The 72,089-nt window shown below is 36.4% G+C and overlaps 2 protein-coding genes and 1 long non-coding RNA gene across 3 annotated transcripts; 1 reads left to right on the forward strand and 2 right to left on the reverse strand.

Moving 5' to 3' along the window:
- The first annotated feature begins 28,291 nt into the window (after positions 1 to 28,291).
- On the forward strand, positions 28,292 to 30,494 carry LOC104091536 (suppressor protein SRP40). The gene has a single exon (XM_009596900.4). The coding sequence runs from the start codon at positions 28,692 to 28,694 to the stop codon at positions 29,943 to 29,945; it is 1,254 nt and encodes a 417-aa protein (XP_009595195.1). The 5' UTR covers positions 28,292 to 28,691; the 3' UTR covers positions 29,946 to 30,494.
- A 4,179-nt stretch (positions 30,495 to 34,673) lies between these two features.
- Positions 34,674 to 41,754, reverse strand: LOC117275602 (uncharacterized). The gene is made up of 2 exons (XR_011411214.1): positions 41,260 to 41,754; positions 34,674 to 38,166 (listed from the first exon to the last, which is right to left on the reverse strand). It is a non-coding gene; the product is annotated as an uncharacterized lncRNA (long non-coding RNA).
- Positions 41,755 to 50,275: 8,521 nt separating this feature from the next.
- On the reverse strand, positions 50,276 to 51,735 carry LOC104091538 (phylloplanin-like). Its single transcript, XM_009596901.4, has 2 exons — positions 51,476 to 51,735; positions 50,276 to 50,870 (listed from the first exon to the last, which is right to left on the reverse strand). The coding sequence occupies exons 1-2, from the start codon at positions 51,660 to 51,662 to the stop codon at positions 50,581 to 50,583; spliced, it is 477 nt and encodes a 158-aa protein (XP_009595196.1). The 5' UTR covers positions 51,663 to 51,735; the 3' UTR covers positions 50,276 to 50,580.
- Positions 51,736 to 72,089: the final 20,354 nt, after the last annotated feature.

Genomic DNA, 72,089 nt, shown 5'->3' on the forward strand with positions numbered 1-72,089 from the left:
ACTGGTAGCTATTATTATAAGCAAACTCCGCAAGTAGCAATCTTTCTGGGTCAATCTGGTCAATGGGCTTGCTATAGATGAAAACCCTTCTACGAACCGACGATAATAACCTACTAAGCCCAGGAAACTCCGAATCTCTATAACTGAAGTAGGCCTAGGCCAATTCTGAACAACCTCAATCTTCTTAGGATCCATCTTTATGCCTTCTACCGATACAACATGCCCCAAAAAGGCAACTGAGTCTAACCAGAACTCACATTTTGAAAACTTGGCATATAACTGATTATTCTTCAAGGTGTGAAGCACACTTCGAAGATGCTGCTCATGCTCCTCTCGACTGCTGGAGTAAATCAAGATATCATCAATGAATACAACCACAAAAGATTCCAAATAAGGCTTGAACACCTGATTTATCAAATCCATAAATGCTGCTGGAGCATTTGTCAACCCAAATGACATCACTAGGAACTTGTAATGCCCATACCAAGTCCGAAAAGCTGTCTTAGGGACATCAGATGCCCTAATCTTCAACTGATGGTAACCAGATCTCAAATCAATCTTCGAAAATACCTTGGCACCCTGAAGCTGATCAAATAAGTCATTAATTCTTGGCAGCGGATATTTGTTTTTGATAGTGGCTTTGTTCAACTGCCGATAGTCTATACACATCCGCATAGAGCCATCCTTCTTCTTTACAAATAATACTGGTGCACCCCAGGGCGAGACACTAGGTCTAATGAATCCCTGATCAAGCAAGTCTTGTAACTGCTTTTTCAATTCTTTCAACTCCAGCGGGGCCATACGGTATGGTGGAATAGAAATGGGCTGAGTGCCCGGAGCCAGATCAATACAGAAGCCAATATCTCTGTCGGGTGGCATCCCCGACAAATCTGCAGGAAATACTTCTGGAAATTCACGAACAACTGGTGCTGACTCCATAGAAGGGACATCCGCACTGGGATCGCAAATATAAGCCAAATAGGCTAGACACCCTTTCTTTACCATACGCCGAGCTTTCATATAAGAAATAACCCTGCTGGCAGAATGACCATGAGTTCCTTTCCACTCTAACCGAGGTAACCCTGGCATAGCTAGGGTCACTATCTTGGCATGACAATCCAATATATCATGATAAGGGGACAGCCAATCTATACCCAAAATGACATCAAAATCTACCATATCAAGAAGTAGAAAATCCACACTAGTCTCAAGATTACCAATAGTAATCACACACGAATGATAGACATGATCTACTACAACAGAGTCTCCCACCGGTGTAGATACACACACAGAAGCACTCAGAGAATCACAAGGCACAACCAAATATGAAGCAAAATAGGAGGACACATAGGAATAAGTAGATCCTGGATCAAATAGAACTGAAGCAACTCTATGGCAAACTGGAATAATACCTGTGATCACAGCATCAGAGGACTTGGCCTCAGGCCTAGCTAGAAAAGCATAAAATCGGGGCTAGGCCCCACCACTCTGAACTGTGTCCCTGGGACGGCCTCTAACTGGCTGGCCTCCACCTCTAACGGTCTGACCTCTACCTCTAATGGCCTGACCTCCACCACTAATAGACTGACCTCCACCTCTAGCTGCTTGACCCCTACCTCTGGCTGGATGAGCAGGCGGTGAAGCAACCCGTGCCGGTATGATGGCACGAGAATCTTGCCGAGATCTGTTACTCACCAATCTAGGGCAATACCTTCTGATGTGACCAAATGTTTCCACACTAATAACACCCAACCTGATATCATAGCTACTGAAGCTGAAGCTGACCCAAATGGGCCGGATAATCGCTATAGTAACTCTGGAGTGGTGGTGCACTGATAGGAGCGGAATGTGCACTGAATGATGGCTGCCCAGAGTAAGGCATAATAGGACCGTGACTTCCTGAAGCACCGGGAGATGCATGAAGTGCTGAATGAAATGGTCTGGCAGGATGACCCCTACCAAAATTACCCCTGCCTCAAGACGAGGCACCACTGAAACCATCAAACTGACGAGGCCTCTTATCGGACCTATGCCCTCTCTCCTATGCAAGAACCATCTCGATCCTCCTTACGACATTAGCAGCCGCCTGAAAAGAAATCTCACTTTCGGTCTCCTTGGCCATCTGAAGTCTGATAGGGTGAGTGAGTCCTTCAATATACCTCCTCACTCTCTCTCCCTCCGTAGGTAGTAAAAGGAGAGCATGATAGGCCAAATCCACAAAACGGGACTCATACTGAGTAACAATCATACTGCTCTGCTGTAGACGCTCTAATTGCTTGCGGAATTCCTCTCTCAGTGTGATAGGGAGGAACTTCTCCAGAAATAGCTGAGAGAACTGCTCCCAGGTAAGTGCAGGCGATCCGACTGGTCGGGTCAATGTATAATTTCTCCACCACCTCTTGGAGGAACCCGTCATCTGAAATACAGCAAAATCAACCCCATTGGTCTCAACTATACCCATGTCCCGCAGCACCTCGTAACAACATTCAAGATAATCCTGTGGGTCCTCAGAAGGTATACCACTGAAGTGAACTAGAAAGAGCTTAGTAAACTTATCCAGTCTCAATAAGTTCTCAAAAGACATGGCGGGCCGATCAGCGGTCTGTGCCACAACAACTGGCTGAACTACCTTAACTGGCGGGGTTGTTGGAGCTTGATTCTGGGGAGCCATCTGCTTCGGAACGGGAGTAGTGGGAGTTTATGCTCCTCCCCCATCCTCTGAGACGGCTGGTGCCACTGAAAATGTACCATTTTGGGCCACGCCATCCATAAGACTTACCAAACGGACTAGAGCATCCTAAAGTACTGGAGTGGCTATGAATCCTTCCGGGGCCTGAACTGGTCCAACTGGTACATTTTGAACTGGAACCTCCTCCTGAAGGTCCACCTAAGGTTCTTCAACAGTTGCAGCTGCTCGAGCTCTGGACTGAGCTATACCTCGGCCTCTGCCTCGGCCTCTACCCCTAGCCGTAGTTGCCACCGGGGGTTCTGGTCCCTGCCCATCAGTAGAGGTATTACATGTTCTCACCATCTGCGAGAGAATAAGAGTAGAATGGTTCAATCATCGATAATAGAATAACATCGCACGACAGAATAAGAAAGAAGTGATATTGTTCCTAAACTTCAAAGCCTCTGATAGATAAGCACAGATGTCTCTGTACCGATCCTTCAGACTCTACTAAGCTTGCTCGGGACTCATGAGACCTATGTAACCTAGTGCTCTGATACCAACTGTCACGACCCGAAATTCTCACCTTCGGACCGTGATGGCGCCTAACATTTCACTTGCTAGGCAAGCCAACGTTAGAATAATATTAACCAATTTTTAAACAATTCTTAAATTATTAATAATCAAAGAAACAAATGCGAAGCAAATTTTGAAATATAGTGAATAATCCATAAAAACAACGCTGTCTAAATACTATTCCAGAATTGATGTCACAAGTGCATGAGCTTCTAGAATAAATAGAAATAAAGGTCTGAATAAAATAAAGTTATCTGAAAATAAACACACATCTAAAGTAAAATAGACGGGGACTTCAGAACTACGGACGCCATGCAGTTATACTTCAAGTCTCCTCCGAGTAGCTGAAATCCGAGCAAGTCTATGGTACGCCGCTGGGACCAACTCCGAAATCTGCACAAGAAGTGCAGAGTGTAGTATCGGTACAACCGACCCCATGTACTGGTAAATACTAAGCCTAACCTCGACGAAGTAGTGACGAGGCTAAGGCGGTTCACTTACATTAACATGTACGCAATATTAATAACAACAACAAATAATAGAAATAAATCACGTAATTTATTTATAATAATTGAAGCCAACTCAGTAGTCATAATCCATTATTATTTCAACCAATTATGTTGCAGCGTGCAATCCGCTCTCACAATATATTCACATTCAATTCTGTTGTAGCGTACAACCCGCTCTCCCAATATATTGCCTTTTAATCAAATCTGTCATATATTTATTTCAATCAAGTATATATACACTTACCTCGCTTTGCAAATTCCAATCAATTACTCAACTACAGCTTTTCCTTTTAAACTTGTCCCTGAAAGCTTCAAATCTATTCACAAATAATTCGATATATTCAATACTAATCATAAAAATTAATTCCATATGAATTTATAAATTTTCCGGATAAAAATCTGAAATTTATTAAAATATTCGACAGTGGGACCCACGTCTCAAATCTCGAAAAAACTTGCGAAATCCAAACACCCGTTCAGCTACGAGTTCAACCATATAAAAATTATCCAATTCCGATATCAAACGGACCTTCAAATCTTAAATTTTCGTTTTTGGAAGATTTTAGAAAAATCTATTTTTTCTTCCATAAATTTACGGATTCATGATATAAACGAGTATGGAATCATGAAATATAATCAATATAGGATAAGGAATACTTACCCCAATATTTTCCGTGAAAATCGCCCAAATATTTGCCTTAACCGAGCTCAAAATGATCAAAATGAGTAAAAATATCGGACTCTTTGATATATACACTGCCCAGGCATTTTCGCACCTGCGGTGCCTGGGCTCGCCCATGCGAGCTCGCATCTGCGAGAAAAATCTCGCATCTGCAAAATGGGGCTGCCAGGCGAGGCCTCGCACATGCGGAGGAAAAATGCGCACCTATGCTGCCTTCGCTTCTACAATCCTTTGGTCCGCTTCCGCACCTGTGGACTTTTGCCCAGCCACGCCCGGCCGCATCTGCGAGCTCGCACCTGCGAGAAAAATCCGCAGGTGCTATTACAGCAGAAGGAAAAAAAATACAGATTTTGCTTATGTCCAATTCTTGATCCGATTTCAATCCGTATCACTCTCGGGGTACTAGGGACCCCGTACGAATATACCAACAAGTCCAATAACATAATACTGACTTACTCGGGGTCTCGTATCATGTTAAACAACGCTGAAATTACAATTCACACACCGATTCAAACTTTGAGTTTTAAACTTTTCAGTTTGCAAATCTCGTGCCAAAACATATTAAATGAATCCAGAATGACTTCAAATTTGGCACACAAGTCATAAATGACATAACGGAGTTGTTCAAATTTCCATAATCGGATTCTGGCTCCGATATCAAAAAGTCAACCCTGTGGTCAAACTTGGAAATCTTTAGCCTTTAAATTGCTAGTTTCGTTAAATGGTCATAACTTGAGCTAGGGACATCCAAATTAAATTTCGGGCATACGCCCAAGTCTCAAATCATGATACTGAACTACCGGAACTGTCAAAATACTGATCCGAGTCCGTTTGCTAAAAATATTGACCAAAGTCAACTCAGTTTAGTTTTAAAGCTCTATTTCACATTTTAATCCATTTTTTACATGAAAACTTTCTGGAAAATTCTACGGACTGCGTACGCAAGCCGAGGAATGATAAATGGTACTTTTCGAGGTCTTAGAACACAGAATTACTTATTAAATTTAAATATGACATTTTGGGTCATCACAAAAATTAATGGCACAAATAATTCGACTACGGGCACAGTTTCCCGATAATCCAATTAAGTCTATTCGACTTGATAATGCTGCTGAGTTTTCATCCCAAGCATTTAATGATTAGTTCTTATCAATTAAGATAAAAGTGGAACATCCGGTAGCTCATGTTCACACTCAAAATGGCCTTGCAGAGTCTTTGATTAAACGTCTACAATTGATAGCAAGACCATTACTCATGAAAATGAAATTACCCACCTCTGTTTGGGGTCATGCCATTTTGCATGCAGCAATACTAATTCGTCTCAAACCGACAAATTATCATAAATATTCTTCGTTGCAATTAGTTTTGAGTCATGAACCTAATATATCCCATCTAAGAATTTTTGGATACGATGTATATGTGCATGTAGCACCACCATATCGCACCAAGATGGGTCTCCAAAGAAGGTTTGGAATATATGTTGGGTTTGAATCACCTTCCATTATTCGCTACCTTGAAATATTAACAGGAGATTTGTTCACTGCTCGATTTGCATATTGTCGATTCGATGAGGCATTTTTCCTAAAATTAGGGGGAGAAATTGGTGAAACCAAACGTGAAATTTTGTGAAAAAATACATCATTGTCTCATCTTGATCCACATGCCTCTATTTGTGAAAAAGAGGTGCAAAAGATTATCCATTTGCAGAAAATAGCAAATCAAATGCCAGATGTATTTACGGATCTGAAAAGGATAACGAAATCACATATCCCTGCAGAGAATGTTCCAATCTGTATTGATGTCCCTGCTGGACAATCTTCTAGTGTTATAGCTAATAAGTCAAAAGCACGCCTAAAGCGTGGCAGACCGTTGGGTTCTAAGGATCGAAATTCTAGAAAAAGGAAAATAAATGATCAAGATGACACTACGAATGAGTCTCATAAAGAAACTCATGATTTAACCAATCCTCAAATTCATGAGGAAATCAATGAGCCTGAGACTCAAGAAAATAAAGAACTATCAATAAACCCAATCGATATTGAGACAGATTTGAATCGATTGAATATAGTTGTGGATTATGTCTTTGCATATAATGTTGCATCTAGAATTATGCAAGATAATGAGGATTTTGAACCTCAATCCGTTGGAAAATGTCGACAAAGACATGATTGGCCAAAATGGCAAGAAGCAATCCAATCTGAGTTGGATTCACTTGCGAAACGTGAAGTTTTTGGGTCTGTAGTCCAAACACCTAATGGTGTTAAACCTGTTGGCTATAAATGGTTCTTTGTACGTAAAAGGAATTAGAAAAATGAGGTATAAAGATATAAGGCACGCCTTGTTGCACAAGGATTTTCACAAAGGCCTGGTGTCGATTATGAAGAGACGTATTCTCCTGTTATGGATGCTATAACATTCTGTTATCTCATTAGTCTTGCTGTCCATGAAAAGCTTGACATGCATTTAATGGATGTGGTTATAGCCTACCTTTACGACTCACTTGATAAAGAGATATACATGAAAATTTCCGAGGGATTTAAAATGCCTGACGCACAAAATTCAAAGTCCAGAAAAATATTTTCAATCAAATTGCAAAGATCTTTGTATGGTCTAAAGCAATCAGGAAGAATGTGGTATAACCGCCTTAGTGAATATTTATTAAATAAAGGTTATATAAATGATTCCATTTGTCCGTGTATTTTTATAAAGAAAATAATATTGGATTTTGTTGTACTTGCCATATATGTTGATGACATAAACCTTATTGGAACTCCTACAAAACTCCAAAAGGCAAATGATTATTTAAAGAAGGAATTCGAGATGAAAGATCTCGGAAAGACAAAATTATGTCTCGGTTTGCAAATTAAACATTTGGCAAATGGGATTTTTGTTCATAAATCTGCCCACATAGAAAAGGTATTGAAACGGTTTTACATGGATGGAGCACATCCATTAAGTACTCCGATAGTTGTTCGATCACTTGATGTGAATAAGGACCCGTTCCGACCTCAAGGAAAGAATGAAGAGCTTCTTGGTCCTAAAGTACCATATCTTAGTGCAATTGGTGCACTAATGTGTCTTGCTAACACTACAAGGCCTGAAATAACTTTTTCAGTTAATGTCTTAGTAAGATATAGTTGTGCTCCTACAAGGAGACATTGGAATGGAATCAAACACATATTGCGGTATCTAAAAGGGACTACCGATATGGGCTTATTTTATGGCAATGATCGCAGTCCCGATCTTGTTGGCTATGCCGATGCCGGGTATTTATCTGACCCACACAAGGCTCGATCTCAAACAGGCTATGTGTTTACATGTGAGGCACTGCAATATCTTGGCGGTCGACTAAGAAATCAATTGTGGCTACTTCATCTAATCATGCTGAGATAATTGCTATTCATGAAGCAAGTCGAGAATGTGTATAGTTGAAGTCTGTAATACACCTTATTTGAGACAAATGTGGTTTGAAGTGTGACAAACTACCCACAATTTTGTATGAAGACAATGCAGCATGCATAGCTCAATTGAATGGAGGATTCATAAAAGGAGATAGAACAAAGCACATTTCACCAAAGTTATTTTTCACACATGATCTTCAAAAGAATGGTGATATCAATGTGCAACAGCTCCATTCAAGTGATAATATGGCTGATTTGTTCACCAAATCTCTACCGACGTCAACCTTTAAGAAACTAGTATAAAAGATTGGGATGCGAAGGCTCAAGGATATGAATTGATGCTCTCATCAGGGAGAGTTAATACGCGGTGTACTCTTTTTTGCAAGGTTTTTAATAAGGCAACCAAAAAGCGTATTACAAAACATATGTACTCTTTTTCCTTCACTAGGATTTTTTTTCTAATAAGGTTTTAACGAGGCACATTATCTATGGACATCCAAGGGGGAGTGTTATAAGAAATATCAAATTATGGTGGATGTTTACTCTTCCTCCACGATCTTCATCTCAAATGTTTAATGATATATTGAATGACATATTTTTTTATGTTTAATGACATATTTTCTTCACTTTGCATGCCTATATAAAGGCCTTGTAATAGATAGGAAAATACACACAATTGAAGAAGAAATAAGAATCTCTTCTCTCTTTCTCTATATATCTCTTAACTTGTTTTTCCTTGTTCTGTATTGTTACTTTGAATTATATTTCATAACCCATTCTGTTTAATTTGCATTTACAAGATGGTCATGTGGAAAAAGGTTGAAAAAATGATACTGTATAGTCGCTGTAAAAATAATAGTCGAAATAATATATAAAATTTATATATACTTTGTATATATATATATATATATATATATATATATATATATATATATATTATGTATATTATATACAAAAATTATATAAATTTTATACACTTTTTTGCCTACAAAATATAAATAATTTCTGGCGCGAGCTAAAAGTAATAATACCCAAAAAGGTTCTACTCCTTTTCCTAGTGTTCCGTGCTTTTAGGCAATATGAGAACCTTTACCAATTGTTCACTGCAGAAGTATAACCATAAAATATAACGAATTAATGGTTAATACTTTTAGAGCATGTTTGAAAAGTCACCTAAGAATTGAATTTGGGTGTAATTATATAATTTGATATTTATCTGGCCAAGTAATTACTTGGTCGCATGAAATTGGGTGTAATTAGAGAGATGTAATTACACTCTCTAATTTTCAAGTGGATGTGAGAATTGGTGGTAATTATATTATGTACTTACAAGGTTACTTTTTAATTTCTTTTCTTTTTGTTTTTGTTTTTAATTTATTTTCTTTATAAAATTTTATTTCCATTATTTTAATTTCTTTTTATTTTAAGTTTTTATTTGTACTTTTTAATTTTAAAATACATTTTCTTTGTATATTATTTATCTTTTATTTCTCTACCTTTACTTCTTGTGATTCTATGTAATTATTTGTATATTTTATATCATATTTATTTTATTTTCTTTATTTAGCGTAATTGCTCGTATATTTTTACTTTTTAATATCGTATATTTATTTTATTTTCTTTAATTGCTCGTATATTTATTTTCTTTATATCTGTCACTTTTGGACAAGTGTGGGTTGCTCTAGTGGTGAGCACCCTCTACTTCCAACCAAGAGGTTGTGAGTTCGAGTCACCCCAAGAGCAAGGTGGGGAGTTCTTGGAGGGAGGGGGCCAAGGGTCTATCGGAAACAGCATCTCTACCCCAGGGTAGGGGTAAGGTCTGCGTACAAACTACCCTCCCCAGACCCCACTAATAAAATTATACTGGGTTGTTGTTATTGTTGTTGTATTTAGCGTAACTACATTATTATTCTAGTTTTTGAAACTACACCTCCTAATATTAGAAATAATGAGTCATTAACAAACTTGGCATATAATGAGTGATGTCATTAAAGTAGAATTTCGTTGTTGAATGAGGTTATAAACTTATTATGTTTCCTAATTTTAAGTTGTAATGAAACTTATTTTTATTATGTTGGAATTTGACATTTGTTAAAGTTCTTTTTTGGAATTTTGAAATTGCATTATATTTATGGTTTCAATTACTTGTTTTAGTAATATTGGTTTGTTATTTCACATTGCATGCTGTTCATTTTTTAGTTAGAATTGATAGATTAGTTTTGTCGAACATTTGTATAATGTTATGACATTATATTTATAAATTGTGATGACCCAAAATATTATCTTTAAATTTAATAAGTAATTCTGTGTTCTAAGACCTCGAAAAGCATCATGTATCATTCCAGAAAGTTTTTATGTGAAAAATGGATTAAAATGTAAAATAGAGCTTCAAAACTCAATTGAGTTGACATTGGTCAATATTTTGGGCAAACGGACCCGGATTAGTGTTTTGATAATTCCAGTAGGTCCGTATCGTGATTTGGGACTTGGAGTATGCCCGGAATCGAATTCCGAGGTCCTTAGCCTGAGATATGGAATTTTGATGAAAAATTAAAAGCTTGAAAGCTTAATAATTTCTAAGAAATTACTGATGTTGGATTTATTGACCTTCGAGTTGGTGTTCGATTCGTAGTTCTAAGTGTTATTTTGGCAATTTGATCGTGCGAGCAAGTTCGTATGATGTTTTTAGACTTGTGTGCATGTTTGGTTTGGTGCCCCGAGGGCTCGGGTGAGTTTCGAATAGGCCACGGGATATTTTGGACTTTGAAAATCTGGTATTTTGCTGCAGCAGGTGTTCTGGCATGTCCTTCTTCGCGTTCGCAAAGGTACTCTCGCGAACGCGAAGAGTGAACTGGGCAGCTGAAGTTTTCTTCTTCGCGAACGTGAAGGCTTTGTCACGAACGCGAAGCGATGAGGGTGTTACCCTTCGCGAACGCGACCATCTCCTCGTGAACGCGTAGTGTTAGGCACACCTGGGGAAGGGTTGATCATTCCTTTATCGCGAACGTGAGCAATGCCTCACGAACGCGAAGGCCAGGGGGAAAAAGCCTTCGCGAACATGAAGGAGGACTCGCGAACATGAAAGCCACGCACTGCTACTCATCGCGAACGCGACAGGCCCTTCGCGAACGTGAAGAAGGCCTAACGCCTGTGACTTAAAACAGAACCAAAATCGGATTTTTCCCATTTTTCACAAACCCTCAATTAGAACTCGCCTTAGGGGCGATTTCAAAGGAGTTTTTCATGATTTCGAACTGGGCAAGTGTTCTTTATCATATAATGATTGTATTTCATAAATCTAAGTCTATATTCATCATTTATTTCGAATTTAGATGGAAGAAATTGAAATTTTTATAAAATCTTCCAAAAACGAAAATTTAAGATTTGAAGGTCCATTTGACATCGAAATTTGATAAATTTTGTATGGTTGGAATCATATTGGAACGGGTATTTGGATTTCGTAAGTTTTTCTGAGATTTGAGATGTGGATCCCACTATCAAATATTTTAATAAATTTCAGATTTTTTATCCGGAAAATTAGTAAATTCATATGAAATTAATTCCTATTATTCGTATTGAATATATCAAATTGTTTATAAATAGATTTGAAGCTTTTGGAGACAAATTTAAAAGGAAAAGCTGTGGTTGAGTAATTGATTGAAATTTGCAAAGAGAGGTAAGTGTCGTGGTTAATCTTGACTTGAGGAAATAGAACCTTTAAATTATTTGTTATGCGAATTGCATGTAAACGATGTATAGGCGAGGTGACGAGTGTCTATACGTCGTCAAATTAATTGTTTGCCTGCTTACTTGAAAAATTATAAATTATTTTAAATCATGAATTAATTATTATAATAATTATTTCTCTCCTATTCTTTGTCAAATATTAATTCTTGAATTCCTGCATTAATTGTTGCATGCTATTTGAATTATGTGCCTTAATTGTTATTTGTCATTTAGCATATTAAATATTAAACTGCATATTTTCTCTCTGATTTCCATAATAATTTGTTATTTGCCTTTGTTTGTTTCATAATTAAATCATAATTATTGTATGCTTGTTGCCTTATAATTTTATATTAATGGTTACATTTATTGGGATAATTTCTTCTATAAGAATTGGTAAATGAATATGTTGGAGGAGCGGGTTGCACGCCGCAACATGATTGATTATAATGAATATATTGGAGGATCGGGTTGCACGCGCAACAGAATTAATTATAATGAATATATTGGAGGATCGGGTTGTACGCCGCAACAGTCTTATTAAAAGTCCATATTGGAGGATCCGGTTGCACACCGCAACAGACTTATTTAAAAGTCGACATACAGATATATTATGGGATCGGGTTGCACGCCGCAACAAACTTGATTAAAATAAATATATTGGAGGAGCGGGTTGCACGCAGTAACAGAACCGAATGTGAATCTATTGTGAGAGCGGGTTGCACGTTGCAACAGAATTGAATGTGAATATATTGTGAGAGCGGGTTGCACGCTGCAACAGAATTGATGGAAATGATAATTGGTTATGACTGCTGAGTTGGATTCAATTATTATAAATGAGTTACCTGATTTATTTCTATTATTGTTGTTGTTACTAATATTGCGTACATGTAATGTAAGTGACCCGCCTTAACCTCGTCACTACTTCGTCGAGGTTAGGCTCAACACTTAACAGTACATGGGGTCGGTTGTACTGATACTACACTTTGCACTTCTTTTGCAGATTTTGGAGTTGGTCCCTGCGGCGTACCATAGACTTGCTCGGATTTCAGCTACCAGAGGAGATTTGAGGTATAACTGCATGGCGTCCGCAGTTCTGAAATCCCCGTTTTCTTTACTTTAGCTATGTGTTTATTTTAAGACAGCTTTATTTTATTCAGACCTTTATTTGTATTTATTCTAGAAGCTCGTACACTTGTTACACCAATTCTGGGATGGTATTTAGACACTGTTGTCTTTTATGGATTATTCACTATATTTCAGAACTTACTTCTGCAATTGTTCTTTGCTATTAATAAATTTAAAAATTATTTTAAAAATAGATAATATTATTCTAACGTTGGCTTGCCTAGCAAGTGAAATGTTAGGCGCCATCAGGGTCCGAAGGTGGGAATTTCGGGTCGTGACAGTTGGTACCAGAGCCCTAGGTTACATAGGTCTCACGAGTCACGAGCAAGCTTAGTAGAGTCTGAAGGATCGGTACGGAGACGTCTGTACTTATCTCTGAGAGGCTATGAAGTTTAGGAACAATATCACTTCTTTCTTATTCTGTAGTGCGATTTTATTCTATCATCGATGATTGAATCATTCTACTCTAATTCTCTCACAGATGGTGAGAACACGTAATACCTCTACCGATGGACAGGGACTAGAACCCCCGGTAGCAACTATGGCCAGGGGTCGAGGTCGAGGTCGAGGTCGAGGTCGTGCTAGAGGCCGAGGTAGAGCTCAGTCCAGAGCTCGAGTAGTTGCACCTGTTGAAGAACCTAAGGTAGACCTTCAAGAGGAGGTTCCAGTTCAGAATGTACCAGCTGGACCAGTTCAGGTCCCGGAAGGATTCATAGCTACTCCAGTGCTTTAGGACGCTCTAGTCCGTTTGGTGAGTCTTATGGAGGGCGTGGCCTAGAATGGTACATTTCCAATGGAACCATCCATTTCACAGGCTGGGGGAGGAGCACAAACTCCCACTACTCCCGCTCCGGAGCAGATGGCTCCCCAGAATTAGGCTCCAGCAGCCACGTCAGTTGGGGTAGTTCAGTCAGTTGTTGCGGCACAGACCGGTGATAGGCCCGCCATGTCTTTTGAGACCTTATTGAGACTGGATAAGTTTATCAAGCTCTTTCTAGTTCACTTCAGTGGTACACCTTCTGAGGACCCACAGAATTATCTTGAACGCTGCCACGAGGTGCTGCGGAACATGGGTATAGTTGAGACCAATGGGGTTGATTTTGCTGTATTTTAGATGACGGGTTCCGCCAGGAGATGGTGGAGGGATTATACATTGACTAGATCAGCTGGATTGCCTGCACTTACCTGGGAGAAGTTCTCTTAGTTATTTCTAGAGAAGTTCCTTCCTATCACACTGAGGGAGGAATTTTGCAAGCAATTTGAGCGTCTACAGCAGGGCAGTATGACTGTTACTCAGTATGAGTCCCGTTTTATATATTTGGCCTGTCATGCTCTCCTTTTACCACCTACAGAGGGAGAGAGAGAGGAGGAGGAGGTTTATTGAGGGACCCACTCACCCTATCAGACTTCAGATGGCCAAGAAGACCGGAAGTGAGATTTCTTTTCAGGCAGCTGCTAATGTCACAAGGAGAATCGATATGGTTCTTGCACAGGAAAGAAGGCAGAGGTCCGATAAGAGGCCTCGTCAGTTATGTGGTTTCAGTGGTGCCTCATCTGGAGGCAGGGGTAATTTTGGTAGGGATCATCCTCCCAGACCATTTCATTCAGCACTTCATGCATCTCCCGGTGCTTCAGGGAGTCACGATCCTATTATGCCTTACTCTGGGCAGCCAGCATTCAGTGCATATTCAGCTCCTATCAGTGCACCACCACTCCAAAGTTACTACAACGGTTATCCGGCCCATTTGGGATAGCTTCAGCAGCCACAGTATCAGGATGGGTGCTATGAGTGTGGGAACATTGGTCACATCAGGAGGTATTGCCCTAGATTGGCGAGTAACAGATCTCGGCAAGATTCTCGTGCCATCATACCAGAACCGATTGCTTCACCGCCTGCTCAGCCAGATAGAGGTAGGGGTCAGGCAGCTAGAGGTGGAGGTTAGGCTATTAGAGGTGGAGGTCAGGCCATTAGAGGTGGAGGTCAGACTGTTAGAGGTGGAGGCCAGCTAGTCAGAGGCAATCCCAGGGACGCAGTTCAGAGTGGTGGGGCCCAGCCCCGATTTTATGCTTTTTCAGCTAGACCTGAGGCTGAGTCATCTGATGTTGTGATCACAAGTATTATTCCAGTTTTCCATAGAGATGCTTCAGTTCTATTTGATCCAGGATCTACTTATTCCTATGTGTCCTCCTATTTTGCTTCATATTTGGTTGTGCCTTGTGATTCTCTGAGTGCTTCTGTGTGTGTATCTACACCGGTGGGAGACTCTGTTGTAGTATATCATGTCTATCATTCGTGTGTGGTTACTATTGGTAATCTTGAGACTAGTGTGGATCTTCTACTTCTTGATATGGTAGATTTTGACGTCATCTTGGGTATGGATTGGTTGTCCCCTTATCATGTTATATTGGATTGTCATGCCAAGACAGTGACCTTAGCTATGCCGGGGTTACCTCGGTTAGAGTGGAAAGGAACTCCTGGTCATTCTTCCAGCAGGGTTATTTCTTATATGAAAGCTCGACGTATGGTAGAGAAAGGGTGTCTAGCCTATTTGGCTTATATTCGCGATCCCAGTGCGGATGTCCCTTCTATGGACTCAGTACTAGTTGTTCGTGAATTTCCAAAAGTATCTCCTGTAGATCTGCCGGGGATGCCACCCGACAGAGATATTGACTTTTGTATTGATTTGGCTCCGGGCAGTCAACCCATTTCTATTCCACCATACCATATGGCCCCGCTAGAGTTGAAAGAATTGAAAGAGCAATTACAATACTTGCTTGATCAGGGATTCATTAGACCTAGTGTCTCACCCTAGGATGCACCAATATTATTTGTAAAGAAGAAAGATGGCTCTATGTGGATGTGTATAGACTATCGGCAGTTGAACAAGGCCACTATCAAAAACAAATATCCGCTGCCAAGAATTGATGACTTATTTGATCAACTTCATGGTGTCAAGGTATTTTCGAAAATTGATTTGAGGTCTGGTTACCATCAGTTGAAGATTAGGGCATCTGATGTCCCTAAAACAGCTTTTCGAACTCAGTATGGGCATTACGAATTCCTAGTGATGTCATTTGGGTTGACAAATGCCCCAGCAGCATTTATGGATTTGATGAATCGGGTGTTCAAGCCTTATTTGGATTCTTTTGTGGTTGTATTCATTAATGATATCTTGATTTACTCCAGCAGTCGAGAGGAACATGAGCAGCATCTTCGAAGTGTGCTTCACATCTTGAAGAATAATTAGTTATATGCCAAGTTTTCAAAATGTGAGTTTTGGTTAGACTCAGTTGCCTTTTGGGGGCATGTTGTATCGACAGAAGGCATAAAGGTGGATCCTAAGAAGATTGAGGCTATTCAGAATTGGCCTAGACCTATTTCAGTTACAGAGATTCGGAGTTTCCTGGGTTTAGCAGGTTATTATCGTCGGTTCGTGGAAAGGTTTTCATCTATACCAAGCCCATTGACCAGATTGACCCAGAAAGGTGTCCCATTCGGATGGTTAGATGAGCGTGAGTTGAGCTTTCAGAAGCTCAAGACCGCTTTGACTACGGCGCCAGTGTTGGTGTTACCCATAGGTTCAGGATCGTATACGGTATATTGTGATACATCTCACATTGGGCTTGGTGCAGTATTAATGCAAGATGGAAAGGTAATTGTATATGCGTCGCGGCAGTTGAAAGTTCACGAGAAGAATTATCCTATTCATGACATAGAATTGGCAGCCATTGTTCATGCGCTGAAGATTTGGAGGCATTACCTCTACGGTGCCTCGTGTGAGGTATTTACTAATCATCATAGCCTTTAGTATCTGTTCAAACAAAAGGATCTTAATTTGAGGCAGAGAAGATGGTTGGAGTTGTTGAAAGACTATGATGTCACCATTTTGTATCACCTCGGAAAGGCCAATGTGGTGGTCGATGCTTCAAGTAGAAAGGCTGTGAGTATGGGCAGTTTTGCGTATATTCCGGTTGGTGAGAGGCCATTAGCTACAGATGTTCAGACTTTGGCTAATCAGTTCATGAGGTTAGATATTTCAGAACCCAGTCGGGTTCTAGCCTGCACAGTCGCTCGGTGTTCTTTATATGAGCGCATCAGAGAAAGAAAGTATGATGATCCTCATTTACTTGTCCTTAAGGACACGGTGCGGCACGGTGATGCCAAAAAGGTTATTGTAGGGGAAGATGGGGTTCTGCGAATGCAGGGTCGTATTTGTGTGCCTAATGTGGATGGGCTTCGTGAATTAATTCTTAAAGAAGCACACAGTTCCAGGTATTCTATTCATCCAAGTACCGCCAAAATGTATCAAGATTTGCGGTAGCATTATTAGTGGAGGAGAATGAAAAAAGATATAGTTGCATATGTAGCTCGGTGTCTGAATTGTCAGCAAGTTAAGTACGAGCATCAGAGACCTGGTGGTTTGCTTCAGAAGTTAGAAATTCCTGAGTGAAAGTGGGAGCGTATCACTATAGATTTTGTTGTTGGGCTCCCCCGGACTCAGAGAAAATTTGATGCAGTTTGGGTCATTGTAGACAGGTTGACCAAGTCAGCACATTTCATTCCAGTAGCAGTTACCTATTCTTCAGAGAGGTTAGCTGAAATTTACATTCGTGAGATTGTCCGCCTTCACGGTGTGCCCGTGTCTGTTATTTCAGATCGAGGTACGCAGTTTACCTCACATTTCTGGAGGGCTGTACAGTGTGAGTTAGGCACGTGGGTGGATTTGAGTATAACATTTAATCCACAGACAGACGGACAGTCAGAGCGCACTATTCAGATATTGAAAGATATGCTCTACGCTTGTGTTATAGACTTTGGAGGTTCTTGGGATCATTTCTTGCCACTTGCGGAGTTTGCTTATAATAATAGCTACCAGTCGAGCATTCAGATGTCTCCATATGAGGCATTATACGGAAGGCGATGCCGATCGCCAGTTGGTTGGTTTGAACCGGGAAAGGCTCGGTTGTTGGGTACCGATTTGGTACAGGATGCCTTGGATAAGGTCAAGATTATTCAGGATCGACTTCGCACAGCTCAGTCTAGGCAAAAGAGTTATGTCTACCGTAAAGCTCGTGATATTGCATTCATGGTTGGAGAATAATATTGCTCCGGGTTTCACCTATGAAAGGTGTAATGAGGTTCGGAAAGAAGGGCAAGTTGAGCCCTTGGTATATCGGATCCTTTGAAATTCTTGAAAGGGTGGGTGAAGTAGCCTACATGCTTGCATTACCACCTAGTTTATCAGCGGTTCATCCGGTGTTCCATGTGTCTATGCTCCAGAAATATCGTGGTGATCCGTCCCATGTGTTAGATTTCACCTCAGTCCAATTGGACAAAGATTTGACTTACGAGGAAGAGCCGGTGGCTATTCTAGCCCGGCAGGTCCGACAGTTGTGGTTTAAGAGTTATCCTTCAGTTCGGGTGCAATGGAGAGGTCAGCCGGTAGAGGCATCTACCTGGGAGTCCGAGTTGGACATGCGGAGTAAATATCCACACCTTTTCTCCAGCTCAGGTACTTTTTCTAACTCCGTTCGAGGACGAACGTTTATTTTAGAGGTGGAGAATGTGATGACCAAAAATATCATCTTTAAATTTAATAAGTAATTCTGTGTTCTAAGACCTCTAAAAGCACCATGTATCATCCCTCGACTTGCGTGCGCAGTCCGTACAATATTCCAGAAAGTTTTTATGTGAAAAATGGATTAAAATGTGAAATAGAGCTTTAAAACTCAACTGAGTTGACTTTGGTCAACATTTTGAGTAAACGGACCCAGATCAGTATTTTGATAATTTTGGTAGGTACGTATCGTGATTTGGGACATGAACGTATGCCCGGAATCGAATTCTGAGGTCCGTAACCCGAGATATGGAATTTTGATGAAAAATTAAAAGTTTGAAAGCTTAATGATTTCTAAGAAATTACTGATGTTGGATTTATTGACCTCGGGTCTGTATTTTGGTTTCAGAGTCCGGTATAGGTCCACTATAATATTTATGACTTCTCTGCCAAATTTGGTGAGAATCGGAGTTGATTTGACGGGATTCGGACGTCTAGTTGTAAAAATATGAGTTTTAAAGTTTTCTTAAAAACTTCCTTCAATTTGGTGTTCGATTCGTAGTTCTAAGTGTTATTTTGGCGATTTGATCACGCGAACAAGTTCGTATGATGTTTTTAGACTTGTGTGCATGTTTGGTTTGGTGCCCCGAGGGTTCGGGTGAGTTTCAGATAGGCCACGAGATGTTTTGGACTTTGAAAATCTGGTATTTTGCCGCAGCAGGTGTTCTGGCATGTCCTTTTTCGTGTTCGCGAAGGTACTCTCGCGAACGCGAAGAGTGAACTGGGCAGCTGAAGTTTTGTTCTTCGCGAACGCGAAGGCTTTGTCGTGAACGCGAAGCGATAGGGGCGTTACCCTTCGCGAACGCGACCAGCTCCTCGTGAACGCGTAGTGTTAGGCACACCTGGGGGAGGGTTGATCATTCCTTTATTGCGAACGCGAGCAATGCCTCGCGAACGTGAAGGCCAGGGGGAAAAAGCCTTCTGGAACGCGAAAGAGGACTCGCGAACCTTAAAGCCACGGACTGCTACTCATCGCGAACGCGACAGGCCCTTCGCGAACGCGAAGAAGGCCTAACGCCTGTGACTTAAAACAAAACCAAAACGAGATTTTTTTCCATTTTTCACAAACCCTCAATTAGAACTCGGCTTTGAGGAGATTTCAAAGGAGTTTTTCATGTTTTCGAACTGGGTAAGTGTTCTTTATCATATAGGGATTGTATTTCATAAATCTAAGTCTATATTCATCATTTATTTCAGATTTAGATGGAAGAAATTAGCTTTTTTATAAAATCTTCCAAAAACGAAAATTTAAGATTTGAAGGTTCATTTGACATCAGAATTTGATAAATTTTGTATGCTTGGACTCGTATCATAACGGGTGTTCGTATTTCATAAGTTTTTCCGAGATTTGAGATGTGGGTCCCACTGTCGAATATTTTAATGAATTTCAGATTTTTTATCCTGTAAATTAGTAAATTCATATGGAATTAATTCCTATTATTCGTATTGAATATATCAAATTGTTTGTGAATAGATTTGAAACTTTTGGAGACAAATTTAAAAGGAAAAGTTGTTGTTGAGTAATTGATTGAAATTTGCAAATCGAGGTAAGTGTCGTGGTTAATCTTGACTTGAGAAAATAGAACCCTTAAATTATTTGTTATGTGAATTGCATGTAAACGACGTATAGGCGAGGTGACGAGTGTCTATACGTCGTCAAATTAATTGTTTGCCTGCTTACTTGAAAAATCATAAATTATTTTAGATCATGAATTAATTATTATAATAATTGTTTCTCTCCTATTCTTTGTCAAATATTAATTCTTGAATTCCTGCATTAATTGTTACATGCTATTTGAATTATGTGCCTTAATTGTTATTTGACATTTAACATATTAAATATTAAACTGCATATTTTCTCTCTGATTTCTATAATAATTTTTTATTTGCCTTTTTTTGTTCATAATTAAATCATAATTATTGTATGCTTGTTGTTTTATAATTTTATATTAATTATTACATTTATTGGGAAAATTTCTTCTATAAGAATTGGTAAATGAATATGTTGAAGGAGCGGGTTGCACGCCGCAACAAGATTGATTATAATGAAAATATTGGAGGATCGGGTTGCACGCCGCAACATACTTATTAAAAGTTCATATTGGAGGATCGGGTTGCACGCCGCAATAGCCTTATTTAAAAGTCGACATGCATATATATATATATATATATATATATATATATATATATATATATATATATATATATATATATATATATTGGGGGATCGGGTTGCACGCCGCAACAGACTTGATTAAAATGAATATATTGGAGGAGCGGATTATACGCCGCAACAAAACTGAATGTTAATATATTGTGAGAGCGGGTTGCACGCTGCAATAGAATTGAATGTGAATATATTGTGAGAGCGGGTTGCACACTACAACAGAATTGATGGAAATGATAATTGGTTATGACTGCTGAGTTGTCTTCAATTATTATAAATGAGTTACCTGGTTTATTTCTATTATTGTTGTTGTTACTAATATTGCGTACAGGTAATATAAGTGACCCGCCTTAGCCTCGTCACTACTTCATCGAGGTTAGGCTCAGCACTTAACAGTACATGGAGTCGGTTGTACTGATACTACACTCTACACTTCTTGTGCAGATTTTGGAGTTGGTCTCAGCGGCGTACCATAGACTTGCTCGGATTTCAGCTACCAGAGGAGACTTGAGGTATAACTGCATGGCGTCTGTAGTTCTGAAGTCCCCGTCTATTTTACTTTAGCTGTGTGTTTATTTTCAGACAGCTTTATTTTATTCAGACCTTTATTTATATTTATTGTAGAAGCTCGTGCACTTGTGACACCAATTCTGGGATGATATTTAGACACCGTTGTCTTTTATGGATTATTCACTATATTTCAGAATTTACTTCCGCAATTGTTCTTTGTTATTAATAAATTTAAAAATTATTTTAAAAATAAATAATATTATTCTAACGTTGGCTTGCCTAGCAAGTAAAATGTTAGGTGCCATCACGGTCCGAAGGTGGAAATTTCGGGTCGTGATATAAATATTAATTTATATTATCAAACATGCATTCCATGATGTTCTTACAAAACATATGTTTTTAGTTTTTATAATTAATTAAATTATATATTACTAATTTGAAAAATATATATCAATTATTTTTATAATATAAGTTATAAATATATGATTACTAATTAGTGTATATTCAAAAAAAAATATTTTGCATTTTAAATATCAAATCTAATATCATTTATACTTATAAAAAATTATTTATATCCATATATTTATTATATTAATTTTTAAGTTTTGAAAATTGCTTCATTTAAAATTTAATCTAAAAGTATAATTATACTCGTGTAACCAAACAGTACGCTTGCAATTACACTGTAATTATATTATGACAAACAAATAAGTGGTCGTAATTACTAGATTGTGTAATTACTAGGCAATATAATTACTACCATAGTAATCACACTAATTCCAATTAATGGGTGACTTTCTAAACAGACCCTTAATTGAAAACTGATTGTATAAAACTGTTTGTATACCGAGATGATAAACGTTTATAAGTTTAAATGATCATTAAGCCGCTTTGCCTATGATTTGACTGGGTCATAGAATGAACGTCCTCCTCCTATTTGAACACTTTTCATGCATATATCTTGCCTAGCATAGTATATGATATATTATCTTCAATTTGTTTTGAGTTAAAAAAAAGTATAATTGAGCAAATATTAAGAGTGCAGTTCGAAACATGAAAACATGGAGTAATTGGTAGGTGTAAAAATAAAAATGTTAAACATATAGATTGAAAGTGCAGTTTCACAATTATAACTTCACCTTAGATCATATGGTTGTAATGTTTCAATATCATTTTCACTGACAAGCTCTACCTAAGTACATCTTTCTTTCTCCAATTTTAAAGAGACTACTCGTCCACTCCACGTCGAAAAACTTTAGAAAATAAAAGATACTAATACTAAAGAAAAAGAATTTATTTTCTGTCCATACCCAAAATAAAAATTTAAGTCAACAGAATATGCAAATGTGTATCACAGCTTCACATAATAACAATTTCTAACCCCAAACAATTCACCGACATTTTTATTGCATTTTATATAAGGGAAAAGGGCCAAATATACCCCTTTACTATTATCTACATTTAACCTCTGTTATGTTATCCGGCCAAATTTATCCCTTCCATTATACTATCCGGTCAAATTTACCCCTACCATTACCAAACTTTTAAAATTTATCCCTTGATCTATTAAGTAATCCAAAATCTCCAATTTTCTTTTATTTAAATCACTTGTTGTTCTTCTTGCTCCATTATTTCCAGAAATTACTATTGATGTGAATGCTAAAGGTACTAGATTATACAAATTATTCATGGATATTTTTAATTACCAACGCACCCACTTCTTTTCTTGTGATAATGAGTTTGGAATTGGTTTAAAATTTTATTTATTTTTCAACCATATACACACCGTATAATTCAGTGGGTCTATTTATTGTGTATTATATGCAACTGATCATCATGTATGTAAATGTATATTCGAATATATTTTGTTATTATCTGGTTAGTATAGAATTCGATCGACTAACTTAAGAGTGCATAATGCGTAAGCATTTGATTAAAACAAAGTTGAATTCGACAATGTAAAGTCTCCAAGGAACTTCAACTTCTATCACTAATACTTGCAAAGTCTCCTTATCTTTGGTGCAACGAATTCATTAAAGGTGGGGTGTTGTAAATACTTTTGAATTTTAGACAAGCTACCTAATTTAGATTCTTCAATTTACTATACTTTGTTTACTAACCGATATATTATTTTAATATTTCTTTCTCTTATAATTTTTTTCCAAATAAGAAAGCACGTAAATGCCATTTATTTCGAAAATAGTGGATCATGAAGCAGCATAAGTAACTTAATTAAAATAATTTTGAAGATTCTGGGTTGCTTGACGGATTGAGGGGTAATTTTTAAAAGTTTGCTAATAATAGGGGTAAATTTGGCTAGATAGCATAGCGATAGAAAAAATTTAGTCAAATAGTATAATGGGGGTTAAATGTAGATAATATCCGAAAATAAATGAATATATTTGGCCCTTTTCCCTTTGTACAGCCTTTGTCGCCATTTGGCATCTCCACTTCTTCACGTCGCGGTTTCAACCTTTTTTTTTCCTCCATTTCTTTTTATCCTTTTAAAAATTCAAGGTTACTGCAATGCTTCTTCAAGAATACGATAAGTAACATATCAAAATATTCCTACCAAAAAAAAAAAAAAATCAAAATAAAATTTAATGCAAATTTCTAGGAACCGAAGAATCTAAAAGGTGACTCCTATTATCTGCACGAAAACATTGTGATAAATAATTTCTTGACATCCTCCTAAGCTTGACATGGACAGACTAACACATTATAAATGTCTCATTTATCAGCGCTGCAATTAAAAGAGATGAACTTTATTTTGTGCGTTATACAATTGTTGCGAGTTGTGCGATGCTTTATTTTCCAAAAATTAATGGACCTAAATTTTATACTTTTAGGTCTACAAACTTTTTCCCCCCCCGTAAAACAGGGATAATATTAATTACTACTATATACTAAGTAGTGATTACAGGTAGAGTAGGGGCGCTAGAAGCGCCATATATAGTAGTGGCATTAACATAACTGTTAACACTACTATTGCAAAGAGTTGCTAGCTAGGCTATAAATAAACAATACTCCGTAAATAAGTTCCTAAGTTGTAATTACTATTCCTTCCTTGTCTGCTTCGACCAGTTAAACCATATTTATGTTTGATGTAACAAACACTACTAGAAATTCGGTAAAAATTAACCAAGGTCGACCGACCAACTTTGGTCGGTCAAAAAACCGATCAAAGTTGGTCGGTTTTTCAAAATATTTTTTTTAATTTTTTTTTTACGAAATCGACCAACTTTGTTCGGTTTTTTTTAGCGCAAAAATGCGGGAAACTATTTTTGAATCCTGCGAAATTTATGTTTTAAGAAACCGACCAACTTTGGTCGGTTTTTCAATTAAAATAAATAAAAATTAATATTAAAAAAACCGACCAAAATTGGTCGGTTAATTCGGCCGGTCATTTAAAAAAACCGACCAACTATGGTTGGTAATTTTACTTTTTAATAAAACCGACCAACTTTGGTCGGTTATTTTCGTGCGAAAATACAATTAAAGAGTATAAATCAAATAAAAGACAGTCTTAAAACAAAATGTACCAATGGTGTAGTGGTAGAATAGTATCCTGCCACAGTACAGATCCCGGTTCGATTCCCAGATGGTGAATCTTTTTATTACATAATTAAAATACCGACCAACTTTGGTCGGTTTTTTTTGCAATATTTTTTTTGAATTTAATTGACCGACCAAAGTTGGTCGGTAATTTCCGACCAACTTTGATTGGTATGCCTTTCCGACCACAAAAATACCGTCCACACATAAATGATCGCGTTTTGGTCGGTTTTTGGCCATTACCGACCAATATTGGTCGATTTTTTTGATCGATTTTTACCAAATTTCTAGTAGTGAAAATTAATTTTTATATAACTAATTCAACGTTTAACTGGTTGTATAAGAAATAAAAAATTCGTTTAATTAATGCATAGTATGGCTGCCTGTATAAAAGAAAAGTTCTTGCATCACTGTGCATAGATTGCGGTAGTTAATTGTACTAAATAAATACTTCCATAATTCATAATAAGTGACTTTTTGGCCTTTGTATTTTGGTTCAAAATAAGTGTCCGTTTTAAATAATCAAGAATGTATTAATTTTAATTTTTTAAATTTGCCCTTATTCACATATCCCAATGTGTCAAGTTAATACTATGCAAATTTTAATTAAGGGTAATTTAGTCAAAATATTTTTTTTTTTATAGGAGTTAGTACTTTCTTAAGGGGTATGCCAAATATTAAAAAGTCACTTATTATGAACCGGAGGGAGTACCTTCGTGAAGTTATACAAGAATTATGCACTATTTTATCCATGTGTAATAAGAATATGGGTGTTAGTAATATATAGGTTAAAAAACCTTACACATAAATTATTTTAAACTAGGTAATCCTATTTCATGTATTAGTTTTAATAATTGAATAATTTTATTTATCACAATTGTGATTTATTTACAGCTCAAACAAAACAAATAAGCATTAAAATTGGTCATGAAAGCACAATTCCTTAGGGTAGTTTGGTATGATGGATAAAAAAAAATAATATTTAGGGATAAAAATTTAGTACCGTCTTATCCCTGTTTAGTAACTAATCTTATTATCTCAGGATTAAAAATAGTACCGGGATAACTTACACTTGCCAGAGAGTGGAATAGTAATCCCATAATAAGTTATCCCTGGATAAAACAGTAAAATTGACAATTATTATAGAATTAATACAACATATACAAAATAGTCAATAAAAAATAATACCGATATTACTAATCCCTACCTAACTAATCACAATATAACAAGTTCCAGCATAAATTGTCTTCAAACCAAACATTCTTTAGAACCAAAACTAAATATCACCAGCCTCAGCTACAACTTAAAATACTACGTAGCAAATTATTTAGGATAAAACTCAGTGTACCCAGATGCACTAATTTTGAAAACAAACTGTAGTAGACCTCTTGGATTATCATTCTGATAATTGCTTCTGACCTCATTTTACTCTGAAAAACCCTATTGTTTCTTTCCTGCCACAAGTAATATATACTCCCTCCGTTTCAATTTCGAGGCATTTTATAACAATCACTCCATTTTACTCATATATAAGTATTTCTCGCATTATAGCTCAGGCATAATTAGCTTAATTATAAACCAAATACTCTTTTTATTTTTATGAGCTTCTCACTTTGCTCTCTTGGTAATTCGAAGCACAATTTCTATATGGAAGGTGAAAGGTACTTTTGAAATCAACAATTTGGAGATCCATTTTATCATAAAAAGAAAAAAAGATCAAAGAGATTCTGCAAAAAAGATTTCCTTTTAGCAACTGATATCATAAAGGTTTTATTCTCTAATACTCAACAAATCATCAAAGGGAAGATACCCCTCTCTCCAGTCTCTTCTTGCCTAGTCCTATAGCTGTATCAGTATTTCTTGGGAATTTGGACAAACAATTTGGCAGGTCTGAGATTCTCTCTCTTTAATTATCTTTTTTTCTTCTTCTTTTTCTGTTAAAGGGTGTCGGTCTTGACACAAAATTGTAATCAATGTGTGCACACGAATAAATGGATTAATTATGCGCTCACCTATTATTAGTTTCTAAAAAAGAAAAAAAACCTATAGTTTCTTCAAATATGTAAACGCCCCTCACTGTACGTAGTTCCAATAATTATTGCCCTCGACCTCTAGTTAGATTTTTGTTAGCGGCACAGTAGCTACTGTAGAACCTTTTTTGGAATTTACTTTGGATATTTTTTGGAATATTTACATATCTGATTTGTTCAAGTAGTATAAGGACTTACTTTTGTGCGTTGAAGCTAGTTATTGTACCTTATAATCAAATCCAAAAAGAGACATAACTAAATTAGTTATTTTATTTTCTCAGTTTATTTTTCGTCTTTTCATTTCTTTATCAGTATTTTCTTTTCTTTCTCTAATTGTCTGCGATAAAATGAATTTACAACTTGCTTTATATTAATTTGATATATGTATTCTTCTTTAAGTGGAAAATGTTAGTTTTCAATATAATTTTTAATTTAAATTTTAGCACAATAAACTATTTCATATTTTGGATAAGATAACGTAACTGTGAAATTAACCAACATTTGAGGTGAAAGTGAATATTTTAACAATTACCTCATTTATGCATACACGACAAACGTACTATATCAGTTAAAATAACAAAGATTAACGGCTAATTTTTTATTTTTTAAGATTGCAAGGAGTGATGTTGAAGCTAGCACAAATAACCATCACAGAACCCAAGTGTGATTTAAAATTAGTTGGAATTTTGAGCACCAATAATAAATGAAGAATTAGCTGGTGTTTTGCAATAGATTTCCAAATTTATTCTGAAAAATTGATTTGGATGAAATTTGGTTTGAAAATGAAAATGTGTTTGGACATCTGTTTTTGGTGAAGTTTGGTTTGGAAAAACATGAAACATGACTCATACCTACAAGTTCTAAAAACTATCACAAATACCCAACAATACCATTATCAATAACATTCATTATATTATCGCAAACCATAGTTCTGAACATAAATAAATTTGATATAAAATTATCATTTTTATAATAAACTACATGATACACTATCAGATGACCGAGAAGACGAAACAACATCGTTACAAAATAATAAATGGTGGGTTCTTTTATAAAATACAAAAGTTTCGACAATTTTAAAAAAATATAATAGTGATATTTTGGCTGGTTTTGGGATTTGATATTTAGTATTTGGAATTTGGTCAAAATATAGGCAAAATCTATGGCCAAACATGTATTTTTTAAATAAAATCCAAGTTTATTTTGACAAAATCTATAGCAAAACGGGTACTCAGTACTGTGTACTGAAAAGTGAAAACATACACTCTCTACGTCTCTATTTAAATACCAATTTAAGTTTTATGTATGGATGATGCAGAAATGTTTTGCATTCTTTACAAAATAATCATATATAGTAATTATTTCTTTTTAATAAAAAATACTTAATACTAATAAAGTACAATAAAAATAGTAAATCAGGAGTACCTATTATCACAATTTAAAGCATATTATAAACTTTTTTTATATTACCATCTCTATATATTTCTATAATTAAATCCTTTAAGGGGTTATTTGGTTGGGAAAGAACTTATTCCAGAATCAGTTATCCCGAGATTGTTATCTCACCTTCCTATAAGAATAAAAATAATATTACAATTTAGGGATAACTAATCTCAAAATTAGTTATACTGTAATTTTATCTCAATCAAATATGAAATAAACTAATCTCAAATTTAATTCCGACATTAATTATTCTAAATGACTCGTACCAAACGAGCCTTAGTGATATATCTGCACACACAGACATGTATAGCACCTTAGGGGTACCCTTGTCTTGTTTATCAGTTTTAATTATATCAGTTAGTCAGATCTCCATGTGCTCCTGGGGACTACCATCTCTCCTTACTTCAATGCCATAATTTCTCTTCTATTTTCTTTGAATGTTTTCATTTTCATTTACACCACCTTTGACCATTTCGCAACTACTTCTTCTCCAGTTTCTCTCCATCTTTCCTTTTCCTACACTAGTTTAATCCTTTCCCCATTGCTAAGTTATGCTCCAGTGGTGGCTTTCAACTCTCCAACTTGTTTGCAACAAGAACAATAAGTAAGTTAATGAGTAGATAACAGGGCAGAAAAACAGTGTACTTTTCAAGATTTTATCTTTTTTCAGTTTCAGAAATGGTAATGGAAGGGATTCAAGAAGATATGGGTGATGGAAATATGATATGTACAAATCATCCTTACAAAAACAATACCCCAGGTGGGATCTGTGCCTTTTGCCTTCAAGAAAAGCTTGGTAAACTTGTTTCTTCCTCTTTCCCTTCTGCTATTTTCCCTTCTTCCTCTTCTTCAACCCCTTCTTTTAGATCTGATTTTGGAACCACTTCCTCTACTTCCTCAACTTTACCAGTACTCCAAACAAACAACATTCAAACCAACATCCAAACAAGTGTTTGTAGTAACTTTAATCAGTATGCCACAGTGAGGAAATCAAGAATGCCTTTTCTGTTGAGTACTCAAAATAGGAGGAAGAATAAGAAGAAAGATGGTAGTAATAATAGTATTGTTAGTGTCATTGCTACTACTTCAGCTTCAGCTTCAAGTGTTGGCATTTCTATGAAGAGAAGCAAGTCTACTACAACCCCAAGAAACCATATGCATTTCTTGGATAATGCTGATGAAGCTGACGAAGACTATACTCCACACAGAAAAAGGTTCTGGTCATTTCTTTACTACTCATCTTCTAAACATTCATCTTCTTCCATTTCCAAGAAAACTGAAAAAACTATTAAAGATATGAGCTTTGCTTCATCGTCTTCAGCTGGGGCATCTGTGAATGGTTCAATGAGTAGGTCAAGGGACAAAAAGAAAGAAGAGTTTGTAGTTGTGGAAGAAAATGAGAGTCCTAATGAGGCAGCATTTGATAGAAAAGTATCTAGATCTAGATCTGTTGGTTGTGGAAGTAGAAGTTTTTCAGGTGATTTCTTTGAGAGGATTTCAACTGGTTTTGGTGATTGTACTTTAAGAAGAGTTGAGTCTCAGAGAGAAGGAAAGTCTAAAGTTTCATCAGTTCATAATCATAGAAGCAATGGTAGTTCAACATCAGGTCAAGATTGTATTAAAGAAAGAGTGAGATGTGGAGGTTTATTTAGTGGTTTTATGATTACTTCTTCTTCATCTTCTTCTTCATCTTCATCTCATTGGGTTTCATCTGAGGAAAATGTGAATGGAAAATCAAGCATAGCTCCTGCATCTGTTGGACATCAGCTTGTACATGGAAGGAATAAGAGTTGGGGTTGGGCATTTGCAAGTCCAATGAGAGCTTTCAGTAGTAAGACATCATCATCTTCAAATGGAAAAAGAGAAGCCTCAAATAAGAATGCTACTCCAAATTTGGCAGCTATTCCTTCTTTGTTGACTGCAAGAGGCTAAAAAGGGGCTCTTTCTTTTTCCTATTTTACTACTTTACTTTAAGTCTAATCAGACGAGGGTATCTTGGCGTAACTGGTAAAGTTGTTGTCACGGGTTTGAGATTTGAAAACATTGCGTAAAATAAATTCTTGTGGTCAGACTCTTTCTCGAATCCCGTCCTGTAGCAGTAACTTAGTGCACCCGCCACCATACTTCAAGTCTAATTAGCTACTGATACTACTGCTACGGAAATTTACTTGTTTAAAACTCTGTTTATTTATCAGGTGTGATATGTGCTTATCTCCTTTTGGAACTACCTCTTTTTCTCTTGCTATTGAGGTTGATGTTGATTTTTTATTAATGATTCTAGTGTCAATTGTTTTTGCTTTTGTTGAAGCTTTAGTGGGCAGTAGAGTAAATAGAAGACCACTTGTTTATGTGTATTGTAAAATTGAAATAATTGGTGAATAAAAATGCAATGTAGTTTTTCAGGAGGTGGAGTTGGTGGTAATTTACAAATGGATGAGTGTGTACTTCCTTTGATCTGTCATTGGAAAGTATTTTCAAGGAGTGGTCCAATCCAATCCAATCATGTACTATATGTTTGTTGTTCATTGCAAATTGCTTATAGGAAACTTTATAATTGGAAAGAATTGTTATTTTTGTTGTTGCTGTATTAGCCTCAAAGGTGGTATGATGATGTTATTATTATGGCCAATAATTTGTTATTATTGAATTCTGCTGTTCAATTGGGTCTTAATCTTTTGGCAGTGTCACAACTTTAGTTAGCAAAATATCTATGGTTGGAATTCAGATTTTGTTAGAGTTTTGATTTATATGTAGAGTTGGGAATAATCAAAAGACCTTTTAGATAATCTTGTAAATTGGGGATCATATATGGTTTATCCCTTGTAATTGCAGTCAACATGTAAATTCAATACCTTTCAATTTGTAAATTAAAACACTTTATTTAATCTCAATATATTGCATGTGGTTAGAAAAATAGAAAAGAAAATACAAAATAACTATAGCTAGCTGCATCTGTGCAAAGAGCAAGTTTAGGATCTTGATGGAGATAGGTGGAGTGATCCCTAACTTTAATGCATGGCTTTTGTAGTAGAAACTTTTGTTTAAAATCACAATCTATAGATTTTTGGATTGTGTATATATTGTGGAACCCTTTCCCCCCAAGATGTCTCCATGTAGGAGTCTCACTAGTTTAAATGTTACCCATTTAGCTGGCCAAAAGCCACAAAAATCCATAAATAATGAGTTGCTAAGTATCATGTCACTAACTCCTCATGTGCAAGGATTCATAGACACATCTAATCATTGTTAAAATAAAAGGGTGTTGAGAATTATTGAAAAGGAAAGGTTTTAGAATCAAAGACTCAAACTTTGAGTCAAAATTCAAGCACATGTTTGGTAGATAGGACACATGCTAAAAGCTCTAGATCAAAGTGACAAATGAATAAAACACCCAAACATATAAACTTTTATACTAATCTAGCCTTATTAGTGTATAGTGTATGTATTCACTTAAGTCTGTCTCTCTTCTCTCTCTATCACTAGTTGAGGGAGAATCATTTCTCTTCTTTTTAAACTTTTTCTGTATCTTAGATCTATCATCAACTTGACTTTTCAAACTCCCTCAGTCCATCCAACCCACACCCTTAGGAACATAAACAGATTTGGGATACTGAGTTTGCAATTTCAATGTATGAGAGAAGTGATCTTGGCTTGCTTTTTTTAATAGGATCAATTCTTTTTAAGGTGATGAGTTACTATTTGCTAATATAGTAAAATAAACATGAATGTCCGTCTAACTTAGGGCCCGTTTGGCTATAAGATTTTTTTTTTTTTTTCGGAATCAGTATTTGTCCATGAAAATTCCAAATTGTATTTATGTTCAAACACAAATTTAGTTTTCAATTACTATTTTCACTTTTGTTCGGAATTTTACTCTTCGTATGTCCAAACGTCCACTTAGTTAACGTCAATATTACTCCATTTGTATAAAATTATAACTTCACATTGCCCATTGATTTCATACCAGACTCATAAGCAGAAAGTTTCTCTAGCTCTTTGCCAATTAATCAACGTCCTTCTAACTCGTTTTAAAGCGTTGAAGAGAAAGATAGGACATTCTAAAGATAATTGTTGAGGAATCATCTGATTTCTAACTACGAGTCCGTTTTCAAGCTAACTGAATGCCTATCTGCTGCTTTTGTTCCACTATATGTTGTTACTGCTCTTTATTTGTAATTGAAAAATCTCAAAATAAGAATAATGTTGAATATAACTACACTAATACTCATAAACATAGCGAGCAGTTCTAAACAGGTTCTTGAAAATGGCCTCTACATTTTGATCTTGGAGTACTAAGGGTTTAGTGCTTAGATTTTGGACATGGATTATTGAAGTAATAATATAAGAAGAGATAAGTGTAGAGGCATATGATTGAAAAGGAGGACCCCAAATGCATAAAGACACTGGAAAAAAGGCTGTTGGAGAAAATAGTGATGTTGTTGGAGAAGGACATGATATCTAATAAGCTCCACTCCAAAAAGGACCTGTACTTTGTAGCACCCACCAAAACTGTACATACAAAGACAACACATCACTTGGTTAAATATTTTGGGGCCCTGTTTTAAGTGTTTTGTAGTGGTGTAGAATAGGGAAAAAATTTCTTAAGAAGCATTGAATGCAAATATCTTTCTGCCCTTCTTACCAATTTCACTCCCAAAAACCCAAAGATCTCTCTTAGCTGTAGGACATGAGATAATTTTAATAGCATGTTTGGCCAAGCTTCTAAAATCAGTTTATTTTGAGAGATATTTTTTTTAAAAGTACTTTTTAAAAAAGTATTTTTGGTGATAAATAATTTGTATTTGACTAGTTAATTTGAAAAACACTTTTGAACAGTAATTAATATTTGGCCAAGTTTTTAAAAACTGCTTTTAAGTATATTTTTCTTAAAAGTGTTTCTTAGAAAAGTGCTTTTGAAGAGAAACTATTTTTTTTTGCTTCTCAAAAACTGTTTCTGCTTCTTCTGTACTTTTTTTCCATCTAAAAGTTTAGCCAAACACCTCATAAGACCCCATTAACCACACTACAATGTTTTCACAGCTTTTTCCTTTTTCCCCTTCTTTTCTGTATTGGTTCTTTGATTATCAATGACAATGTAAAACAAGTTTTGATAGTGTAAATAACTTTCTTTTGATGACCGAGAAATTGCTATGGAGCCGATGTTTTGGGCCAACTGCAGCCTTTAAAATTCGAGAATAATCGGCTCGCCCCTCTACACTTAAATATCAAAATTAGTTTACTTGGCTAAGGCTCGAACTTGAACCTGAACCTATGACATAAGATACAAGTTCCTCAACCTTTGCCAATTGAGCTAACTCCTGGGTGCGTAAAACTTTTCTGTTATGTAAAATTTATGGAAATATGAAATATGATCTCTATTGTTAGAAAACCTTAGTAGATACCCTATACCTTCTGTCTTGACTTGTGAAAAAATGAATCACATTGTTAAGATCGTCATTTTGATTTCACAATATATGTTACACATGTATAAAAGTTTGATGCTTTAAGCACATTGACTCCTTGCTTAGAAAATACTTGAGACTAACCATATCAGTCACTATTATGAGGTTCAAGTTATATTTGCATTGACAGACATGGCAACATGCTATACAAACTTTACAAAGTCTCTCGTCTTCAAAATCAATCGCAAAAATTTATAAAAATATCTTGAACATAGAGAGAACGATATTTAATATACTCGAGCAAGATGAACTAGATTTCTAACTCTAGACGAATGAAAGTACCTCCCTCCACCTTCAACTAACTTGCAGGAAATTATTATTGATCCCATGAGATGAAAAAAACTAACTTAACTTTTTTTCGAAACAATCGAAAGAAAAGAAAGCAAAATAATTGTTATGTACTTGGATAACATGTAGAAATGAGATGAGCCGGGACTTAATAAAATCAAAGACAGAAATTAATTTTGTATTTCTCACTAGTCTCAGCCGGAGAATTAAAAGGGACAAGCATAGTCTTTGAGCTAACATTTTTCCCGCTATGTGCATGACTAATTGATCACGCCCAACTCTAACCCTAAAAAGGATAAACGGTCGCTGTAAATATAATCAGGTCTAAGAGTCCGGAGTCGAATCCCACAGAGAACTAATGTTTCACTATAACTGTTCAATATCACTAAAAAGATAAGCCCGAACAAGTCCAAAGTTATAAATATTAAGATTCTTATGTCTAACTAATTAACTAACAAATTAAAGTAGTAAATTAATAAATATGGATACTAAGGGTTGGAGAAAAGATTAAGGAGGTATAGAGTTATGATTTTCCCAATTGTCGGAATCCTTCCCGCTACCTCTTCTATAATTTTGCCTAAGTATTCTATAATTTCGCCTAAGTATTCTCTACCGATCGTGAGTACTTCGGGTGTCGTAATTATCTTTCGACCAACTACCACAATTTACTAGACATATTCTCTCGAATTATGCTAGCTGACACTAATTCACCGCTCACTACGATCGCACCAAGGTTTTGTTATCTCTAATCCCGTCTTTTAACCCTCCGTATTGATCTCTCAGATACGTTAGGAGTGATGTTCTTCAACAACTACCTTATATGTACCCTCTCTCGAGCAATACACAACTAAATAGGCACAGTCAATTAATGGCCATTCAATCAACAACAGTAAATACGTAATTGAACAAGTAGAGAAATCTAACGTTTCAATTATATAAAAACACAACGAGAATTTTCTTACAAAAGGTTCCATCAAAACCCTAAATAATAAATTAGCTATTCATAATAGTATGCAAAACTACAATACTAGAATTCATAACCTATAATGAAAATAGGAAGAAGGAAGTGAAAAACTCGTAGAAGAATTCTTCTCCTTGCTCCTAGTGTGTTCATGCCTCCTTGGGTCGAATCCCCTCTCTAAAAACGTCCACCCTCTCTAAAAAATAACTTTAAATGTATTTGTAAGGTAGGGTTAACGTGTCCACGTCCAAAACTAAGGAGGAAATAAAATTGGCTCGGATAGCATCATCGGCGCGAGGCATTGTCTGAGGCACCAATATTTCTGCGCGAGGCACTGTCTGAGCCACCAATATTTCTGCGCGAGGCACTGTCTATGGCGCCAATGTTTCTGTGCTAGGCACTGTCTGGGGCACCAATGACAATGCCCTGGACAATGTATTGCACTGTCTATGGCCATGACTTTTCATTGCCTTGCACGTTTTCTTTTATCGCTCCATTTTGTAGCTCTGAGGTACCATTTCGTGCAACTTTTCTCCAATTCATGTCCAAGTATTCCTACACGTGAAATAATCTCTATTAAGCGCAATTGTCGCACAAATTAGCATCCAAAGAACAAGCAAGTAGGGTAAATAACGTCAAAATATATGAAATTATAGCACAACATCAATATCACATACTTAAATATTGCTCGCCCTTGAGTCAACCAACCAAACACTTCCTCATCAAGGACCCAATAAGCCATACATTTACAACACACTACACCTATGGTCATGGTTGATAAAAATAATTAAGCTATAGTATATGCTGTTAAAATATACTTCCCGTACTTATGCCCAATTTTAAAATATCTAACACACGAACAACATGATTATAACAATCCTAGCCTCGAAAACTAACTAAATATCACAATGCGCCCGAGACTTGAATACTTAATCTAACAGAGAGGTCTAATAATGTTACCTATCCTTTATGAAACAATATGCCCTCACAATAAAATAAAGAGTAAGCAGTCCACGTATCCAAATCACATGATCGAATATATTTTAAGGACTCACACATATGAAAAACAATCACTCACTCTCTCAAAGAAGTCATATGCACGCAAACGGTACCATAGGCTTGCCCATTATGTAAACCTCTACTAATGTATGCCCACTCGGTTCGAAATCAACTAGGACTTTATTATGGTTATAATGTGGGCTAAGAGACGAGTAGGATATATTTAGAATATAGTGGCTAACCCTCCTAAGCACCTTAACACATCATGTATTCAACTTTAAGCGCAAAATTCCCTCAATCCACTTCAATCATCACAAGGTAGCTTACCCCAGAATATTTTTTCTTTTTCTTTACGCACTGCTTCAGATCACATCCACTAGCAAAAATAAGAAACCTTTATTTATTCATTTATTCTTTCCTTTTTTTTTTTTTTTTACTTTTACCTTGCTGCTAGTGGATTTTTATTTAAATCACAAGTGCACATTTCTTCCTTCTATTGGTTCTACTCAAAAGCTACACCAAGTTTCCTCATTACTTCTTTCTAGCGTTCTCTTTACAATTCAAGTGCTTTAAGAGGTATAAGGATCAAAATGATTCAATTAAGAACAAAAGGGGATATGCTTGTAATGCGGGTGCCAAAAGAAAGGTTTATAGGCTTTAAAGGGTAACTAGGGATGATTTTATTTGTGATAAGCAACAAAACCCAAAAAGATTAAAGAAATCCTAACATTACTTTTGAAACCGAGCAACACCTAGGATTTCGCTTCAATTCACATTTCGGGCAAGTTCTAGACTCAAATGCAATAACATGGACTATACAAAGAACTCACTTCGCACATGACACATGACTCACTAATGACGGTCCCATTCAGACTCTCAATCAAATAAATATTCATACAGCCAAGAGATATATTAAGCATGAAGCACAAGTGAACACAAGTCAAGCAACCAAGACATATGAGTCATACCACATACAATTCATTTTTTTCAAGGCATCATCCTATATTTAAATTCAAGGGATGGTGAACAACATGCTAGAACTTAAATATGCAACCATCAAACAAGTCAAAAGGTGCGAATCACATCATTTCTTCTCCTTTATTTCCTACATACTACTCTAAAAATAACTACTACCCGGTTAAAGTTAAATCCCATGGAAAAGAATCGAGACACGAAGAAAAATCACGGAGGATTATTACTACCCAAGAAAAATAAAAAAAAATATGTTTTTGAATTTTTTTATTTTCTCATTTTTTTAAATATTTTTTGTTTAGACTTATATCCCTCAAGAAAACTATCTAGGAGATCCATCGTTGGGAAAAAATTATTTTATTTTACTAAAAAATCATCAATTAAACTAACACAACTAAAATAACATAGAAAGTCACCCAGAAAATCTCCTCACCCCACACTTAAAATTATGTATTGTCCCTAATGCACAACATAAATAATAAGAGGATAAAAGAAACTCCCTGGTAGGCCAAAGGCCGAAGCACTAGCAGCTCATGGGGTACTCAGACTTCTCTCCGGGTATTTTTTTTGTATGGGCACCCCACACTTAGTTTTAACCATCTGGCTTGCTGTTGCATCATTCCAATAGATTTGCTTCCCATGCTCCTAACAAAATAAAAAATGACACTACAAAAATAACACAATAATTTTTTTTAAAAAAACTAAAAATATAAGAAAGCAGTAAAGTTGGGTTGCCTCCCAACAAGCGCCTGATTTAACGTCGCGGCATGACGTGAACCACTTTCTGCCTCCACCTCGAGCTTATGAATTGAATACTAAGTTTTTATTCAAGCTTGATTATTCTCCTGGTGCGGTATAAATTCTTGTGAGCCAAAAATTAAGTAAATTCTCATGCACCTTTTGGCTCTCGACCGAGGAATGTGACCTTGCCTTGACGACCTTGAATATTTCAAAATATAAGGCTCATCTACCTCTTCCCGTGACTCTTTTTTATGCTCATAAGGATCAATTCTCATTTCACCATCCGAACATATTGTAGAGAAGTGTTTGGAATGAAGTTTGACATGCTCAAATACCTAAACTTCAAAAGTTTTAGCCTCCTCGACATAAATTATACTAGAATCAACTAAATTTGTATTCTCAATGTCCTTGCGTGACTCTAGTATCATTTTTTCAACATTGACATCATCTAATTCTAGCTGGTTAGAGTGTTAGTGTTCTACTCTGGACTCCTCCATTGGCACCTATATTTTTGTCTTTAATGCACACTATTCCCGGCTAATATCCATAATATTAACTTGTTGAGCATTAAAAGTTTCAACTAGTTGACTCACTTGAGCCTCCAAGTTGCGAATAGTTGCCTCTTGCCTTTGTATCTGCAGTTGTATCTCATTATTATTTCCCATAAGGTACCTTAGCATGTCCTTGATCTTCTTCAGGTCATCATCCTTGGGTCCTTTGTTCCTATTCACTTCACAAGAAAAAGTAGAACTATAATAGTAAGGGGTTGGGGAGGATAAGAAATATAAACACAACCATGAAAGTGATCATTTTGACCACCACACACATTCTACAAGAAATATTGAGTTGGTGCACATAACTCGCTCTCAGGAACATTTTAAAAATTTTGCCACGGGTGGTTTCCTTCACAATATGTATACGGATCAAAAGTAAAATTACCAACACCTAAACTTCTATAATTCCAAGATGTCATGTTTATCAAATAAATAAGTAAAATAAAAAAATAAAAAAATAAACAAAACAAACAAAATAAAAGTTCAAACTTGAAACCTAGCAATATGTAAAACTATAACTACACCGTTAGTTCCCCGGCAACGAAGCCAAAATTTGATCACGCCCAACTCTAGTCCTAAAAAGGATAAGCGATCGCTGCAAATATAATCCAGTCTAAGAGTCCGGAGTCGAATCCCACAGAGAACTAAGGTTTATCTACAACTGTTGACTATCACTAAGAAGACAATTTCAAACAATTCCTAAGTTATAAATATTAAGATTCTTATATCTAATTAACTAACAAATTAAAGTAGTATATTAACAACTAAAGATACTACGGGTTGGAAAAAAGATTAAGGAAGTCTAGAGTTATGATTTTCCCAATTATCGGAATTCTTCCCCCTACGTCTTTTATAATTTCGCCTAAGTATTCTCTACCGATCGTGAGTATTTCGGGTATCGTAATTCTCTCTCGAGCAACTACCACAATTTTGATTACGCCCAACTCTAGTCCTAAAAAGGATAAGCAGTCGCTGCAAATATAATTCGGTCTAAAAGTTCGGAGTCGAATCCCACAGAGAACTAAGGTTTCACTGTAACTGTTCAATATAACTAAAAAGACAAGCTCAAACAATTCCAAAGTTATAAATATTAAGATTCTTACGTCTAACTAATTTACTAACAAATTAAAGTAGTAAATTAATAAATATGGATATTAAGGGTTGGAGAAAAGATTAAGGAGGTCTAGAGTTATGATTTTCCCAATTGTCGGAATCCTTCCTGCTACGTCTTCTATAATTTTGCCTAAGTATTCTATAATTTTGCCTAAGTATTCTCTACCGATCGTGAGTACTTCGGATGTCGTAATTCTCTCTCGAGCAACTACCATAATTTACTTGACATATTCTCTCGAACTATGTTAGCTGTCACTAATTTACCGCTCACTACGATCGCACCAAGGTTTTGTTATCTCTAATCCCGCCTTTTAACCCTTCATATTGATCTCTCACATACGTTAGGAGTGATGTTGTTCAACAACTACCTTATATGTACCCTCTCTCAAGCAATACACACTAAATAGGCACAGTCAATTGATGGTCATTCAATCAACAATAATAAACACGTAGTTGAACAAGTAGAGAAATCTAACGGTTCAATTATATAAACACATAACGAGAATTTTCTTACAAAAGGTTCCATCAAAACCCTAGATAACAAATTAGCTATTCATAATAGTATGCAAAACTACAATACTAGAATTCATAACCAATAATGAAAATAGGAAGAAGGAAGTGAAAAACTCGTAGAAGAATTCTCCTCCTTGTTCCTAGCGTGTTTTTGCCTCCTTGAGTCGAATCCCCTCTCTAAAAACGTCCACCGTCTCTAAAAAATAACTTTAACAGGTATTTATAAGGTAGGGTTAACATGTCCACGTCCAAAACTAAGGAGGAAATAAAATTGGCTCGGATAGCATCGTCGGCGCGAGGCACTGTCTGGGGCACCAATATTTCTACGCGAGGCACTGTCTGGGCTACCAATATTTCTGCGCCAATGTTTCTGCGCTAGGCACTGTCTGGGGTGCCAATGACAGTGCCCTGGACAATGCCTTGCACTGTCTATGGCCATGACTTTTCATTGCCTTGCACGTCTTCTTTTATTGCTTCATTTTGTAGCTCTAAGGTACCATTTCGTGTAACTTTTTTTCAATTCATGTCCAAACATTCCTACACGTGTAATAAGCTCTATTAAGCACAATTGTCACACAAATTAGCATCCAAACAACAAGCAAGTAGGGTAAATAACGTCAAAATATATGGATTTATAGCACGAAATCACTAATAGAAATGGTGATATGAGTCTAATCACTATGAATTCTAATTCTTACATTTGAAAAAATGTTTGTAAGGCTGACTATTTGTGCAAAGTTGGAACAACCTAGAATATTGGCACGAGAGAGACTATAAATCTTTGGTATGGTCGTTCAATTCTAGAGATACCAATCTTCGAACACTTATCCAGGGTCCTTTGAATAGGTTGAAAGACCAAAAATCCCTTATCTATCATCTTCCAACATAATTCTTGGTATTTTTCTAGCATTTCTTTTATCTTACCCTACGAAATCATTCAACGAATCCATAATACCCACATACAACTTCTATGCCGATAAAACTTTTTCGGGATCCTTGTGCTGATGGGTCTTTTACTATCCAATCGGCGTATGCACTTTACCTCTCCCTTAGTGAAAGTATTAGTGATTCCTATCCATCAAAATTGCAACTAGGCATGAACTGTCTGAATCTTGAATAAGATCAAGTATTTTTTTTGGCTTCTTTATGCTAATAAGCTTGATCATACACGAGAAATTTAAAAAGAGGACAGTCTGGTGCACAAAATATTTCGCAGTCATGTAGGATCCGTGGAAGGACCGCACCTCAAGGGGAGTAATAGGCAGCCTACTTTGACGCAAGTATTAATGACTAATTCTACTGCTCGACTTCTGACCTATAGGTCATACGGAGATAACTTTATCATAAATTCTCTTTGCTAGAAATATTATATCAACTAGTAATTGCGCTCTTTGTTCTGCCCCTGTTGAGACACTTCAACATCTCTTTATTGAAAGCACGTTTAATGCTCACATATGAACATCCTTAAATATTCTCAATGTTCACAATTTTGGCCCTGCTATATATCAAGGAAGCCTGCTCAAAGTTTAGCACCGTACCGATTTCACCATGATAATGGGCTATTCCCTTCCCACTAATATACCCCTCCCGATTGTTCTTTGGAGCATCTGGATTAATCTAAATAGAAATGTTTTTAACAGTACCTCAACCTTCGTCTTCATCAACGTATCGTCGTGTAGGTTGCTAAAGTCTTCTTCCTCGCAAATGTTGTCACCTTTTCTCCTTGGACCATCACCATCCATGTTAATTGGCAATTGCCTTAGGATGATGTTGTTAAGCTTAACGTAGATGGTGCGCATAACAATATTACTGGAAAAGGAGGAATAGGGGAAGTGTTTAAAGCCGTATAGCTAGTTGGTGTTGGAAAAAATAATATCCCGCACAAGAATAATATCCACGATAAATAATAATGACACAAGAGAGTAACAATGACACTAAATCTTTTAACGGAGTAAAATACAATACCCGAGAGGAGCAATATAATACCACTATAATATTACAACTTTGTAGTGTCAAAAGACTACTACGACTCAAAAGAAATAAACTCTTTATTTTAAATATCTCACCACAATATTACTCCCACTCTATTTTCTCACGGACTATAAAATAGTTTGTGGATTACTCTCACAACTCTAATACTTCTCTCTTATTTTTGGTGTATTTTCAATGAGGAACGAATAACTCCTTTTATAGGCAAAATTGCCACCAACCCAACCAATCAGATTGGTTCAACAATTTGCAATGTTTAGCCGCCCAACTTGGCAAATTTTTCAGCCGCCCAATTTGCCTTCTACAACTTTTTTCATCTTTTTCTTTATTTCCTTTTTATGCGTCCCACAAATCTCCTACAAATTTCAAATGCAATTTGCAATTCTAAGATAGTAGGCGCCGAACTTTCTTTTTCTCCAATCACAATTTTTTTTTATTTTTTTCTTTTGTTTCTTTTATTTGAATTGGGTCCCACAAATCTACCCCTTAATTTTGATTTTTGTTTTTCATTCAAAGACTTGATCTCAATCTCTGAAAATCGTCAAACTTGAGAGATTTGGTAAAAATATCTGCAACTTGATCATGAGACTTCACATATTTGAGCTCGACTTCCTTCTTGGCAATGCATTCTCTGATGAAGTGATACCTTGTATCTATATGCTTGCTTCGATCATGATACACCGGATTCTTAGTAAGTGTCTGTGCGGATTTGTTGTCAATTCAAATCTCCGCAGCTTCAATTTGTGGCAAATTGAGCTCCTTTAATAATCTTCTCAGCCAAATAGCATGACATGTACAAGATATTGCTGCTATATATTCAGCTTCACAAGTCGAGAGAGTAACAATGGATTATTTTTTTGAACTCCAAAAAATAACAGAATCACCCAAGAAAAACACAAAATCAATTGTACTTTTTCTATCATCAGTATCTCCCGCATAATCACTATCACAAAATCCCATAAGGTTGAAGTCATTAGAAGAAGAATAAAGTAACCCAAAGTCTATCGTACCTTTTAGGTAACGAAGAATTCTTCTCGTGACTTTCAAATGAGTGGAGGTAGGAGCTTCCATGAAGCGGCTTACTACTCCAACTGCAAAGAGTATATCTGGCATGGTGCAAGTCAAGTACCTCAAACTTCCCACAAGACTTTTGAAAAATGTGAGATCCATTTTTTATCCTTCATCAAACTTGGACAATTTTGTCCCACTCTCCATCGGTGTGTTCACGGGGTTACAATCGAGCATGTTGAACTTCTTCAATATCTCTTTTGTATAACTTTCTTGAGAGATAAAAATTCCATCCTCCATCTGCTTCACTTCTAGGCCCAGGTAGTATAACATGAGCCCTACGTCTGTTATTTCGAACTCACGAGACATATCTTTCTTAAAAACTTCAAACAAACTTGGGTAATTACCCATGAAAATAAGATCATCAACATAATAAAAAACAAGCAAGATATCTCCATTAGTATGAACTTTAAGATAAAGAGCATATTCATGGAGACAACGAGTAAATCCATTATCTTGAAAATACTTGTCGATGCAACTATTCCATGCTCGTGGGGCTTGCTTTAATCCATATAAAGCTTTCTTCAACCGCAACACTTTATCTTCATGGTTTTTGACCACAAAGCCTAATGGTTGTTCAACATAGATTTCTTCAAGATAGCCATTCAAAAAGGCTAACTTGACGTCTAGTTGATGGATCTTCTACTTCATTTGCGCCGCCAAAGAGATGAGCAAACGAATCGTCTCTATGCGGGCAACAGGTGCATAGACTTCTTCATAGTCAATGCCTTGCCTTTGCTTGTAGCCTTTAGCCATAAGTCGTGCCTTGTATCTCTCCACATCTCCATCAATATTCTTCTTTGTCTTGTATACCCATTTAACTCCAATTGCTTGATGACCCTTGGGAAGAGTTGTTAGCTCTCAAGTGTTGTTCTTCTCTATTGACTTGATCTCTTACTCCATGTCTTGTCTCCACTTTTTGTCTGTAACATCTTCATCAAAGTTCATTAGTTCACTGTCAGCAAAAAGACAATATAAAAAATCAAAAATAGTAACTTCTTCTGTGTCCTCATAGAGCTCTTGAATACTTCTTGTCCTTTGCGGCTGTTCATTTAAACTTTCTTGAGAAGAAGGAGATGCAACATTGGTTGGAGAAGGAGATGGAGTTATATCCTGCACAAATTTCATGGTCTCTGGTTCTTCTTTATCACCAAAGTATGGAAGAAAATCATATGAAGTTTCTTCCTGAGCTTCCCAATTCCATGCCAATTCTTCATCAAATTCAACATCACGACTTACCACCACCTTGTCGCTACTTGGGTTGCATTACTTGTAGCCTTTAGAACTCGTATCATAGCCAACAAACACATGCTTGACACTTCGATCGTTAAGCTTCACTCTCCCTTGTTGTGGCACATGAGCATATACTATTCTCCCAAAGATTCTTAAGTGCTTGATACTTGGTTTTCTTCCACACCATGCTTCTTGAGAGGTTTGATCTCTAACATTTCTTGTTGGAGACCTGTTGTTCAAATAAACTGCACAAGAAATAGTTTCAGCCCAAAATTCCTTGGGCATACTTTTAGCTTTCAACATACATCTAGCCATATTAAGAATCGTTCGATTCTTTTTCTTTGCAACTCCATTTTGTTGGGGGTGAATAAGGTACCGTTAGAGGGCGACGAATTCCATGAGACTGACATAAGTCATTAAATTCTTTTGAAGTGAATTCGCCTCATCTATTGGACCTTAAAGATTTTATTTCATAGCCACTTTCTTTTTTCATAAGTACTTTAAAAATTTTAAAAGTAGCAAAAGCTTTAGATTTTTGGTTCAAGAAATAAATCCAAGTCTTTCTACTAAAGTCATCAATGAAAAGCAGAAAGTATTTACTTTTACCAAAGGAAGGTGGATTGATTGGTCCACATACATCAGTGTGAATAAGCTGAAGCGGTTTGGTTGATCTTGACATGACCTCATTTGGAAAACTCCTCCTTGCATGTTTTCCAAGAAGACAAGCTTCACACAATTGATTGGAATGGTTGATTGATGGTATCCCATTCACCATGTTCTTTTTTCCCATTGATTTGAGCGCTTCAAAATTCAAGTTCCCAAATCACATGTACCAACACCATGATTCATCTTGCACATTAGCCGGCAAACACTTTGCATCAATTATTTTAAGATTCAGAGAAAATAATCTATTCTTTGCCATATTCACTTTAACAATTAGAATTTCACTTGAATCTCTAAGCCAAAGATGCATATTTTTTTATGTGGATGTTATATTCCTTTTCAAGAAGTTGGCCCAAACTCAAAATATTACTTTTTAATTTCGGCACATAATAAACATCTTGAATTAACTTGTGGACATCATTTTTACAGGAGATTAGAATCGTACCTATCCCTTCGATTTGAATCTTTGAGGTATCTCCAAAAGACACATTACCTCTCACCGACTTATTGATCTCCACAAACTTATCTTTGCATCCACACAAATGATTGCTTGCTCCATTGCCCAAATACCACGAGCTACAATCATCCCTATCTTCTTTTTTGAGTGCCAACAACAATGTTGACTCATCTTCTTCTTTCTTGTCGTCAACAAGGTTATCTTTCTCTTCAACATTGCTACGACATTTCCAAGAGTAATGCCCAAATTTATGACAATTATAACACTCAATGTTTGATTTGTCATATTTTTGTCCATTATTTTCTTAGTAGTAGCCACATCCTCTTCCTCCTCTTTGTCTAGGACCACGACCTCTGAATGTTTGGTGGATTTTAATTTCATTGTTGAAGTTGTTACCATTACTTCTTTCTCTTCCATGACCGCCACGACCTCGTCCTCATCCATTCCCTTGATAGCTCTTTTCACCTCCATAATTCTTAAAGGATACCTGAGTTTTAAGAAGTTGCTCTAGTGACACTTCTTGTCTCCTCTTGATTTTTTATTCATGGGCATGTAAAGAACCCTCCAATTGCTCTACCATCGTAGAGTCTAAATCTTTAGACTCCTCAATAGCACACAACACAAAATTAAATTTAGGTGTTAAAGTGCGAAGGATCTTTTTTACCACACGGACATCTTCTACGTCCTCCCCGTATCTTCTTAATTGATTTACAACAGCCTTCACTTTTGAACAATAATCCGAAATATATTCGGATTCTTTCATTTTTAAAACTTCTAAATCAACCCTTAGAGTTTGAAGTTTTACCTTCCTCACCTTGTTAACTACTTGAAGAGAATTTTGTAAAATCTCCCAAGCTTCCTTTGAGGTGGTAGCATCTGCCAGCTTCTCAAACATGTCATCATCCAGACATCGGTGGATGAGCGTGAAGGCTTGTTGATCCTTCTTCCTCGTCTTTGCCAAGACCTCTTTCTTATTTTAAGGCAGAGTTTCCTCATTATCAGATTTTGCATACCCTCTATCTATGATTTTTCATACATCCTGGGAGCCAAGAATGACTTTCATACGTAGACACCATTTTTCATAATTATCTTTTGTGAGACGATGGTACTGAAAAGATAGCGGACCATTATTCGTCATGGCTCTGATACCATGTTGTTGGAAAAAATAATATCCCGCCTAGGAATAATATCCACGATAAAAACGACACAAGAGAGTAACAATGACATCAAATCTTTTAACGGGGTAAAATACAATACCCGAGAGAAGTAATATAATACCATTATATTATTACAATTTTGTAGTGTCAAAAATTACTACGACTCAAACGAAATAACACTCTTTATTTTAAAATATTTCACCACAATATTACTCCCACTCTATTTTCTCGCATACTATAAAATAGTCTGTGGATTACTCTCATAGCTCTAACACTTCTTTCTTATTTTTAGTGTATTTTCAATGAGGAACGAATAGCTCCTTTTATAGGTAAAATTGCCACCAACCCAACTAACCAGATTGGTTCAATAATTTGCAAAGTTCAAACGCCCAACTTGGCAAATTTTTCAGCCGCCCAATTTGCCTTCTGCAATTTTTTTCATCTTTTACTTTATTTCTTTTTTATGGGTCCCTCAAATCTCCTGCAAATTTCAAGTGCAATTTGCAATTATAAGATAGTAGGCGCCTAATTTTCTTTTCCTCCAATCACAATTTTTTTTATTTTTTTCTTTTCTTTCTTTTATTTGAATTGGGTCCCACAGTTGGATATTGAATTTTTCCAAATACTTTACTTCTACTTCTATTACTCGAGTGAAACTTTATTACATGAATTGCAAGTAACCAAGGATTTGAACATCATATTTACACATCGAATCTGACTACAAATAGCATATTCTATGCTCAATGGAGTAAATGATAATTACATCTATGCAACACATCAGAGAAGCTACAATTGTAGCAGATATTTTTTCTAAATATGTTTATAATAATAATGGTACAATAGTCCCCTTCTTTTGTATTTGACTATTATATGTATTAATGACCTTCAGATTAGGTACGAAGGAAAAGGGTCATATCTTGTATCAATATTTAGTTTTTATATATAAAGCATATCCACTTTAGAAAACAATTAAAAAGAAAAACTTACACAAATGTCCCAAATAAGTCTCAACTTACCAACCTCTAGCTATTAGTCATAGACTTATCAAAACTAGCCAAGCACATATAAAAATTGAAAAACCAAATAAATAAGGTTCTTTCTCTCAAAGAATCACATGCAAAAATCTCCTTCCATATTTTTAAGCGTGATTAGCAACATTAGATGCAAGACGGAAAGGAAATTTCATGGATGAGGTAGCAAATAAGGTGATGAAATACAAAAAAAAATAAAAATAAAAAATAATAATAATAATAATAATAATAATAAAATAATATATATATATATATATATATATATATATATATATATATATATATATATATAATATTCCAAAAATATAAGAAAAAAAGGAATATTTTTCAATGGGTATAGTTGAAATTCATTGAAAACATATAGATAAGTCAATATACAAAATTTGAGGAAGATTGGAGGTGATTTGGACTGGTTTTGTATCAAAATTCGTAATTAAATCGAGTTCAAAAAATTCTTCTGCGACACATATATCAGACATGTATCACGCATGTATCTCACACACAGGTATACATAGATATACATGTGATACACAATTGATACAAATATGATATATATGTGATACACAAATGATACATAGTGTAATACACATCATTTTTTTTCATGTTCAGTTTTTACTTCGAATTTTCAATTCAAACTACCTCAAAACTTTACCAAATCATCCCAAAACTGAGATTCAAGGTCCTTAAGATATACCCAATCTATTCTAATAACACCCACTCAAAAGAAAGCAAAAATTTGACTTTTTTCTTACAAATAGTTAATTGGCTAATATTAGTAATATTTTATGAATTGACCAATTTTTGTAATGAGCTACTTATAAAGGGACATAGCTGATAGTTTCCCAATTAAAACATGGTAATAAAATTTTTTGTAGCCGGCCCCACAAAGTTAATTTTATCATAGCAATAAATTGTCCTGCTCGTTATGTCAATTTCATATTCGTTAGAGCTTACGTACATTCAAAGTAGACAAATAGTGAAAAGCAACCATTCATGGCCAACTTATCAGTTGAGGATAACTCACAAGAGGCTGCTGCCATGTCTGTTACTGTTTGTTTATTGCAGATGAATTCACAGTAGCTTTTCCTTTTATTTGTTTTTTTCTCCTTTTCCCTAGATGATCTTCACGGATTGAAGTTATATATACATTGATATTGTAGTGAATTTTTATGCCGTCATTGTACGTTAACTTATTATAGTAGATTATTTATTGTTTATTTTATGTTATTAATTAATTAATACTTATTAACTAGAGTCACCTACATTTATTTTTCAAGTTATCGAATTATATAAATATATTTTTTATCGTCAATGCATTTAACTTAGGCACGATTTTTGTTTTTGTTAAGTTCTTTTTGGTGTAGAAGTATTGCTTTGTTGTGTTTATCAGCCTTTTGCATGAATGATGTCCTACATATGAATTTTCACCGCAAAAATTACCAACTTTGGTCATTCAGATGTCCTTTTGCCACATTTAGGGAGGAAAAAATTCTTCACTTAAATGATTCTAGTTTGAGGGGCCATGATTCTTTTTTTAGAGGCTATGATTAACTACTTGAACTTGTGGGGGAAGAGTGATCACAGCAATGTATAGTGAATGTACTTTTTGTTTCTTGCAATCATCATTGTTCAGTTTCTGAAGAAATAAAATTAGCCACTGCAAGTTTAATTTGGAGCTTGGATGGGTTTGATAAACTATAGGGGTGACAAATGAGCCCAAATTATTTAACCCGTTTAATCTGTCCAAGGTTGGATCGGTCATTGACCCGTCCATTTGTAAACTCGGTCAATCTTAACTCAGCTCATCTAAAGTTGAATTGATTTTTAGCCCAAATTAATTAATGAGTGACTTTACTAAAATATCTTTAAAATAATTCTTTTTTATTTAATATGTTATATATGACAGTAACAAAAGATAAAAGATCTTAGTTATTAATTAAATAATTCATAAGCAAAAAGTGGAGAGAAAGTCACTTTTAGGACTGCTGTTTAAAGATAGCCAAAATTTGCAATGTATTTAAAATATAACCATAATTTAAAAGCGGTAAAGACCCTTTTTTTCCGCGCTTCAGAATTCAGGAAACCAAATTCAGGTTTTACAAAGTTGGACATTATTTTCTTTAATTATGATTTTCACAAGAATTGTATTAAAACAATTTTAATTTCTTAAAATCATAGTTCATACTCCAACGTAAAATTACTCCATAGTTTCTAAATATATATAAGTTTTAGTATTTTAAAAAAGGAGTAATTGATGTCTCAACAATGAAATTATATATAAGGAAAATGGATTATTTGTCTAAAGATCTAAACTATTACTAAAAGATTAAAAAGTTTCAAATAATTACCGCGTGGAAGGCTTTACGTTTTCAGCTAAAGACGTTGAATTGTTGTGGTTCATTTGTCTCCTAAGAATTGCAGTTCAGTAAGAATAATCACAAGAAGATTTTGATTTGATCGTCTTACTATATATCTATTCCTCGATGCATTTATTTCTCTTGTACTTAGAATGCACAATGAGGAAATTAAGCAACAATTGTAAAGAACATAGATAATTCTTAAAATTATCTTCGGCTGAATAAAATATTGCTACTTTTTTGGATCGTAAAGATTGTACATATATACACAATAGAGAAGCGTCATATATAAAAGAAAAAAAGAAGGGTTTGTTTGACAATAAAATTTTGAGATATGAAAAATTAACAGCAATCACAAAATAAGAGAAAAATATTTTTTACTAATCAGTATAATTTTGTTTATCTCTTGATTCTTCTTTCCTGATTATCCCTGTGATGTGTTTCTCAAATATATGATGATGTTTTGTGAGTATTTCGTGAGTTTATAGGATATTCGAGATGATCTCCATTTTTGAGATGCTTTTTTAAGGGAATATGTAACCCTTTTTATAGGAGTGACTTAGGGTTAGGGTAGAGTAGCCTCCAAGAAACCTAATAGACTCCTAAAATTTCATGACTCAGTCTTGTAGGAATTTAAGATTTAGCCAAAATTTCGTTGGGCTTTATCCGTTAAAATTTCGATGTCTACAAACAAGAAATAGCTATAAACAAAGCAAAAACTCGATCAATTATGATTAGATGGCTCCAATATTACAGTTGCAAATATTATTTGCACTTTGTTTTTACAATACATTGATAAATGACAACTTCATATTCATCACACTCCAACAAGAAAGGAATACATTCAAACAATTACATCACTAGTACGTGGACACAACAACAATCCTTATTCATGCAATTAGCAACTGGCCAACTAGGTTAACTCTTGCTGATGCATCACTAGTAAGCAACACTTAGCAAACAAAATTATCCAACCATAAATTAACGAGTAACATTTTGGCTAGCTCGTTCAAATGAGATTAGGAAGAAGCTGAAAACCAGTAGCACCTAAATTGACAATACTAAGAAGGCCAACTAGGGTTTTTCCAACAAGCTGCAACGGTGACTGCAAAAGCCCAATAGATGGTAAGCTCGCGTTACATGTGGAGAGTGGAGTTGTAACCACTAGACTGCAGTTGGACAATAGCGATGACAAAATATTTTGAAGAGGATCCAACACGAGTGAAAATACTCCTGATCCATTCGTTGTGGTACTTGATACTACATTTCCTGCTCCACACCTCAGTTGCACTGATGCGTCTGCAAAGATAAATGATGTTAATAATATTAATTATGCAAAATCAGGCTTGCATGTGAAGGGAAGGTGTTGAATATATAATTATGTAAATAAAATTATAGCATCTCTAATAGTTTAAGCTTTTAGATAATATGATCATACAATTCATCACACAAAAAGTATATAATCATAGGGTGTAGGGTGATATGTAGTTTATTGACAGTGAGTGAGTGTAAGATTCATTCGGCTCAAGTTACCTGAAAGTATTTTAGAACTACTACTACTCTTATTTTATTTTGGCGTTATGATGGAATGAGTTGAGCTTAAAGAAAGAAGTGAGGATTCATATCGCTAATCCCAACTTTGTTCGAACTGTGGCATAGTTGTTGTTATATCTTTATACCATCCGCACCCGTTGTTACGAAGGAGTAATGGATGCAATGTTATTTATCTAGACTTAAAATCTTGAAACCTCCCTATGTAAATTAACCTACAAATCCATGAAGTGTACTAGCGACTTCTATATCATAGACTTTTGTGCATATAGGGTAGATTTTGTAGTCTAATAGGGTATATATACTAGCGTCAACTCTGTGGTACTTATCTACGTACAAAATAATGAACTTACTAGGGAAAACTGGGGTTGTGGATCCATTGATGATATCTATTTGGCCGTTGAGGCTGCAAAATAGAACCCCATCTATATGTATTGGACCAAGAAGGCCACTGAGAAGTCCTCCAAGTTGGGCTACTGCAACAGGGGTTGCAATTAATGCAACCAAAAAAGAAATCAAGAAAATTTTTGCTAAAGCCATGGCAATTTTTTTGACAAGTGATAACTAAGCTGTTGTGGTAAGAAAATGTGTTGCTCAACTTAAGTGTTTGTATGACCAATTTATAGGACAAGTGATAGTAAATTTAGTGGCTGAAATTTCAAAACCCTAATCCATTTGTGGAAGTGGCTTATATGCCTTTGCATGTATGAATGAACTTAATTGAAGTCAGAAGAGGCAATTTGCTTGTTTTTGTCTGTGTTGAGACTTAGCTTGCAATTTGATATTTTTGTTTGTGTTGAAAATTAGTTTTCTTATCAAATGTAAGTTACCATACAGTTCATTGCTATATTAGATGCCATTTTGGGGGTGGTCACCCTAGCCAGCTATAACTACAATTGCTCCAAGCTTCAATAGCATGCTTTTCTTGACCTTCTATATTGTAAACTAATGTCCTTATATTTTCTTGCGCATGCGCATGTGAATATGGTCCAAGGTTAATAAAGCAACTTCTAAACTACTAAAAATCTTCCTTAAACAGCTTTATTTCATTTGAAAATGGGATACAAATGTTTTTTTCACTACTAAAAAAGGGAAAACCGAATGCCAAAAATTGGCAAAAAAGACCGAAAATCGACCGATTCGTGGCGGTCAGTAATCGTGTGGTCGGTAGAGCCAACCGACCGATTTCGGTCGGTATTTTTCGACCAATTTCGATTAGTCAATTGAATTTCAGAAACGACCAAAAAAACCAGAAAACCGACCAAAAACAAACAACAACAACAACAGCCCAGTATAATCCCACTAGTGGGGTCTGGGGAGGGTAGTGTGTACGCAGACCTTACCCCTACTCTGGGGTAGAGAGGCTATTTTCAAATGACCCTCGGCATCCTTCCCTCCAAAAACTCCCCACCTTGCTCTTGGGGTGACTCGAACTCACAACCTCTTGATTGGAAGTGGAGGGTGCTTACCATCAGAGCAACCCACCTTGTCGACCAAAGTCGATTGATATTTTTCAACCGAAGTTGGTCGGTATTTTTAACTATTTAACTAAAAAATGCATCATCTAGGAATCGAAGGAATCGAACCGGGGGTCTGTACTGTGACATAATACTATTCTACTACTAGATCATTGGTGCATCTTTGTTTAAGACTTTTATTTTATTTTATTTATACTCTTTAATTGTAATTTAGCGCGAAAATAACTGACCGATTCCGGTCAGTTTTATTAGAAAAATAAAATTACCGACTGAAATCGGTTGGTTTTTGGAATATTGATTTTAATTTATTTTAAATGAAAAATCGACCAAAGTTGGTTGGTTTCTTGAAAAATAAATTTCGCAGAATGCAAAAATAATTTTTCACATTTGCCAAAAAAAAGTAGACCGAAGTTGGTCGGTTTCAAAAATTATAGCTCTTGCTTTTGATATTAATTTACGTCAATATATACAAAAGGTATACATAGAAAATACACCTTGAATTAATATATATATATATATATTATATATATATATATATATATATATATATATATATATATATATATATATATATATATATATATATATATATATATATATATATATATATATATCTTTTATTAGAGATGGCGTATATGTATACATAAAAATACATCATGAATTAAGATTGCACTTGGCATATAAAATATACATTAAACATACATCTTAATTTTAAAATGGCACTAGACATTAAAATACACAAAATATATACATAAAAAATTAAAGTGGCACTTGATATTGTCGGTATATTTACGAAATAATTCTGGTATATTTCATACTTGATTAGCAATATCTAGTTGTATAAATGACAATATAATGGTATAATATATACGCATCGGCACTTGATATTGTTGGTATATTTACGAAATAATTCTGGTATATTTCATACTCCCTCCGTTTCAATTTATGTGAACCCATTTGACTGGGCACGAAGTTTAAGAAAAGAGAGAAGACTTTTGAACTTATGGTGTAAAATGAGGCACATATATTTTGTGTGGCTATAAATCATTGTATAAAGGTAAATTGTTTCCAAATAAGAAAAGAGGTCATTCTTTTTGGCACAGACTAAAAATGAAATAGGTTCACATAAATTGAAACGGAGGGAGTGAGACACATATATTTTGTGTGGCTATAAATCATTGTATAAAGGTAAATTATTTTCAAATAAGGAAAGAGATCATTCTTTTTAGCACGGACTAAAAATGAAATTGGTTCACATAAATTGAAACGAAGAGAGTACTTGATTAGCAATATCTAGTTATATAAATGATAATAAAATGGTATAATATATATGCATCCGTGTATATTTTTTAGAAAATATTGTAGGTATATAATATAAAATGTATAATTTGGAATTTTTTTTGATACATTACATGTTAATTTTTGAGCATATAACTGATTTATTCATGGTAATAAATCTGATTATTGTGAGAATAATATATTAAAATCTCTCGTCCCTATAATTACTCTTCTTCCGATCTCATCGAAGTCGTTCCTACTTTCTCGCTCATGGAGAAAGGAGTAGGGAATTAGGGATAACTTTTTGAGAGAGAATGGGAATCGATAAATAAGGGTCGAAACTGGTTCCTAAATTGAAGGGTCATTAATTATTTTTTAAAACTTGCTTGTACGTAAACAATCATGAAGTATGCTATTATTGTTAATAAATTTGTTGTTTCTGGAATAAACTAAAATTAATGTCATTTATTTAAATAATTCTTAATTAGTGACCAACAGTGTAAAAATCTATAAATATAATTAAATCGATTAGAAAAATTTACCGAGCTACACTATAATAGAAATTTATTTATCACATTTATTTAGATTCCTTATTAATTACTTTGTATATCTATATTTACAAGTTACTTATATACAAAACCATAAAAAGAAGAAAATTTAAGATTTTTTAAATTTATCCTATGAGTTACATGACACCCCAATTTCCAATAACCTCCTTCATTTAAGACTATGTTCCTTTTCCAAAGGATTTCAAAAATATTTTCTCTCTTTTTTAATAATCACCCAAAACCTCTCTTAATTTTTTATACCCTCTGTTATCCCCCCCAAAATTGTCGATTCTTTTCCTTTTTCAAAACTTTTCAAACCCAATTTTTCTCTTTCTTACTAATTATCCAAAATCTCTCTTTCTTATTGATACAATACAGACGAAATTCGGAATATTGCTCTACAATCAAGTTGTGGGTAAGTTTTGAATCTTGTTTTCTTTCTTTATTTTTTCTAATTTTCAAGCGGTACTCTGAATTAACAATAGCTCTATACCAATTTCTCTATATTTGTTCTTCTTTGCCACGACCCAATTTTACCTATAGGTTGTGATGGCGCCCAACACTACAGCTAGGCAAGCCAACTTAATAACTTAAGCATATATTGACAAAATTTAAGACCAAGAAAAATAATAAAACCCAAATTCTACCAATGTGTGTGCCAAGACCTGGTGTCACAGGTGTATATGCATCTAGTAGATTATACAAAACCTCAAATACTGTCTGAAATAAAATAGACATAATGAAAAATACAAGAAGAGACACTAGTAGCTGCAGAACGACATGCTCACCACTATACCCCTGGATAGCATGGGTGTAAGATGATAGGTCCCCCAATAGTACTTGCCTCAGCTCCTGCACAAAAAGTGCAGCAAGTGTAATATAAGTACGTAAACAACGTGTAGCCAGTAAGTATCAAGCCTAATCTCGAAGTGGTAGAGACGAGATGGCCAACTTTGACACCCACTATGGGTCAATAATAATAATTGAAATACAACTAGAATATTTAAATCAACATGATTCACAGAATTTACAATAATTTATTTAACCAGGGAAAATAATCAAATTCCTTCAAATGCAACAATTCTCAATATATTAATTAAATTCCTTAAATTCAAATAATTTCCAATTTATCAAGCAGGAATAATAATTCATTAAATTTCAAGGATTCTCCAATTTATCAATTAGCTTCACAAGCTTGAAATAACTATTAAAGTATCGTGTAATTATTATTATTAAGCACGATTTCTGCTGAGGACGTACGACCCGATCTAGAGTGTCGTGTACACTGCCGAGGGACGTGCGGCGCGATCCATAGATGCATCTATCCTGTCGAGGCGTTCGGCCCGCTACACAAGAAAGGTGGATATTTTCTTATGTACCTCCGGAAGGAGAGTATATTTATTATAAGATAAATTCGGGAGGAAGAATAATTTCTTTTAACAATTAAATAATTTAAACAGAAAATCAAGCATATGAGATTTTCATCCTTTAATATCATTATCTAACAATTCACAATATATTCATATATATCAATTAATATTAATTAAACAAAGAATATAATTTACACAAGTAATTCCTGCTTTGAGTCCTAAACTACCCGAACTTTAGCATTAATAGTAGCTACACACGGACTCTCGTCACCTCGTGCATACGTAGCCCCCACAATTAGCAATAATTATTCAATTTAATTCCTATGGAGTAATTTTTCCCTCACAAGATTAGACAAGAAACTTATCTCATCTCAAAGTTCACTTTTCGATTATCATGTCGCGTTGAATTCTCGATTCGATGCCGAAAATCCAAAACTATCCAAATATTATACAAAATAATTAATATATGCTAAATGATTTGAAATTTATCTATTAAATAAATTACTTATCCAAAATGGTAAAATTTTTAAAATTCACCCCAAGCCCACATGCTCGGATTCTAAAAATTTTTGGATGAAAAGGTTACCCATAATCTCAAGAACTTAAATATATAATTTCTACCCAATTCCATAACTATTTTCGTGGTTAAAATCCCACTTCTATAAAAATCTAGGTTTTTCATCTAAATCTTTGATTTCTAAGATTTACTAGTTATAATCTACTTATAATCTATGTATTTAACTCGAGGTGTGTAGAATTAACTTACCTTCAAATTGCTAGTTGAAACCCCCCTCTCAAAAGCTCTGAAATCGCCCAAATGTGGAGAGAAAACGGGTAAAAATAGTGAATTCCCGTTCTTTTAAGCTTTCTGCCAAACCGGTCTTTTGCACCTGCAGAGGTTGGAACGCACCTGCGGCTCCGCACCTGTGAAAAATCCTCACAGGTGCGAGTTCCACTCGCCTGGCCAATTCTCGCATCTGCATGTTTAGCCTCGCACCTGCGCGTTCACAGGTGCGCCCAATATTCCACACCTGCGATGGCAGGCCTCCCATTCCTTTTCCGCTTCTGCGATAAAATCTCGCATCTGCGAGTGCCGCGCTTGCGAGCTTCTGTCGCATCTGCGACTGGCCAAGCGCAAGTGCGATTCTGACAGTAGCTGGGAGCTTCAGTTTTGGCTCCCAACTTCCAATTTGATCCGAGCCTCGTCCGATTGACACTCGGGGTCCCCGGGACCCCGCCCGAACATACCAACAAGTTTGAAATCATAAAACGGACTCGCTCGAATTCTTGGAATGCGTAAAACAACATCAAATCTAAGAATCATACCCTAAACTAAATTGATTCAAACTTAAGAAATTTCAAGTTCTTTAATTTACTTCCAATTCGCCGAAATATACTTAAACTACTCGGAATGACACGAAATTTTGCGTGCAAGTCTTAAATCACTATACGGAACTATTCCCAAACTTGGAATTCCAAACGGACTTCAATTACTCAAAATCCTACTCCAAACTAAATTTAAAGAATTTTAAACCTTCAAATAGTTAATTTTTACTATTAAGCATCAAAACGCTCCCGGGTTATCCAAAACCCGATTCGGACATACGCCAAAGTCCAAAATCATCATACGAACATATTGGAACCGTCAAATCCTGATTACGGGGTCGTTTTCTCAAAATGTTGACCGAAGTCAAACTTGGCCTTTTAAGGCTAACTTAAGGAGCGAAGTGTTCCGATTTCAACCCACACACTTCCAAATCCCGAACCAACCATTCCCGCGAGTCATAAACTAATAAAAGCATGTTCGAGGAGTTTTATTTTAGGGAACGAATTTCTAAAAGTTAAAATGACCAATTGGGTCATTACATTCTCCACCTCTTAAACAAACATTTGTCCTCGAACAGGTTTAGAATAATACCTGGAGTGCTAAATAAGTGTGGATATTTGCTCCCCATGTCCTCCTCGGCCTCCCAAGTTGCTTCTTCGACTGGTTGGCCCTTCCACTGGACCTTTAATGCAGAAATCCTCTTGGACCTCAACTGGCAAACTTGTTTATCAATAATGGCAAATGGCTCTTCTTCATAACCCAAACTCTTATCTAGCTGAACTGTGCTGAAGTCCAACACATGTGATAGGTCAGCATGATACTTTCGGAGCATAGATATATGGAAAATCGGATGAACTCCTAATAGTCTGGGAGGCAATGTAAGCTCATAAACAACCTCCCCAACTCGTCTCAACACCTCAAATGGGCCTATAAACCTTGGGCTCAACTTGCCCTTCTTCCCGAATCTCACAATTCCCTTCATCGGCGAAACCTTCAAGAGAACTTTTTCACCTACCATAAATGATAAATCACGCGCTTTCTGATCCGCGTAACTCTTCTGTCTGGACTCTGTTGTACGAAGTCACTCCTAAATCTACTTTACCTTTTCAAAGGCATCCTTTACCAAATTAGTACCATATAACTTAGCCTCACCGGGCTCAAACCATCCGATAGGTGAACAGCATCGACGACCATATAAAGCCTCAAATGGCGCCATCTCGATGCTAGATTGGTAACTGTTATTATAAGCAAACTCGGCCAAAGGCAGGAAAGGATCCCATTGACCTCTAAAGTCGATCACACATGCCCTGAGCATATCCTCCAAAATCTGAACTGTCCGCTCTAACTGCCCGTCGGTCTGCGGATGAAAGGCTGTGCTGAGCTCTACACGGGTCCCTAATGCACTCTGTACTGCTCTCCAGAAATGTGAAGTAAACTGAGGGCCTCTATCTGATATGATGGAAATTAGCACACCGTGCAATCGAACTATCTCCTGAATATAAATCTAGGCCAACCTCTCTGAAGTATACGTAGTCACAACAGGAATAAAATGTGCCGACTTGGTCAACCTATCAACAATCACTCAAACTGCATCAAACTTCCAAAGGTCCGTGGCAACCCAACTACAAAGTCTATAGTAATTCGTTCCCATTTCCACTCTAGTATGGCCATCTGCTGAAGTAGGCCACCTGGCCTCTGGTGCTCATATTTAACTTGCTCGCAATTTAGACACCTAGCTACATACTCAACTATGTCCTTTTTCATTCGTCGCCACCAATAATGCTGCCTCAAGTCACGATACATCTTCGTAGCACCTAGATGAATAGAATACCGAGAACCGTGTGCCTCCTCCAGGATCTTTTTCCTCAGTTCATTCACATTAGGAACACACAGACGATCCTGGAGTCGCAGAATACCATCCGCACCAATAGTAACTTCCTTGGCACCACCTCGTAGTACCGTTTCTCGAAGAACCATTAAGTGTGGGTCATCATACTGGCAAGCCTTTATCTGCTCAAATTGTGAAGACTGAGCTACGACACATGCAAGAACTCGGCTGTCCTATGAAATATCTAGCCGCACAAGTCTGTTGGCCAAGGACTGGATATCCAAAGCTAATGGCCTCTCTTTTGCTGAAATGAAAGCCAAACTACCCATACTCCCCGCCTTTCTACTCAAGGCATCTGCAACTACATTTGCTTTACCTGGATGATATATGATAGTAATATCATAATCTTTTAGTAATTCTAGCCATCTGTGCTGCCTCAAATTTAGGTCCCTCTGCTTGAACAAATGCTGCAAACTGCGATGATCAGTATAAACTTCACAAGACACCCCATAAAGATAATGCCTCCAAATCTTAAGGGCATGAACAATCGCAGCTAACTCCAAATCATGTATCGGATAATTCTGCTCGTAGGTCTTCAACTGACGTGAAGAATATGCAATAAATTGCCCTTCTTGCATTACTACACAACCCAAACCAACGTGTGAAGCGTCGCAATGCACTGTATACATTCCCGAACTAGAAGGTAACACTAACACTTGTGCTGTAGTCAATGCTGTCTTGAGCTTTTGAAAGCTTGACTCACAATCATCGGACCATCGGAACTGAACACCCTTCTGGGTTAATTTGGTCAAAGGTGCTGCAATAGATGAAAAAGCTTCCACAAACCGACGATAATAACCTGCTAAACCCAGAAAACTCCTGATCTCAGTTGCCAAAGTGGGACGATGCCAATTCTGAACTGCCTCAATCTTTTTGGGATCAACTTTAATACCTTCACCCGATACAATATGTCTCAAAAATGCTACAGACTCTAGCCAAAACTCACATTTAGAGAACTTAGCATATAGCTTTTGTTCCCGCAATGTCTGAAACACTACTCTCATATGCTGATCATGTTCCTCCTTACTGTGCGAGTAGATCAAAATGTCATCAATGAAGGCAATGACAAATGAATCAATATATGGCCTGAATACCCTGTTCATCAGATCCATAAATGCTGCCGGGGCATTAGTTAAACCGAAAGACATTACCAAAAAATCATAATGACCATATCTAGTACGGAAAGTAGTTTTCGGAACATCCGAATCTCAAATCTTCAACTGATGATACCCCGACCTCAAGTCGATCTTAGAGAACACCCTAGCACCCTGCAACTGGTCAAATAGGTCATCAATACGCGACAACGGGTACTTGTTCTTAATAGTAACTTTGTTCAATTGGCGATAGTCAATACACATTCGCATTGTGCCATCTTTCTTCTTCACAAATAATACTGATGCACCCCAAGGCGATACACTTGGTCTGACGAACCCTTTGGCTAGTAACTTTTCAAGCTGTTCTTTCAACTCTTTCAATTTTTTTGGAGCCATGCAATATAGTGGGATAGATATAGGCTGAGTATCTGCAGGCAAGTCAATACAGAAATCAATATCACGATCAGGTGGCATACCTGGAAGATCTGAAGGAAATACATCGGAGAACTCCCGAACTACTGGCACTGAATCAATAGCCGGAGTCTCTGCAGTAGTATCCCGAACATATGCTAGATAAGCCAAACAATCCTTCTCAACTATGTGATGAGCCTTTATAAAAGAAATAACCCGATTAAATGAACTAATTGACGAACCCTTCCACTCTAGCCTATGCAAAGATGGAATAGCCAAGGTAATAGTTTTGGCATGACAATCTAGAATAGTATGATATGGAGATAACCAGTCCATACCCAGAATAATTTCAAAATCGGTCATCTCGAGCAATAAGAGATCTGCTCTAGTTTCATAACCACTGAATGTAATAATACAAGACCGGTAGATCCGGTTCACAATAACAGAATCGCCTACAGGAGTGGACACATAAACATGAGTACTCAAGGACTCATGAGAAACAACCAGGAATAGAGCAAACAGAGATGATACATATGAATACGTGGATCCTGGATCAAATAATACTGAGGCATCTTTGCCGCAAACAAAAATAATACCTGTAATCACAACATCTGAGGCCTCTGCATCTGGCTGGAGCGCCAGCTGGCTAGCCTCCGCCTAGCTGACCTCCACCTCTAGGACGACCCCTACCCACCTGTCCTCCACCTCTTGGTGGTCTGACTATTGGTGGAGCAACCGGTCCGGTAAGCATAAGTTGCTAACCCTACTTTACTGGTCTACCTCGAAGCCTGGGGCAAAACCTCCGCATGTGACTAGGATCACCGCACTCGTAATAACTCTTCGGCGCGATGGGCTGCTGATTAAGAGTCTGGCCCTGGGGACCTGAATATCCACTGGGAGCACCCTGAATAGTTGGTGGGCGATAAGAACTCTCTGGTATAGCACTGAGATAAGGTCGTACTGGAGTACCCCGAGGAGGTGGTGGTGTTGGAAATGGGGGTCTGCTGGACTGCCCCCTTACGAACTGACCTCTACCCCCAGACGGAGCACCTCTGAACTCTCCAGAGTACCTGAACCGCTTATCTCTCATAATCTGCTCTCAGCTTTGCTGACACACACCCTCAATCCTCCGGGCTATTTCCACAACTAGCTCATAAGAAGTACCCATCTCAACCTCTTGAGCCATAGTGGCTTGAATGCCAGTATGTAAACCCGCAACAAACCTCCACACTCTCTCCGCTTCAGTAGGGAGTATCATAAGTGCATGGTGAGATAACTCAGAAAACCTCGCCTCATAATCGGTCACTGACATCTGACCCTGCTGGAGCTGCTCAAACTGAAACCGCAACTCTTCCCTCTGGGAGGGTGGAATATATCTGTCCAAGAAGATATGGGTGAACCTGTCCCAAGTCATGGGAGGAGAATCTGCTGGTCTGCCAAGAACATAAGACTGCCACCATCTACGGGCTCTGCCCTCTAGCTGAAAAGTAGCAAAGTCTACCCCATGAGACTCCAATATCCTCAAATTGTACAGTCTATCCTTGCACCGATCAATGAAATCCTAGAGATCCTCATGTCTCTCACCCTCAAAGATAGGAGGATGTAGTCTAGTCCATCTGTCTAATAGTTTCTGCGGATCAGCGGCTGCAACTGGCCTGGGCTCAGGTGTAGCTGCTACCACTGGCTGGGCTGCACCCACGGGTAGTGCACCCTGGGTCTGATATACAATAGCTGCCTGTCCATGAGCCTGCGTGGTAGGGGTCTGTGCTCCCCCATCCGCCTGAGATGTAGCTGGGTCTGCCGGAAATAAACCGGATTGAGTCATATTGTCCATGAACCGCGCTATACGACCTATGACATCCTGAAATCCCGGTGCAGATGTGAAATCCACCGGAGCTGGCTCTGCCACAGGCACCTCATCCTGTTCCTCAACAACGGGGTTGTCTGCTGGACCCACTAGCGGCATTACTGGAACAGTCCTGGGACGTCCTCACCCTCTACCATGGGCTGGAGCCCTCCTTCGGCCTCTGCCTCGGCCTCTAACAACTAGGGGATTAGCTCTTCTTTGGTCTGGAACCTCATTAGAGCGTGTTCTCACCATCTGAGAGAGAATTAGAGAAGGATATTTAGTACTACATCAATTGCACGGTGGAATATGAAGAAAGGTAATTTCCTAACACCCCATAGCCTCTCGAAGATAAGTATAGACGTCTCTGTACCGATCCGCAAGACTCTATTAGGTCTGCTAATAACTTGTGAGACCAACGTGAACCTAGTGCACTGATACCATGTTGTCACGATCCAATTTCACCTATACGTCGTGATGGCGCCCAACACTATAGCTAGGCAAGCCAAGTTAATAAATTAAGCATATATTGACAAAATTTAAAACCAAGAAAAATAATAAAATCCAAATTCTACCAATGTATGTGCCAAGACCTGGTATCACAAGCGTATGAACATCTAGTAAATTATACAAAACCTCAAATACTGCCTGAAATAAAATAGACAGAATGAAAAATACAAGGAGAGACACTAGTAGCTGCAGGAAGCTCAGAAAGGCAGCTCACCACTATGCCCCTAGATAGCGTGGGTGTAAGACGATAAGTCCCCCACTAGTACTTGCCTCAGGTCCTGCACAAAAAGTGCAGCAAGTGTAGTATGAGTACGTAAAAAATGTGTACCCAGTAAGTATCAAGCCTAATCTCGAAGTGGTAGAGACGAGATGACCGACTTTGACACTCACTATGGGTCAATAATAATAATTGAAATACAACTAGAATATTTAAATCAGCATGATTCACAGAATTTACAATAATTTATTTAACCAACAAAAATAATCAAATTCCTTCAAATGCAACAATTCTCAATATATTAATTAAATTCCTTAAATTCAAATAATTTCCAATTTATCAATTAATTTCATTTACAGGAATAACAATTAATTCCTTAACAAGCAGGAATAATAATTCTTTAAATTTCAAGGATTATCCAATTTATCAATTAGCTTCGCAAGATTGAAATAACTATTAAAGTATCATGTAATTATTATTATTAAGCACGATTTCTGCCGAGGACGTACGACCCGATCCAGAGTGTCGTGTACACTGCCGAGGGACGTGCGACGCGATTCATAGATGCATCTATCCTGCCAACGGCCCGCTCCATAAGAAAGGAGGACATTTTTTTATGTACCTCCGGAAGGAGAGTATATTTATTATAAGATAAATTCGGGAGGAAGAAAAATTCTTTTTAATAATTAATTAATTTAAACAGAAAATCAAGCATATGAGATTTTCATCCTTTAATATCTTTATCTAACAATTCACAATATATTCATATATATCAATTAATATTAAGTAAACAAAGAATACAATTTATATAAGTAATTCCTACTTTGAGTCCTAAACTATCCGGACTTTAGCATTAATAGTAGTTACGCACGGACTCTCATCAGCTCGTGCGTACGTAGCCCTCACAATTAGCAATAATTATTCAATTTAATTCCTATGGGGTAATTTTTACCTCACAAGATTAGATAAGAAACTTACCTCGTCTCAAAGTCCACTTTTCGATTACCACGTCGCGTTGAATTCTCGATTCGACGCCGAAAATCCAAAACTATCCGAATATTATACAAACTAATTAATATATGCTAAATGATTCGAAATTTATCTATTAAATAAATTACCTTATCCAAAATGGTAAAATTCCTAAAATTTACCCCGGGCCCACGTGCTCGGATTCTGAAATTTTTTGAATGAAAACATTACCCATAATCTCAAGAACTTAAGTATATAATTTCTACCCAATTTCATAATAATTTTCGTGGTTAAAATCTCACTTTTATAAAAATATAGGTTTTTTCATCTAAATCTTTGATTTTTAAGATTTACTAGTTATAATCTACCTATAATCTATGTATGTAACCCGAGGTGTGTAGAATTAACTTACCTTCAAATTGCTAGTTGAAACCCCCCTCTCAAAAGCTCTGAAATCGCCCAAATGTGGAGAGAAAACGGGCAAAATTGGTGAATTCCCGTTCTTTTAAGATTTCTGCCAAACAGGTCTTTCGCACCTGCGGAGGTTGGAATGCACCTGCGGCTCTGCACCTACGGAAGATCCTTACAGGTGCGAGTTGCACTCGCCTGGCCAATTCTCACATCTGCGCGTCTAGCCTCACACCTGCGCGTTCGCAGGTGCGCCCAATATTCCGCGCCTGCGATGGCAGGCCTCCCATTCCTTTTCCGCTTCTGCGAAGAAATCTTGCATCTGCGAGTGCAGCGCCTGCGAGCTTCTGTCGCATCTGTGAATGTGGCACCTGCGACTGGCCAAGCGCAGGTGCAATTCTGACAGTAGCTGGGAGCTTCAGTTTTGGCTCCCAACTTCCAACTTGGTCCGAGCCTCGTCCGATTGACACTCGGGGTCCCCGGGACCCCGCCCGAACATACTAACAAGTTTGAAATCATAAAACGGACTCGCTCGAACTCTCGAAATGCGTAAAACAACATCAAATCTAAGAATCATACCCTAAACCAAATTGATTCAAACTTAAGAAATTTCAAGTTCTTCAATTTACTTCCAATGCGCCGAAATATACTTAAACTACTCGGAATGACACGAAATTTTGCGTGCAATTCTTAAATCACTATACGGAACTATTCCCAAACTCGGAATTCCGAACGTACTTCAATTACTCAAAATCCTACTCCAAACTAAATTTAAAGAATTTTAAACCTTCAAATAGTTGAGTTTTACTATTAAGCGTTAAAACGCTCCCAGGTTATCCAAAACCCGATTCGGACATACGCCCAAGTCCAAAATTATCATACGAACCTATTGGAACTGTCAAATCCTGATTCTGGGGTGGTTTTTTTAAAATGTTGACCGAAGTCAAACTTGGCCTTTTAAGGCTAACTTAAGGGACGAAGTGTTCTAATTTCAACCCGCACACTTTAAAATCCCGAATCAACCATCCCCGCGAGTCATAAATTAATAAAAGCATGTTCGTGGTATTTTATTTTAGGGAACGGATTTTTAAAAGTTAAAATGTCCGGTTGGGTCATTACATTCTTCATGTGTTCTATCTATTTAAACAATGTCTTTAATATATATATATATATATATATATATATATATATATATATATATATATATATATATAGACATTATATATATGCTTCGACCATTTTCAAAATTAACAATTGGTAAGAAACCTTTGCATGAATATTCGCAAAAACGTAGCGAAAGATCTATTGGTGATACACCAATAGGTAACACAGAAGTTCGAAGATCTCCTCGGAAATATACTGAAAAAGTGGTTGCTGACACGCCTAGTTTCGACTTAGGTGTATTTACACAAGAAGAACATATCAAAAAGTCAAATGCTAGGCATACAATATCTATAGTGATTGTTAGGTAAAAATCTGAATTATATGATAATTGTATCAGAATTGTATCACAATTGTAGATGATACATCAATAACCAAAAAGATACTTGATACAATACTAATACAATTATAATATGATGTTATATTGAAACTTGAGGAAGATGACGATCATAATTGTATCATAATTTTTTAGAAATGCATCGCGATTGTATTATAATTGTATTTGTATCATAATTATTACAGGAATTGTATTACAAAGGTATGATAATTTTATATTTATTGTTATGAGCAGTTGTGAGTTTGAGATCAATTTCACATTTGTATCACAAATATATAATAATTGTATATTAATTTATTAGTATTGTATCACGTATTATTTTGGGTACTAATGTACCAGATACAAGTGAGATGCAACTGTGATATAATTATTTTTTAGACATTGATGTATCAGATATAATTCAAATACAACTATGATACAGTTATCATACAATTTCTGCAATTTCTTCTTTTTCGAGTTTCAATATGAAATTTCACCTAAAACCAACTCTATACTTAACTAATCTCCCTCAAAATTAAGATATCAATTCTAAAGGATATTTTCAATCATTTTCAAGAATACCCAATCCAAACAAATCAAAAAATTTGAAAATCTAAATATCAAATTCAATGGGAAGAGAGAAGATGGAGATTATGGCCGTAGATTAAGGGTTTTTGATGTAAAAAAGGAAGGAAAGAGAAGAGGATCGGGAAAAAAATTGAATCCCTTAATTGAAGGTACTAATAATTGGGTGTGAGCCTTTTAAGGGGGGATGTATACAATTTATAAGAAAAATCTTGATACTTATTAAAAACTACAAAACATAGAGAAAATAGGTAAATAGGTTTCTATTATAGTATAACAAGGTAAATTTCTCAATTGAGAACCACTATCCGGAGATGCCTTGACCTTTTTTTATTTTTTATTTTTTTATTTTTAATTTGGTGATTCTTCGTGCTACAAAATAAATTACTCTAAATCAGAAATTATCATCTCCAATTTTGCTTTAAAAGTTAAATTTCCTCTCAGGTTTGAATAATTTATATTCTCCCCCCAATTCTCGATTTATTTTTTAAAATGCCTATTCCAACCTCTATATTAGAAATATTTATCTCTTTTTGTTTGTTTTAATACCTTTTTAGAATCATAATAGTTTTCACATTTCTAGTATATGTCTTATTAATTTACCTATACAACAACTAAATTTTATTTTCAAAATAAAAAAGTAATCAGGCATATATTTATTTATGTTAATAATGAAAATGATGAGCGAAAAAGAGTGTATAGGGTAAAATCGATTTGTATTAAATACTCAAATAATAGAGCGACACGTGGAACCAAACACTACAAATAAAAACTGGAATTAGCTACGAACTTCGGGGCTAATCTGTCGCTAAAACGCTCATAGCTAGTAGAATTTCTTGATGATCCGTCGCTAATCCGTCGATAAATGAGATTAGCGACGGATTTTTCTGTTAAGCAATAAAATTTGTCCGTCGCTAAAACCTGATTTTTTATTAGTGGGAGATAGATGAAAAGCGGAGCAAGTGGAACCCGGGGACATCAGCTTCCATTGATACCGAGTAAACCCCGAAGGGAATATTGCTAACGAACACAAACAAATATTTGCCACCCAATAACATTCAATGAAGAATATTTTTCAGTATTAAATACACAATCAGGTATAGAGAATTTTGGCATTCATGGCCTACTGTTACACATTTATCAATGGCCCCCATAATTGTCATTTAAGAGGGGCTTGATCCTAGGATCTTGCTCCCTAGGTGCAGCTATAAATAGTAACTTCTACAACCATTGTAGGACATGAATTTTCTGACAAACGCATGCTACATATTTTTCTAAGCTCAATAACATTTTATTTCTTGTCTATTGATATTCTTATTACTATCTTCGAAAGCTCTGCTCCCGGAATCAAGCTATTTGCTGTCGTATTTCGATTTGAATGCGAAGTCTTGAATTTTATTTAATTTATTTATCATTTTAGGATCAAATCGATTTGCTTGTGTATAAACTATGTTACAAATTCAATTATACCGTTTTACGGGTAAACAGTTTGGCGCTCACCGTGGGGCTTAGACAGTTGCGAAATTGAGTTGATCCTTGCATTTATTACTAATCTGTTTAATTCTTTGTTTCTTAGCAAACAATAGTAAAAAATGGCAGATAACGATGTCAACATCGCATACAACGTTGAGGCCCAAGGAGATCAGCCTTAACACGAGGATTCGATCGGTGATACCCGCAAAGAGGAGGATGTGGCTATGCCAATCCATGGTGGGTAATATCCACGAACGTTCGGGAGGCAACTCCTGATGATGCTAAAGATGAGCACGTTGACGAAACGGTGAGAATCCTGAGGGAACAACAAAAGGCTATTATGGGACATCTCTTGTGACAAGATCAAGACATGACATAGTTGAGGGAAGCATTATCGGGTGCTTTCAACAACACGAATGGAAGAGGTCCAGTTCCTCTTGGTGCTCCCACAAACCAAAACAACACAAGGGTTGATAACAACACCCCGAGAGGTGAGGTCGGCTTAGACAGAGCCGGAGGAACAACAACGGATCTGGTAACAATAGCGTGAATGATCCCTTTAAAACCAAATTCATGCGGTTTATGAGGGAAATAAATGCCCGAATGGACCAAATTTCCGGCGCACCGCCCGTGTTGAAAGGGCCGGACTTAATGAAATACTCCCAGTTGCCATTCAAATCAAGTGCAACACTAGAGTTAATCCCGAAGCGGTTCAAAATGCCATCGTGCCAAAATATGATGGGACCTCAGATCCTCATGAGCACATCACCACCTACAGAATGGCGGTGAAAGGAAACGATTTAGCTTCGCATTAGATTGAGTCAGTCTTGCTGAAGAAGTTCAGAAGGAAAGGATGCTGCTACTGGCCGTTCTAGATGCATAGGCAATTGATGAATTTACTAAGGGACTGAACCCGAGAGCTCAAACGCTTCCCAAAAACTAAAATAAAGCCTACTCGAGTTCCAGGAAATAACATAGGCAGATGTCCAAAACTGCTACGAATCAAAGATAAGAATAGAGGATGTCACGACCCAAATATCACTAGTCGTGATGGCACCTAACTCAACCCGCTAGGTAAGCCAACTAACAGTCAATACAATCCAAATAAAATTGTAGGAAAATAATAAAGAATTATCTGAATTTTTACAAATTAACCCAAGAGCTGGTAGTGCAAATCATGAGCTTCTAAGACTTAGACTTTACAAAGATGATACAAATAATTACACGATCTGTTCGAAAGCTACATAAACAGATTAACAAAATCTAAAGCTACCAAGGACAAGTCGCAGCTATATCCAGAATGCACGAACATCTTCAGGGTCAGCTCCCGACATCACTAGCAACTCCACTCCAAAGGTCTGCATGCATGGTGCAGAAGTGTAGTATGAGTACAACCGACCCCATGTACCCAGTAAGTATTTTGTCTAACCTCGTCGAAGTAGTGGCGAGGCTTTTTAGTAAAAATATGCTCACTACTAAAAAAACTGTACCGAAATCTAGCAATAGAACTATACTACAGTATAACAGTATAGAGTACACGAAACGAATGTACAAAACAACAATAAAGTACTAGAAGAGATCACAATTCAACAGTTTTCAATATCTCAACTAATCTTTTCCTTAGAGCGAAACCAATAAATAACAATAGTCACCCCATAACTTTGATAACGTGAGGAATATACTTCGATATCAAGTCAATTGCACGGCAACACCCTTCGTTTATTTATTTCTTCCTCACCAAATATGCATACAACAGTACCAACGGGATGGCAGAAAAGACGATAATGGTAATGACAAACACGCAAGTAGTAATAATGAATGAGAATGTACATAAGAGCATTAGTAATAGAATAGGCAGAAAGCATAGAGATAATGACAACAATCAGGAAAAGGAATGTAACTTCAACTAACTAGCATGGTGGAGGCATAAATACAAATATAATGATTAAGAGGGGAATACATGATCTTTATGCATTAACAATTAGAAGCATGAATGACTAACACGGTAGAAGGCATGTACTAAGTGCAACCCAAATAGATACGACAAAGATATAATTATGACAGCAGGAAGTAGGCATGGTATTTGCAAGTTTAGCAAGTAGAAGGCATGAGTGACACAATAACAAATAAGATAAAGAACAAGAACAAGGCATTAACGACAAGCCATATAAGAACTATAAATACAACAATAACAGCTCAATGTAACGGCATGAACATATACACAAAGGAAAGATATCACAACATAATGTATGTCCCTCGTCCTCACATAACATGGCACGACATCACCCTTCGTGCTTTTACTCAAAAATGATATGGCACGACATCACCCTTCGTGCTTTTATTCTCAATAATATGGCACAACATCACCCTTCGTGCTTTTACTCTCAATAATATGGTACGACATCACCCTTCGTGATTTTACTCTCAATAATATGGAACGGCATCACCCTTCGTACTTTTCACTCTCCCTCACTTGATAATATATAAACAAAGGCATAACATGACCCTTCGTGCTTTACACTCTTCCTTACCAAGCATATGTATATCAATGACAAACAAGGCAGGAAGCATAAATAACGTCAAAGAGTGTGTTTAAACGAATATTCCAAATGAATCCCAATCACAACTTTCCAAGCCAACAATAGTTAAATAAACCCGCAAGAACCTTATTATTCAAGTATTTCAACAAATCTCACAAATGATCTACAACACAAGTATAGAATCTAGTATCTCAAGGATATCAGCCATATCAATGTATTAATGAGTACGTATAGTAATAACCGAATTAGACACATCAATGTATTCTCAAAATAGATCAAGTTATAATAAGCTAAGTCTTAATTTCTAACGTCTAATACTACGTTCTTAGTATCTAGGAGTCAAATAAGGCATGGAGCAAGAAGGTCACGTGATTCTACAAGACACAATTTATAACATAATTTATCTCCGAGCATGGTTAAACCTGGCACATATATATATGTTCATCACCTCATATATGTATCACCCCGCATGTAGCAAACAATGTCAAATAGTAGAAAACATTCCCTCAACAAAGTTACGAAAGACACTTACCTTGCTCCAAAAGTCCACTCAAACCTAAATCACAACTTTGCCTCTCAAACAAGCCTCCGAACCAAAAGAATATAGCAAATTATCAATCAAACGATTCAAATTAAGCCTTAGGAACTACCCACGATTGCAAAAGACTCAATTTAGGTCATTATTGAAAATGTCAACAAAAGTCAACTCCCAGGCCCACTTGGTCCAAACTCGAAATTTGGACAAACACCCGAGTACCCGTTCACCCCCGAGCCCGTCTATGTAATTTGTTTTGAAATCAGACCTCAATTTGAGGTCTAATTCTCAATTTTACAAATATCCCTAATTCTACCCAAACCCCCAATTTCCACCATAAAAATACTAGATTTTAGGTTGAAAACTCATGAAATGTAATCGGTAATTGAAAGAAACTATGTTAGAATACGTACCAAATAATTGGGGAAGGAAATCTTTTAGGAAAATCGCCTCTAGGTCTTCTAGTTTTGAAATTTTGAAGGAATGGCAAAAATCCCATAATTGGGACTGTTTTAACACTGGGCATCAGTGTTCATCGCATTCGCGTGAACACTGACGCGTTCGCGAAGAGCAGTGCCTGTTAGGCTTACGTGATCGCGAGAGGCTACATGCGTTCGCAAAGGTTTATCCCCCCTGACCTCCGCATTCACGAGACAAGACCCTCGTTCGCATAGTGTAACCTCAAGTCTCCTCCCCAGCTTAGCTAACGCTACGCTTTCGCGTGTGACGGGTCGCGTTCTCATAGAGCAACCCCTCATTGCTCCGCGTTCGCAACCATAGTCTTGTATTCACATAGTGTAAAATCCTCCCCCAACCTAGATCCCCTTCGTGATCGCGTGAATGGCTTCGCGATCGCGAAGCACAACACACCAGAAAACCTGGTGTATCAAAAAACATCGGATTTTTCTAAGTCCAATTCACCCCGTAGCATATCCAAAACTCGCCCGAGCCTTCGGGGCTCCAAACTAAACCTGCACACAAGTCTAAAAATATCAAACGAACTTCCTCGCGCA

Source organism: Nicotiana tomentosiformis, chromosome 9, assembly GCF_000390325.3.
Source record: "Nicotiana tomentosiformis chromosome 9, ASM39032v3, whole genome shotgun sequence".
Classification (NCBI taxonomy): domain Eukaryota; kingdom Viridiplantae; phylum Streptophyta; class Magnoliopsida; order Solanales; family Solanaceae; genus Nicotiana; species Nicotiana tomentosiformis.

What these genes read in the sequence shown, in the direction of transcription:
- LOC104091538 (XM_009596901.4), bottom strand. Translation starts at nt 51,662, where the DNA reads ATGGCTTTAGCAAAAATTTTCTTGATTTCTTTTTTGGTTGCATTAATT. An exon ending in CACAACCCCAGTTTTCCCTA is followed by an intron (nt 50,871 to 51,475) that starts GTAAGTTCATTA and finishes TTATCTTTGCAG; the next exon opens with ACGCATCAGTGCAACTGAGG.
- LOC104091536 (XM_009596900.4), top strand. Translation starts at nt 28,692, where the DNA reads ATGGTAATGGAAGGGATTCAAGAAGATATGGGTGATGGAAATATGATA.